The sequence below is a fragment of the Cherax quadricarinatus genome, chromosome 13, assembly GCF_038502225.1.
Source record: "Cherax quadricarinatus isolate ZL_2023a chromosome 13, ASM3850222v1, whole genome shotgun sequence".
Taxonomy (NCBI): domain Eukaryota; kingdom Metazoa; phylum Arthropoda; class Malacostraca; order Decapoda; family Parastacidae; genus Cherax; species Cherax quadricarinatus.
Window position 1 is genome coordinate 3,359,995 of NC_091304.1, and position 72,089 is coordinate 3,432,083.

Sequence of the window (72,089 nt, forward strand, 5' to 3'; positions counted from 1 at the left end):
CTCATGTAACATCATTTTTAGAAGGAATGATGGTCTGACAAGTTTTTATTATTATTACAAATTATTATAATTACAGGTTATTATTATTATTGTTTTTTTTTTTTTTCAACAAGTCGGCCGTCTCCCACCGAGGCAGGGTGACCCAAAAAAGAAAGAAAATCCCCAAAAAGAAAATGCTTTCATCATTCAACACTTTCACCACACTCACACATAATCACTGTTTTTGCAGAGGTGCTCAGAATACAACAGTTTAGAAGCATATACGTATAAAGATACACAACATATCCCTCCAAACTGCCAATATCCCAAACTCCTCCTTTAAAGTGCAGGCATTGTACTTCCCATTTCCAGGACTCAAGTCCGACTATATGAAAATAACCGGTTTCCCTGAATCCCTTCACTAAATATTACACTGCTCACACTCCAACAGATCGTCAGGTCCCAAGTACCATTCGTCTCCATTCACTCCTATCTAACACGCTCACGCACGCTTGCTGGAAGTCCAAGCCCCTTGCCCACAAAACCTCCTTTACTCCCTCTCTCCAACCCTTTCGAGGACGACCCCTACCTCGCCTTCCTTCCCCTATAGATTTATATGCTTTCCATGTCATTCTACTTTGATCCTTTCTCTCTAAATGACCAAACCACCTCAACAACCCCTCTTCTGCCCTCTGACTAATACTTTTATTAACTCCACACCTTTTCCTAATTTCCACACTCTGAATTTTCTGCATAATATTAACATCACACATTGCCCTTAGACAGGACATCTCCACTGCCTCCAACCATCTCCTCGCTGCTGCATTTACCACCCAAGCTTCACACCCATATAAGAGTGTTGGTACTACTATACTTTCATACATTCCCTTCTTTGCCTCCATAGATAACGTTTTTTGACTCCACATATACCTCAATGCACCACTCACCTTTTTTCGCTCATCAATTCTATGATTAACCTCATCCTTCATTAATCCATCTGCCGACACGTCAACTCCCAAGTATCTGAAAACATTCACTTCTTCCATACTACTCCCCCCCAATTTGATATCCAATTTTTCTTTATCTAAATCATTTGATACCCTCATCACCTTACTCTTTTCTATGTTCACTTTCAACTTTCTACCTTTACACACATTCCCAAACTCATCCACTAACCTTTACAATTTTTCTTTAGAATCTCCCATAAGCACAGTATCATCAGCAAAAAGTAACTGTGGTAATTCCCATTTTGAATTTGATTCCCCATAATTTAATCCCACCCCTCTCCCGAACACCCTAGCATTTACTTCTTTTACAACCCCATCTATAAATATATTAAACAACCATGGTGACATTACACATCCCTGTCTAAGACCTACTTTTACCGGGAAGTAGTCTCCCTCTCTTCTACACACCCTAACCTGAGCCTCACTATCCTCATAAAAACTCTTTACAGCATTTAGTAACTTACCACCTATACCATATACTTGCAACATCTGCCACATTGCTCCCCTATCCACTCTATCATATGCCTTTTCTAAATCCATAAATGCAATAAAAACTTCCCTACCTTTATCTAAATACTGTTCACATATATGCTTCAATGTAAACACTTGATCTACACATCCCCTACCCACTCTGAAACCTCCTTGCTCATCCGCAATCCTACATTCTGTCTTACCTCTAATTCTTTCAATTATAACCCTACCGTATACTTTTCCTGGTATACTCAGTAAACTTATTCCTCTATAATTTTTACAATCTCTTTTGTCCCCTTTCCCTTTATATAAAGGGACTATACATGCTCTCTGCCAATCCCTAGGTACCTTCCCCTCTTTCAGACATTTATTAAACAAAAGTACCAACCACTCCAGCACTATATCCCCCCCCCCCCCCTGCTTTTAACATTTCTGTCATGATCCCATCAGGTCCAGCTGCTTTTTCCCCTTTCATTCTACGTAATGCCTTGCGTACCTCCCCCACACTTACATTCTGCTCTTCTTCACTCCTAAAAGATGGTATACCTCCCTGACCAGTGCATGAAATTACCGCCTCCCTTTCTTCCTCAACATTTAAAAGTTCCTCAAAATATTCTCGCCATCTACCTAATACCTCCCTCTCCCCATCTACTAACTCCCCTACTCTGTTTTTAACTGACAAATCCATACTTTCCCTAGGCTTTCTTAACTTGTTTAACTCACTCCAAAATTTTTTCTTATTTTCATTAAAATTTCTTGACAGTGCCTCTCCCACTCCATCATCTGCTCTCCTTTTGCACTCTCTCACCACTCTCTTCACCTTTCTTTTACTCTCCATATACTCTGCTCTTCTTATAACACTTCTGCTTTGTAAAAACCTCTCATAAGCTAACTTTTTCTCTTTTATCACACCCTTTTACTTCATCATTCCACCAATCACTCCTCTTTCCACCTGCCCCCACCCTCCTATAACCACAAACTGCCCCACATTCTAATACTGCATTTTTAAAACTATTCCAACCCTCTTCAACCCCCCCACTACTCATCTTTGCACTAGCCCACCTTTCTGCCAACAGTCGCTTATATCTCCCCCGAACTTCCTCCTCCCTTAGTTTATACACTTTCACCTCCCTCTTACTTGTTGTTGCCACCTTCCTCTTTTCCCATCTACCTCTTACTCTAACTGTAGCTACAACTAAATAATGATCCGATATATCAGTTGCCCCTCTATAAACATGTACATCGTGGAGCCTACCCATCAACCTTTTATCCACCAATACATAATCTAACAAACTACTTTCATTACGTGCTGCATCATACCTTGTATATTTATTTATCCTCTTTTTCATAAAATATGTATTACTTATTACCAAATCTCTTTCTACACATAGCTCAATTAAAGGCTCCCCATTTACATTTACCCCTGGCACCCCAAATTTACCTATACTCCCTCCATAACATTTTTACCCACTTTAGCATTGAAATCCCCAACCACCATTACTCTCACACTTGATTCAAAGCTCCCCACGCATTCACTCAGCATTTCCCAAAATCTCTCTCTCTCCTCTACACTTCTTTCTTCTCCAGGTGCATACACGCTTACTATAACCCACTTTTCACATCCAATCTTTATTTTACTCCACATAATCCTTGAATTAATACATTTATAGTCCCTCTTTTCCTGCCATAGCTTATCCTTCAACATTATTGCTACTCCTTCTTTAGCTCTAACTCTATTTGAAACCCCTGACCTAATCTCATTTATTCCTCTCCATTGAAACTCTCCCACCCCCTTCAGCTTCGTTTCACTTAAAGCCAGGACATCCATATTGTTATTATAATTAAAAAGAAGTGCTAAACCAACAAGGGCCGTGAATAGCTATAGATAGAATGAAGGCATACGAAAGGAATATTTTTCTAGTTAAGTAACTGGTGTTTGACTAGAGAAAATGTAATTCTTCTGACACTCTACAGACCACTTGGTAAACAAATCTCATATTTATGTCAATTTTTATATTGTGGGTGTATGGATCGTGTATATGTTACGTAGCGTGTTTATTATATAATTCTGAAAAAAATATCATAGCTGGATTAATGGAAATGTCTATATTAACGTAATACAGTGGAACCCCAGTTTTTGTCCGGTCCGAATATGGTACAATTCGGAATTCGACCACATTTTTCGGCAAATTTTTACCCTGGGTTTCATACATCCACTTGGATCTCGTCCATACCAGATGCGTCCGCCTGGGCTGCTCATACGTTCATGATACACTAATACTTAATAGTAATCACTCTTGGGCACATTAAATGTCTTATTTTAGGTTAATATAGACATTTTCATTAATATATCTATGATGTTTTCTTGAAAATTATGTAAGAAACATGTTACATAGCATATAAACATGTATGGAGGTGTGCTAGCCAGGCAAAGGGAAAACATTACGTTTTCTCTGGTCCAGCATCAGAGAAAACTTGTATGAATCTGCATTGGCCTAGTCACTGCCCTTAATACATAACGCTTTTGTTTACAATTCTCGGCATGAATTATTCATTACTTCTCCCTTTGTTTATGATGGCATCTAAAGGTACTTGTTAGAAACTATTAAACTCAGTGAACATGGCATGTCAATGGTTATAATATGGCTCTGGGCCACATTAAATATCACGTAGCTGTTGCAAGCCGTGTCTGCATGGTCCAGTGACTCTCAAGCTGGTCCTAGTGCCAGTAAAAGACAAAGAAGGGAAGTAACCCTGGATAGGGCTTTGATACCTGAAGTCCTTATGGAGGGGGATTCTCCTTCCAAACAATTACCTCTCCCTCTCCCCTCCTCGCTGTCTTCCATACACCAGTAAGTCTCTTCAATAAAGGTAAAAATGATTTAAATATTCATTTATCCATTAAAATTAGTCATATTTATTTCTCATTGTTTTCTGTATGTAAAATTGTAGTTATTCTCTATAAAATGTATTTTTTGTTTATATTTTTGGGTGTCTGGAACGGATTAATTGGATTTACATTATTTCTTAGGGGATATATTACTTTGCCTTTTGTTCATTTCGGATTTCGTTCGACGTTCTGGAATGGATTAACCCTTTGACTGTTTCAGGCCCCTCTCTGAAACTGTCATTCTATGTCGCTCAATTTTTGAAAAAAAAAAATTATTTTTTCTTATGAAATGATAGAGAATCTTTTCCCGATGGTAATGACACCAAAAGTTCGAAATTTGGTCGAAAACTCGTGGAATTATGCTCCCGCGAAGTTAGCGGTCTCGGCGACATATGCGTATCGGCGATTTCGCCGACTTTGAGCCCAATTTTCAGCCAATTCCATTGTTCCAGTTGACCAAACTCATAGCTATTTCTTTAGAACTCCATTTTATCTATCAGCTGAGTACAAGAAACCTCCCATTTACTAATTTGGACTACCCAATATGGTGATCAGAAATTGGCAATTTGGCCAATTTCACGCAAAATAAAAAAGATGCCAATTTCAAAATAGGGTCCAGAATAAACAAGGTAGACATTCGTGGCACTAAAATAACATATGCTCTGTTCATTAGTCACATCTCTAGCCCCCTCTTATATTATTATTGCTTTCTATTTTGATTTTTTATTCATACAAAAAAATACAAAATTTACTGTTATACAGACGACTGCATTATTGTAAAAATGGTATAAATAATATCAGTGCACTAGTGAAAGAATATTAGACTCCCCAGTTGACGTGTATTGGACGTGTGGTGTGATTTATTTACTCTTGAACATTGGTAAAAATCGAACATTTCCGCTACTTTGAGCTCAGTTTCAACGTCGTTTTCATCGTAAAAGTAACGAAAATCATCTCCATTTCTGTAACATGTTTTCCATTTTATCACCTAAGACCATGAAAACGCGAATACAACGATAAATACTATACGAAAATACACCTCAAAGTCGGCGTTTTATTCCAAAAAAACGATCAGAGTTTTTTTTTTCTCATTACGCAATGTGTGCTGCAGGATTTTTTTTATGTGGTGCACACTGACCACACAGACCCATTCTCTCATATGTGGGCCTACCAGCTTTCTCCCACTTGATTTGAAGCCGCTAGAATTATTGAGTATATATACGTCAGAAACATTGGCTCGTAAGACGTATTTATACGTCGAAAACAGTCAAAGGGTTAAGGACGAAAACCAGGGTTCCACTATATACGACATTTAATGTGCCCAAGAGATTATTATATGGCATCAAGAGTAGAGAGAGACTTAATGATTTTAATGTGTACCTGCATGCCAATACAGTGTAAGTATATCTAGGTACAGGTACACATAAGTATAATTATCAGAGTACAGTACGTACATATAAAATGTGCAATAACTTTAAAAACACTTGAAATTTTGGAAAATTTCCAGACATAATAGAGAGATGTGCTCAAGGAGAATGTAAACAAACTGGGTGGGGCGTGCCGTATTAGAAAGATCACTCGCTGTATAGCAAGTTTTGGTCATAACTTGAAATTGCTGTATTAATGGAATGCCGTAAGGTGAAATGACATAAAGTGGGGCCCTACTGTATTCATTAGGAAGCAGTAAACCCATGGGAGTCATTCAGGTTTGATCCAAGGAAGGGCAGGACAGGTTCATTTTCTTGGATCATAAACCCCCTTGCCAGCATTAAGAAACATTTCCTGAGGGGTGCCACTGAAATTACAATTCAGAAATGTCTGAAGATATCAAAGGAAAAAATAATTTATTTTTAATTTTCTTGGAGTCAAATGGCTTTGAAAGGCTTATATGAACTGGTCAGATTTTTTTAATTTTAACAGTTACAGCTATGTCTACCTATGAATTTATTATTATAGTCATAGGGAAGATAAACCCATGAGGGTCATATGGCACTTTAATTACCAGCTTCTCTGTTTTGAAATTTGTAAATACGCATGCTAGAAATTTCCCAAGTAAAGAAGAACATGATTTACCATGTATCAAATTAAAAAAATTACAGTATTGAAGTTTAGATGGTAATATTTCCTTCTCATTTTACTTATTTACTACCTTAATCTATAAAAAAATATTCATTATTATACTTTAGGTCTATTAGAGGACTGAGCTATGACCTCAGGATTTCTTCAAGACACCAGTGAAACTGCTCATCCTGATATTTGAGGAATTACATATACAATATGGATGTTGATATATAAATTTATTTGAAAACATTAGCAAAATAACACACACATTTTTCTCTATACAAAGAATTCTGTACGATGAAACATTTAAAAAACATAGCAACCTAACCTATAGGAGTGTTTTATATGTAAAAAATTTTCATATTAAAACACAACATGCCAGCAGCTAAGGAAATTATAAAGTAAATGCAGCTTTAAAAGTACAGTATATAAAATCTCAAAGGACTGCCTGCCTCTTGCCACAAAAAACTACAAGCCTGTGATTTTATCACTCAACACCAATAAGAGACAAGAGTAATGGAATAATATGGTATTAGGAAGAACTCAATCAGTCGTAGTGTTAACCCAAGGAACATGTCCAAACATTATCATGATTCAAGTAGGTAAAGGCTCTCATAGAAAAAGTCATACACTGTGTATACTTGACCCATGAATATACAATATAATGATATGAGTAGAGCAGCCCCTCTGCCAAACCTATCTCTCACAATTAAAGCATATCATGGTGAATGTCTTGACTACTCTCTCAGACACCTCATCTTTCTTCTTGGCTTCCTCTGCATAATGAATTATTTATATGCTATATTTCATATTTTTTTGGGGTAATGAGCCCCCTCAAGGAAGGTTCCTTAATGCTGGTGAGGAGCTCTTGATCTAGGGAATTAGATCTGTGCTCCGGTTCCCTGAAGTGTGCCTGAATACCTTATCACATGTGCTGTATAATCCTGTTGGTTTAGCACTCCCCATGATGATGATGATGATGATAATAATAATTGGGTAATCAGCCATAAACTTAACCCTTTGACTGTCGCGGCCATATATATACGTCTTACGAGGTACTGTGTTTGACGTATATATACTCATAAATTCTAGCGGCTTCAAATCAAGAAGGAGAAAGCTGGTAGCCCCACATGTGAGTGAATGGGTCTGTGTGGTCAGTGTGCACCACATAAAAAAAATCCTGGAGCACACAGTGCATAATGAGAAAAAAAAAAGACCGTTTTTTTTAATTAAAATGCCGACTTTGTGGTCTATTTTCGTATAGTATTTATGGCTGTATTCTCGTTTTCTTGGTCTCGTTTGATAGAATGGAAAAAATATTATAGAAAAAGAGATGATTTTGATTGATTTTACTATAAAAAGAACCTGGAAATGGAGTTCAAAGTAGGGGAAATGTTTGACTTTTGCCGATGTTCAAAAGTAAACAAATGACATCATTTATTTATTTTATTTATTTATATATTTAGTAATTTGAGCATACATACAGAGGTACAAAAAAATACAGGTAAGAGCAGCATGCCAAAGCCACTTATATGCATAGCATTACGGGCTGGCTTAAAATCATTGTCCAATAAATGTCCAACTAGCCATTCTAATATGCAGTCATGAATTGGTTCATGTTATTTATACAATTATTACAGTATTGGAGTAGTCTGCATAATAGTAAATCTTCTATTTTTTGTTTGAATAAAAATTCGAAATAGAAAGCAAGAGTAATATCAGAGGGGCCTAGAGACATAACTTATGAACAAAGAAAATGTTATTTTAGAGCCAGGAATGTCTGCATTGTTCATTCTGGACCTTATTTTGAAATTGTCATATTTTTTAATTTTCGTGAAATTGGCCAAATTGCAAATTTCTGACCATGTTATTGGGTAGTTGAAATTGGTAAATGGGCAGTTTCTTGTACTCAATCGATAGAAAAAACGGAGTTCTAAAGAAATAGCTATGAGTTTGGTCGACCGGAACAATGGAATTAGCCGAAAATAGGGCTCAAAGTGGGCGAAATCGCTGATTTGTAAATATCGCCAAGGTCACTAACTTCGCAAGAGCGTAATTCCGTCAGTTTTCCATCAAATTTTGTTTTTTTGGTGTCATTACAATCGGGAAAAAATTCTCTATCATTTGAAAAGGAAAATTTTTTTTTTTTTTTTTAATTTTGCGACACTAGGAGACACCTCAGGATTGGGGGTTGCGACAGTCAAGGGGTTAATATACAAACTCAGAACCCATAATGCCATTAACAGATTATCCTTCAAAATCACATGGAGAGCTTCAACCCAATCCAGGGCTAAAATGCCAGTGAAATATTTACATATGTAATCAAGTAACACACTTTTATCATTTTGGGTACTTTGTTTTATACTGAAAATATAAAATGGCCTCTGGTAACCCAAGTGACACTACAAGTGACACTACAGTGACACTACAAGTGTCACTAGGTAATATTTATTGCATAGGCTACTACTAGTTAGATGAGATTGTACAGCAATATTTTATGACAGAATCCATAACTAATTTGGATGTGGTCCCTGTAATGAAAGCTTACCAGGAAGGATATATCTATTGTCCTACTACTGATATGTATGACACTTGAAATGCTACAGCAGGGATTCTCAATGTTTCCTCTATCATTAATCCCCTCAGCTTGATGTATTTCTCTATTTACCCCCATACATCCATACAAAAAAAATATTGCCATAAAGGGACAGAAAAACAAGAAGGTCAGAAAAAAATAAACTATTCAGGTTTTGCACAAAAATAGCCCAAATATTTACCCCTTACCATGTAAATTTACCCCTGGTTGAGAATCACTGCTACAGTAATACCTTGGAAACAATGGATAAAAATTTGCTGGGTACAGAATTATAAGTGTTAACACATTTACATTTGTCTTAAGGATGAATTATAGATACGTATTATTTTTCCCAATTACTGTAAGTGTTCAACAAAGTGCATTCATACTTTGTGTCTGAAGCCATCTCTCCCCATTGGTCCATTAAATCGAGGATTCATAGCTTGAAACAAACAAAAAAAAAAAAAGCAAAAAATAACTCTCTATTGTGTTTGAGAGGGTTTAGCTACTAGAAGAGCAGAAAAATTGCCTACAGAGTTAAACAAAGACACCTAGAAAGAGCCTTTATTCAATAAAGCTCCTGCTTTAGCGAAAAGTTTTTCAGCAACATTTTTTTCTTTTTAACTATCTCTGTTTTACCATCCAAACTATTAATTTTCTGATGCAATGCATTCTAAATCCCTTGGGTTACTGCATTTGCATTTTAATTTGTGTGTGCTAATCACTGATAAATACTAGTTATATGATAAATTAATATGGAGAACAAATACTGCTGAACTTGTCAGTACCTTTATAGTGTAGAAATACTAAATAATCAAGGATGATACTGTAATGATACATTATAAATTTGTTACAGGTTTTGTTGGACACATAGTAAACAGAATATGTACTTCCTCCACTTTTTCATATCTGTCCTAAGTGCATTATGCCTGATTATATGTAGCTTAACTTAAAGCTACATTATTACCATAATCAAAACTAAGCGCTAAACCCACAAGGGTCATACAGCGGTGCAGGGTAGCTCATGCTAACGGTTTAATATACTTGATCTGATATTAGCGAGGGTGAAAAGTATAACAGAGGTTGAGTTAGCAAGGGCCGTGAGGAGTGCTGAAGGAAATATAATCAAAAGTTGTGTAATAAATCTGTTGTTGTCAAAAAGTCAGAGAGGGCATCTGTGTCAATGGGGCTGTCCACAAGGAAGATAAAGTAAGGGTGTCAGAGCGGTAATGATGTTGGAGGTAAATTCTGCATGCTTGCTGGTAAACAGGACAGTCCAATAGAATATGGCAAACAAACTGGAACCTGACAATTCTCACAGAATGGAACTGGGTGCCTCTCCATGAGATACCCATAACTGAGATGTGTGTGCCCGATGTGAAGACAGGAAAGTTTAGTCTCCCAACCACAACATCAATGATAAGAAGACCACAATCCTAAACACAGTTTGATAGAATGTAATTTGTTATGAATCAACTCAGACCAACATTGTTGCCAATGGTTGTGAAGGTGGCTAGAGATTACAGCAAAATAGTGAGAATGGAATACCCCTTTGTGAAGTGGTATGTCATGTACCACTGATCATGCAGCAGAGTCTGCCAGCTTGTAGCCCTGAACATCAACATGACCAGGGACTATTTAAGAACATAAGAAAGAAGGAACACTGCAACAGGCCTACTGACCCATGCGGAGCAGGTCCATGTCCCCCCCAGATTAGCCCAATGACCCACCCAGTCTGATCATCTCCACTCAAGGATGGAGCACTGCACCAGACCCAGCAGCACAAGCTAGTCAGGTCCAACTCACACCCACCCACACCCACTCATGTATTTATCTAACCTATTTTTAAAACTACACAACGTTTTAGCCTGAATAACTGTACTCGGGAGTTTGTTCCACTCATCCACAACTCTATTACCAAACCAGTGCTTTCCTATATCCTTCCTGAATCTGACTTTTTCCAACTTGAAACCATTGCTGCGAGTCCTGTCTTGGCTGGAAATTTTCAGCACGCTATTTACATCCCCTTTATTTATTCCTGTTTTCCATTTATACACCTCGATCATATCCCCCCTAATTCTACGCCTTTCGAGAGAGTGCAGATTCAGGGCCCTCAGTCTATCCTCATAGGGAAGATTTCTGATACATGGGATCATCTGTCATCCTCCTCTGTGCGTTTTCCAGAGCATTTATATCCATTCTGTAATACGTGACCAGAACTGAGCAGCATAGTCTAAATGAGGTCTAACCAATGATATATAGAGTTGAAGAACAACCTGAGGACTTCTATTATTTATACTTCTAGATACGAAGCCAAGAATTCTGTTAGCTTTATTGCGAACACTAATGCACTGTTGTCTTGGTTTCAGATTACTGCTAAGCAGAACTCCTAAATCCTTTTTGCAATCAGTAGTATTAAGATCTACATTATTTAGTTTATATGTGGCATGGTTATTTACCTGTCCAACATTTAGAACTTTACATTTGTCAATATTAAACTGCATCTGCCACTTCTCCGACCATTGCATCAGTCTATTCAAATCATCCTGGAGTGCTCTAGTGTCCTCATTAGAATGAATTTTTATTATTATTATAATCAAAAAGGACGGCCTATTTTGGTGTCATCAGCAAATTTGCTTATGTCGCTATTTATTCCCTCATCTATGTCGTTTATGTAAATTGTGAACAACAACAGGCCCAACACTGGCCCCTGAGGAACACCGCTTGTGACGTGCCCCCATTCTGATTTCTCCCCATTTATGCAAACTCTCTGCTGTCTATTCGTCAGCCATGCCTCTACCCAGGAAAAAATTTCTCCTCCTATTCCGTGTGCCTTAAGTTTCCTCAACAGCCTCTGGTGTGGAACTCTATCGAAACCCTTACTGAAGTCCATATACACAATATCATATTCATTACCATGATCTACCTCCTCAAACACCTTAGTGAAAAAAGTTAGTAAATTCGTAAGACCGTGTTGAGATTCATTAATCAACCTGTGCCTGTCAAGATGGCTATGAATTGCTTCGGCAATTATTGATTCTATAAATTTTCCCACTTAAAGTTACAGCATTTACAATTTTTCCCTAAACTCAAGGCTGAGATACCTAAAGTGTGGCCTCCATGCCAGTGCCACATACCCTACAATTAACTGGACAAATGTTGTATAAAGGTAACATTCTGAAAGTAGGTTTTAGGTTCCTGAATGCCTGGGGCATTGCCAAGGAAAGGACCGAGGCACTTCAGCCCCCCAAAATTCCCTCAGCACCCTCAAAGCCCTTCAGTTACAATGGTCATAGTAATGCTGCTGCTTCAAAATAAGTCTTTTAGCCCCCTTCCAACCAGATAGCCACCTTTAAGCCCCCCCAGTATAGAAATTTTGGTGCTACCCCTGCTGACTGCCATTCTCAGATTTGCTAGTTTGGCATTTTCTGAAGCCATTATTCTATTTCTTTCTTTCCAAGGATTTGAATTTTGTGATGTTAGCATCTAAGTATTTCTCTTTGACTCTGTTAGATGCTTTTCTACCATGTGGTATGTTCTATCTTGCCTCCTTGCCAACTTTCATTAATTTACATCTATCCTGTGTTTCAAATCAAATAGCCATTATCTAACAACTCCTACTGTCAGTAAAGGTTGTTCTGTAGTTCTCAGCAGTCTTCTGTTTAAATTCTCATCATTCTGTCTTTGCGCTCGCACACTATTTTCATTATGCATGAATTCTATTTCTATGGTATATTATTATTATTATTATTATTACTATTATTATGATAATAATCAAAAAGAAGCGCTAAGCCACAAGGGCTATACAGCGCTGCAGGGTAGGGAAGGAAGCGAGGGTATTGGGCGGCAGAAGGGGGGAGGGATGATCAGTAGGTTACAGAAAACAGCGGGGCAGGGGATAGTGCAGGGGTAGAGGGTAGCAAGAGATTGAGGTAGAAAGGGCTGAAGGTATCAGAGTTTGTGAAGTAAGTCAGTTGTTGTCAAAAAGTCAATGAGAGAGTCAGGATGAAAGGTGGGTCCATCAGCGAGAAGGGAAGGTAGAGAGAGAGCAGCGGAGCGAAGACGACGACGGAGGTAAATTCTGCGTGCTCGTTGATAAAGTGGGCAGTCTAACAGAATGTGGCTGACTGATATTGGAACCTGACAATTCTCACAGAGAGGAGCAGGGCGCCTCTCCATGAGATATCCATGAGTAAGACGAGTATGGCCAATGCGAAGATGGGAGAGAGTAGTCTCCCAACCTCGACACTGGTGACAAGAAGATGGCCAGTAACCTATACTCAGTTTAATAGATTGAAGTTTGTTACCGAGCATAGTAGACCAACGTTGTTGCCAACGGGTGTGAAGGTGGGTAGCTACTGCAGCAAAATAGTCCGTAAATGGGATACCTCTATATGAAACTGGTAGGTCATGTACTGCTGATCGCGCAGCAGTGTCTGCCTGTTCACTGCCCTGTATGTCAACATGACCAGGGACCCAACAACAAACAATATATTTATGCTTGGTAAAGATGCGGCATAGCCAAAGTTGGATACGGAGGACTAAGGGGTGAGGTGTATCAAATTTCTGTATAGCCTGTAAAGCACTAAGGGAGTCTGAGACAACCACAAATGATGACACAGGTATAGATGCAATACGGATAAGTGCTGCAAGAATGGCATACAATTCAGCAGTAAAAATACTAGCCGAAGATAGTAAATGCCCTCGTACAACGCTGTCCGGAAACACTGCTGCGAATCCTACGCCGTCAGAAGACTTAGAGCCATCTGTGTACACTGCAATGGCATGAGCATGAGAGTGGAAGTGGTCAAGAAAAAGATAGCGGGAAGCGACCGTAGACAGTTTGGCTTTCGAGCAAGGGAGAGAGAAAGAACAGACTCAAACAGCTGGAACTTCCCAGGGGGGGTAGGGAAAAGTGAGATGCTACATGAACATAGAAAGGTGGTAATTGAAGAGAAGATGAGTGAATGTAGGCGAAGAGAGAAGGGATGGAGTAAACAGGGGTGGCGAACAAATAAAGAATGTCTACTAATATCAGTGACCATTCTATAAATGGAAGGATTGTGGAGATCATGAGAGCGTACATAGTAGCGAAGGCAATGGGCATCACGGCGATCGGATAAGGATGGAATGTTCGCTTCTGCATAGAGGCTCTCAACAGGGGAAGAGCGAAAAGCACCAAGGCATAAACCTAATCCTTGGTGATGAATGAGGTTAAGGCTAGAGATAGTAGCAGGAGAGGCCGCTGATTTAGATCTGGTCACCATAATCAAGTTTCAATAAAATGAGGGTGGAATGTAGGCGAAGGAGAGTTTGATGATCAGCTCCCCATGAAAGATGAGCAAGGGTTTTAAGAAGGTTCAGCCGGCTGTGACAAGTTGCCTTCAGAGAGGTAATGTGAGGTTTCCAGGATAACCTACGGTCAAAGAGGAGGCCCAGAAACCTGACTATCACGTTCAGGGATACAGGAGCCATAGAGGTACAAAGGATGATCGGAGATGACAGAGCATCTAGTGAAAGTAATTTGGTGAGTTTTGGTGCTGGAAAATTTAAACCCATGTGTGGTGGCCCAATTGGAAACACGGTCGACTGCATGCTGGAGAGAAACTGTAATGAGGTGACAGTCAGCGCCTGCACAGGCAATAGCGAACTCATCAACATAGAGTGATGACCAAATATTTGATGGAAGACTAGAGGCCAAATCATTAATAGCAAGGAGAAAAAAGTGTTGTGATCAAAACACGGAAATGTCTATCAGTTAAAAAGTTCTTAAGGAAGGATGGTAGATTGCCTCGGAGGCCTAAGGAGTGGGCTTGGGCCAAAATATTGTACCTCCAAGTTGTGTCATATGCCTTCTCAAGGTCAAAAAATATGGCAATAACTGAGTGGTTATTCGCAAAGGCATTACGAACATACGTATCCAAGCGTAGTAAGGGGTCTATGGTAGAACGGCCCTTACAAAAACCATATTGACGAGTGGAGAGACTGTTGTGTGTCTCTAAATACCACACTAAACGTCTATTTACCAGGTGTTCCATCACTTTGCAAACTGCACTGGTAAGAGCAATGGGACAATAGTGGGAGGCTTCATGTCCCGTAGTACCCGGTTTGCGGAAAGGGAGAACAATGGCAGATTTCCACGGCTGTGGAAGAACTCCTTGTGACCAAATAAGATTGAAAAGGCATAATAGGACTGCAAGGGCTGACTGATGTAAATGTTGTAGCATACGAATATGAATGTCGTCAGGCCCAGCTGCCGATGATCGGCAAACTGAGAGTGTTACCTCCAGTTCCTGAAGTGTAAAAGGCACATTATACTGTTCCTCTCTGAGAGAAGAAAAGTCCAAGGGTGCTAACTCTCTGGCAGACTTTGAGGAAAGAAACGAGGGGCATAGATGAAGCCCCTGAGAAATACGGACCAGATGATTGCCAATTTCATTGGCAACATCTAGTGGGTTTGCTATATCAACACCGGCAACCCGCAGAACAGGAGCCGGGTCAGGAGAATATTTACCACTCAGTTTTCGTACTTTTTTCCAGACTGTGCTCATAGAGGAAGCAGAGGTGATGGTAGAGACATAATCTCGCCAGCAAGTGCGTTTAGCATCACGGATGACACGGCGAACGATCGCACGCTTCTGCTTAAAATCAAGAAGTCTCTCTGTGGTTCTATTGTACCGGTACCTGCCCCACGCAGCGCGTTTCAAACGTACTGCACGAGCACAAGCAGGAGACCACCAAGGCACGCATTTCTGAGAATGCCTGCCTGAAGTTTGGGGTATAGAATGAGAAGCTGCGGTTAAAACGGAGGACGAGAAGAGGTGTAAAAGCTCATCAATGGAGGACGAAGAAGGAACCTCACTAAAAACAGTTAGTTGTGAGTAAAGGTTCCAATTTGCCTGATCAAATTGCCAGCGTGGGATACGAAGAGGTGGTGAATATGAAGGGGAAGTAAGAATGATTGGGAAATGATCGCTGTCATGTAAATCTGGGAGAACAGACCAGGTGAAGTCTAATGCAGCGAAGGAAGAGCAGACTGAGAGATTGATGCAAGAGAGAGTGTGAGTCCGAGGATCAAAATGGGTGCGAGTACCTGTATTTAAAACATGGAGGGGGTGGGTAGCAAGAAAAGCCTCTAACTGAATGCCACGGGAATCACAGTGAGACCCCCCCAGAGGAAATGATGGGCATTAAAATCGCCAAGTAACAGAAGTGGTGGCGGTAATGACGAAACAAGAAAGGCAATATCCGGGATAGATAATGCCCGAGAAGGAGAGAGATATAAAGAACAGAGCATATACCACCTATGCAAGTGGATACGGGCTGCTGTGTAATGCAGCGAAGTACAAACAAATAGCTGATGGTACGGAATATCAGTGCATAGAAGAAGGGCACTTTCATTAAAGGTTCCATCAGGAAAAGGATCTGAAGAATACAATAAATTATAGCCTGAGATGAGATAGATAACAGCAGAGTGTAATTTTGGTTCCTGTAAGCAAACACCAACAGGGGAAAACTGGGAGAGTAACATCTGAAGCTCACCCCGATTACCCAAGGCCGCGTATATTCCACTGTAAATAGGCCATGATTGGCAACGATAAAGATACCTGAAATCCGCAGGTAAGGGTTCCTATGGACTAGAGGGGTTAGAAAAGTCCACATGCGGTGGCAGCGGAAAACGTTCAAGCAGCGAAGGAACGGTGCGCTGCGAAGAAAGGAGTTGCGCAGATGGAGGAGAGGAGAGAGAAGGAACAGAGGGTGGATCAGTGTCCATTGATGGTTTGGTCTCTGCAATATATTCAGAGATTGCTTCAAGTGTTTCGGAATTCAGAGATGTCGTATGGAAGACAATATTGGAGATGGTAGGGGGAGGGTGAGTAAAGATTGGAACTGTAATGGACTGTACCAAGGTAGGGGGGGGGAAGCAAAAGGGTGGAGGGAACTGGAGAAGAAGCATGGAAGGGGACAGAAGAGGCAGAAACCTGGGAGGTGGCAGAAGAGGAAGAAACTTGGGAGGGAACAGGGGAGGAAGGTACAGTATGAGGAGGAGGGTGAACCTCTACACTTGTAACAGAGCCTGTGAGAGGAGAAGAACCAGGTACAGAGACAGGGAAGATAAAATGAGGAGGTGGAAGAAGGGAAGGAGGGGTTAAAGGACCTTTTTTTGACTTCTGAGAAGTAGAGGGACGATTGGGAGGAGGTGTCGTACGAGATCTCATGGATACCGAGGCTTGTGAGGGAGAACACGAAGAAGCGAGAACAGACTGAGGCGTTGAAGTAGGGACGTCTGAGCCCAGGACAGCAAAAGAATTAGATACAGGAGTGACTATGGGAGAGGTAACCACAGAGGAGGCTGCAGAAGATGGGACCCCAGAAGTGGGGGGACATTTGGAAACACGGGAATAAGAAACACGAGGTAGTCTCCCTTGGAGGCGGAGATGAGAAGTTGCCATGGCATAAGGGAGACCTTCTGCCTCTTTGAGGTAACAGATTTCCCGCTCATTTAAGTAGACTTGGCAACGGCGAGAGTACGAAGGGTGAGCCTCATGACAATTAAGGCAAGAGGGAGGTCGATTGCAAGATGTATTAGAATGGTCATCGGCACCACAGACTGGGCATTCGGCTATAGATCTGCAATATTTTGCTGGATGGCCAAATCGCCAGCAATTTCTACTGTTGCGGTGTAGGGATCACCTTTCGAACATGTAACCGATGTCCTGCTACATAAACTGAGGATGAGAGTTCACAGCTGTCAAAAATTAAACGAGCCACATTGCTAGGGTATCGTCTCCGCCCGCGGGCAGGAAGAACATAAGTGTCTACCTTGAGGATTGGGAGATCTTGGAGTTCCAGCTGTTCAAGAATGTCATTGCCACATGTCTGGAAATTTTGTTGAACTATGGTATGGGGCAGAATGACGGTACCACTACAAGAATTGAGGGAATGATGTTTTTCAACAGTGACAGGAACAGTATCGATATGGGAAAGAAGAGAAAGATCACGAGCTTGGGTAGCATTCTGTACAGTGATGATGCGTGTACCACTCTTAAGAGCATGAAAAGAAATATCTTTACCAACATGGCATAGGAGTGCCTTGCCAATACTATGGTCGGAAAGATAGGCAATAGAGGAAGTCGGTCGTAAAGTGAAGAATTTAAGTCCATTGTGCATTCTGAAACTGAGCATGGAAAGGGAGTGTAGGACGTGTCGATCTTTTCTGAGAAGAACGAGAAGGTGGAGAAGTATCATCAGCAGGTAATTGTCGTTGGCGTTTAGGAGTGGGACCAGAGTTGGTCCGACATGGAACGGGCCGGCGATTCAAAAATTGCCGCACCGTAGAGGAAGAGGCCGGAAGCATAGTCAAAGGAGAGCGGAGGTCAAATAAATCGAAGGAGTCAGTCGAGACCTCAGTACCTGAAGTGGGTGAGGAAACAGCACCAGCAAGAGGTACAGAGGCATTAGGAGTGTCCGAAGAGTGGTCCAAAGACGACGCAGGGTCAGAACGGGGTGCGGTATCAAGAAGGGGCCCGGGGGTAGCAGGTTCATGGACTAGGGCTTCCATGGTTAGGTTACTTCTTTCTTTTTGTTTTTAAGAAAAAAAAAAGAAAGAAGAAAAGAAAATAAAAATAAAAAAAAGAATAGAAAAAGGGGGGACCGGGGAGGGATAGTTCCTAGGAGGAATGAAAGGGCCAGAAATCTCCCTCCGCGCCCAAGAGGACCTCAGCACCGCAAGTAGTGCAGATGCAGCATGGAACCCGTGCCATACCCTACCCATCATGCCAGTAAACCAGCAATCCGGGATAGCAACCTCGCATCTGCCGAGCTACCTTGGTGGACAAAAGAGAGGGCGGCCGGATATCCACCACAAAGCATACCTCCTTCAGCCACCACCCCCGGAATCCGAAAGGTGGCTTCCAGAGATACACCCATCGCCCGAAAGACACCCAAAGCCACCCTCCAGGATACCGGAGAGGGATCGGGACATCCCCAGGCAATCCAGATTCCACGGCAAACTACGCCACCGCCAAAGACCTCAACGGAATGGGATGGACCCCGGTACCCTTTCCTCTCCCTAGGAACTAGTGTGCCTGTGGGAAAAAATCCCAAAGGCCAAAAAGGAAGGGCAAAAGGGAGGGGTGGGGAGGAGGAGGAGGAAAGGAAAAAGGGGAGGATGGGAGAGGGAAGGGGGGATTGGGGGGTAATTAGGTTCAGTCTGAGGAAGGAGACCGACAGGTCTAATTCCTCAGACCAAGAGCCTCTTCACCATGCCAAGGAGCCCCCCTTGAAGAGGTTCTATGGTATAGTTTGCCAATGTAATAAATAACTTTCATACCCTAACAACATGTGTGAGTTATATATGACATACTGAAAGACTGTGAGCAATGAAATATCTAGGAAATGATGAAAACCCATTAGCCAGACATACTGGTACTGTTTGGGGCTAGGAAAAACAGTAACTGCATTTTGAAGAATGGATGGGAATGTAGAATTTCTATGCATTATTTACATTCTCATCTCCATGCACCTCTGGAAAGCGAGTGATGACGAAATATTGGGATCTATCTTTATAATTATTGAACTTTTAACTGTTTCTTAATGTTACTAAAATGCAAATTATGGTATGTAAATGATTCAATATAATTCTTTGGTATTGAAACATACATACAAGGTGTTTAGTAAATATGTCTAGTCATTATTTTCAAAAGTTACAACATTCTTTGTTTTCAGAATATGATGTAGATACATTATATATTTATGGAATGGAAGAAAATGAAAGACAGAAAACCTTATATTATTAAAACCTTTGGTTAAACATTGGTCTGCATTAAAATAAACTTGAAAGGTAACTTCCATTTACAAAATAACTGCAATTTCATGTTGCAACTGTGTAAGTTTATCTTTAAATACACCGACTTTGAAATAAGAAAAGCATAATCTACCTGTATCAAAATTGGTCCCCTTTGGCACAAAAAACTGTGTCTGTTTCACAAGATAAAAATAGAAAATGATAACATACAAGCCTATAATAACACATAAATAATGCAGTTATGTTTAATGTGATAAAATCCTCTAGACCTTGAAACACCTTTCATTAGGTATTGTAGTTATTCCACTGCCACTGTTTATACAGTCATAATCATAAATCTCATGACAAAAATAAAAATGCATTATTCCACTACAGTATATGTTATTAACACTTAATTCAACTCCTTTATTTGGAGGGGTTACCCACACAACACAAATTTCTTTCCCCACATCTACACTTGAACATAATGTTGAATCATCTATTGATACTGTCAATACAGTACCTGTACATATAGTTATATCTACTATTTTTCATTCATCTGTATACAGTACAGTATATGTACTACATCTCCTTCAGCAGGCATAGGTAACATCTGTATTGTTTAACATAAAATACTGAAAAAATTTACACAATATGCAACATTATTTAGAGGAAAAAAATCATCACTGGAATGAGTAAATTAATTTATACAAATATTTCAAACCAGTAAAGAAAGAATAGACATTATCACAAACATATAGTATTGGTTTTACTTCAGATGTGATTCTAATATCAATTATAGTGTTTCCAACTTTTGCAATTTTGTCAACACATCACTGATCTAAAAAGTAATCTAGATCACATACATTATGTATAGGAGTGTCACTTTTCCAAATGTAGTACTGTACAGTATTAAATTAAAAGACTGATGAATACAAAATAATACTGTAACAATAATCAAATGGTTTTTTAGTATTTTTTAAATACAGTACAGAGCATCATCAGAAAAGACCAAAGTTGCAAAAATCCTAAGTAATTATAATTATCATTCCATTTAACAAATGGCTATTCAGAATGAATAATATGAACACCCACCCAAGACTATTTAAATGAAATGTTACATATGTTGTATCTATTATATATCAACTATGTACTTATTAGCAGAAAAATACACAAACCAAATCAAGTGGGGTCACAGCATTTGAAATACAAACTGTAAAAAGCTATAATATATTAATGTATACTTTCATAAAGACAGACTCCTAGATTACAACGTATCTAAATACTGTGTTTGGTATTTTGTACAAGTGCATTTGGTTTTATGAACATTTTGAACTATAATTACTATATACAAGCATACCCTGATTAACATTTCACATTAGTTCCAAGATTGTGGAATGTTAAATAGGTAGCAATAAAAGGGGTTTAAAACATCTGGGAAGGAAACAAAGTACCAAAGAGAAAACAACCAACCCTTAATTTACTGTACTTATATGGTAGTACCAATGCTATTTAATACATGCCAAATGGCCATCCATACTTGTAACACTCACCATATCTAACAGTCAGTATGATGCATGTTGTTACTTTGTAGCTAACTGTAACAGCAAGTGAGAAAGCAGGTAACAGATGATGGCAAACAGCCAGGTGGAAGGTGATAGTGAACAGTCAGAGGGCAGTGAGCATTCAAATTGCAGCACGTGGTGATGGTGAGCAGTCAGGTGGCATGTGATAGTGAGTAGTCAGATGGAAGGTGATGGCAAGCAGTCAGATGGAAGGTGATGGCAAGCAGTCAGATGGAAGGTGATGGTGAGCAGTCAGGTAGCCAGTAATGGTGAGAAGTCAGGTGGTATGTGAGGGTAAGCAGTTGGGTGTTTATTTTAAAACTCAAGAGTAAACAACCTGTTTTTTCCACGTATAATATCAGTGGTGTAACCAATTTATCCAGTTTAATTCAGCAAAATAACATGTTTCTCAACATGAAAGAAGATAAGTGTATAGGTGCCCAGCTCCAATGAGCTAACTCGACAAGCTAAACTCATCATCATCACTAAGCCTCTCTGATTCCTATAAACATTTGTAAAACTTTCACCTTATTTCAACTTCCAAATGCACAAAATATTTCATTGGGGTATTTACTAACAAATTTCAAACAAAAATATCTTGTAACATATGCCAAGCTAGTTATACAGTATAATGAACTTGCATATTAATTTGAGGAATACTTATTCATTAAGAATAATTCCAAAGAATAGGAATTTTATTGCTACTTTTTTTTTTTTTTAAATATACTGTACTTCTTATTTACCTTACCCAGGGATTGCATTTGTTTCAAACTGCATTAAGACAAACTATTAATAAGTATTTGTTGAGAAAATATAAATGGTATGCAGGATGAGATGTTGTGAGCACTGGGCAAACTCAAACATTTGAATTTCAGTAAGAAATGCCTTTGTGATGAATGGTTTTGAAAACCGACAAGTTGAAGATTGAGACACTTATGCACCATATGGGAATCTTTATTTCGGAAACGTTTCGCCACACAGTGACTTCATCAGTCCAATACAAAGCAGAGAGGTGCAAGAAGAGGCGGAGATTGAGGTAATCAGTCCCTCAGCCTGGAGTCGATATGTTCAGTTCATCAGTCTTGTAGAATATATTGTAGAATATATTGTATATTCTAGAAGACTGATGGACTGAACACATCAACCCCAGGCTGAGGGACTGATTACCTCAATTTCCTCCTCTTCTTGCACCTCTCTGCTTTGTATTGGACTGATGAAGCCACTGTGTGGCAAAACATTTCCTAAATAAAGATTCCCATATGGTGCATAAGTGTCTCAATCTTCAAGAAATGCCTTAAAATGCTTCATGCATATAGTATAAGAAAACAAAAACCTGAATCGAACAGAAAAAATTACATAGCACCTTAACACATTTTCAGTTACCAAAATTCAGGTGAATGCTGCTGCTACTCGTGCAACAGCAAATACATGTATACTGAATATTCATATACTGTACTATGTATGTATATAATACACAGCAAAAAATCCACAGACTCAGTATCATCTTAAACAATATAATCAAGAGATATTTTAATTCTGGTGTACTCAGAGGCAGGTGCTTGACAACCAAATCTTTGGAATTTCCAAGTTCTTAATATGATGAAGTACATTTTTTTTTACATCACACTGGCTGTCTTTCACCAAGGCAGGGTGGCCCCACCCCCCTTCAAAAAAAAAAAAAAGGCACATTCACCATCATTCATTCAATAAGTGTCTTTCCAGAGGTGTGTAGACATCACAGTTTGAATGGCCCCTTCCAAGCAGTAATATCACCACCCCTGCTTCAATATGCAAGCACTGTACCTCTCACTTCAGCTCAAGTCTGGCTAACTGGTTTCCTTAAATCCCTTCATGTTACCCTGTTTACATTCCAACATGTCTAAATACCTAAAACCACTTGCTGGACATTTAAGCCCCTACCACTTAAAACCTCCTTTACACCCTCCTTTCAATCTTTCCTAAGATGATCTCTACCCTTCCTGCCTTCCACTTCTGCTCCATTCTTCTAAATGCCCAAACCATCTCAACTAATCTCTGGCTAATAAAGTATCTTTTATAACTCTACACCATCTTTTAATTTCTGCAAACTAATTTCAACACTCCACCTACTTTCTTCTATGGTTCACCTCATTTTTCAGACCCATCTACCAACATATCCACTACAAAATATCTAAATATATTCACTTTCTCTATACTCCCTCCTCCCAATCTGATATCCATTTTTTTATTGCTTAAACTCTTTATTATTCATATCACCTTGCTCTATTTTGTGTTCACTCTTAGCTTACTTCTTTCATACGCCCTCCCAAAGTCATCCACAAACATTTGTAACTTCTCTTCAGAATCTCCCAAAAGAAGTGACATCAACTAAGAACAAATGTGACAAATCCTATTTCATGTCATGTTAATTATCTTTTAATCACACACCTCTCTCCAACACCCTACCATTTACTTGTTTTACAACCCCTTCTATAAATATATTAAACTGTGGTAACATCAGACATCCCTGTCTAAGACCTAATTTTGATGGAAAATGGTCCATTTCTTTCCTATATACACTATCTTGAGCTCACTCTATCATAAAAAGTTTTTACTGATGTACTACCTATTCCATACATATGCAACATCTACCACACTGCTTCACTATTCACCCTATCATGAGCCCTCTCTAAATCCAAAAATATAACTAAACAGTTTCTTATCCTTATCTAAGTATTGTTTATGTGCAACAATATAAATACTTGGTGTATACATCCCCTACCTTTCTTGATTCATTCTTGTTTCTCTACAATCCTACTGTCTGTTTATTGTCCTATACAGTAGTTCTTACTCTCTTGTCCCCCATTCTCTAATACAAAGGAACTATGCAAGCTCTCTGTAAATCCTCTCATGTATATATTGAACAAATAGACCAACCACACCAGAACTATAACACCACCAGCTTTTAACATCTCAGTTTTAATCTCATCTGTCCCAGCTGAACTACCCCCCCTCTTATTCAACCTACTGCCTCGTACACTTTTTCCACACTCACTTCTGACTCTTCCATACTCATACCAGATATTATTCTTCCCTGCTCAAGGCATGATATCACTGCCTCCCTTTCATCATCAACATTTAGTAACTCCTCAAAATTATCTTCATTGTTTCGGTGCATTCTCCTCCCCATTAAACATCCTCCCTCTTCCATTTTTATCTGGCAACTCCATTTGCTCTCCAGGCCTTTTTAGCATACAGCCTCTCATCACTCAACAATGGAGTTCTGTTCCTAAGACCACGTTGGTAAATGAATTCATCGTTACATGAGAAGCATACTATAATGGTAGTGGGTTTGTGTCAACCATCTTTGATATTGTTTTAATGTCACCTTTGCACCATTTATAACATTTCTGGTATATTTTTAAATGTTTATACAGTAATGTATTGTATATTGTAATAATCAGAATAGAGGAAATCAACTCTAATATACATTATATAGGTATGCATACTGGTCAGAGAACCCGTCCTAAGTCTGAGTCGTTGGTAAACGAGTATGTACATCTCTAAATGAGGAGAGGCTGTATTAATTTATCTCCAAAAGTACTCCTCATTCTTAGAAGAATTTGATGATAAATACCCACTCATTCTTCCACTGGTTCTTCTTCTGCACTCATTCACCATTCATTTTACCTCACTTTTTTCTCTCAATATATGCTACCTTCCATACATCATTTTTTCATTGTAAAAAAACTCTCATACGCTAACTTTTTCTTCCTTTCCAACATTTTTAAGTCATAAATAAATATATACATACATACACTGTGTATAAAAACATACATGTATCTATGTGCTCATAAATAAAATATATATTTTAGACAATCAAATTTTGCAAAGTACAGTACTAAAATAAGACCTGCAATATATATTAATTTTCATATCTTACTAAAAACCTACTACCAATCTGGAAGAATGTTGAATTTGTCTGAACACACTACTGCGCTGAACTTTTCTCACCTCTACATTTCAACCTTGCAGATATGAATCATAAGACTATATGAAAAGGCTATTAAGCTGTACTAATGGTATCACAATAAATCTAGAGTCAACGTAAGCTCAACTACAATTCATGTGATTACCACCACACAAGCCCTACTGATATTTCCAGAGATATAAAACATGCTACATCTGATAGCGTTAAGCAAAACTTGTACTTCAAGACTGATTCTGATCCATGTGGACGGAAAAGTGCAAATTTAAGTATGATAACATACTCTCAGACCTCAGACGTAGTCTCTCTGCTAAGGTAGTGGCTTCATCCAGGGAAACCATCAATTCATGTGCACTGCCCTGTATGTAAGGAAAATGATTAGGAGGAAATTAAGTTGTATTAGAACATTAGCAAATGTGAAAGCTTTGCAAAAACAGATATTGCACTGTACAACAAAGCATTACTAATAAAAGACCCACTATAAATTATGTTATTACTGTATTACCATATTTGTATTACAGTACAGTATAGTATTATACAGTACTGTACAACTTATGTTATTAGTACAAGTATATCTGTCAATAACCGTCAAGGCTTCTGGCTAACTTTACTTCTGTATTTGGTCACACCAGTTTCACCCTTGATCATTTTATGGAAGGATGCCCCTCCACTCTGCAAGGACTACTAATGTATGTCAACTGTTCAACATCATTTGATAAACTGTCCAAAATATCAGAACATATTTACTTTAAATTCAGTTTCTATTAAATATTATGCCATGCTTATTCTCTCTGCCCCTTTCTAAAAGTATAATACTATGCTGTACAGTACTATATTTAATGTAGATTCTATCTATGGCTGTTCATCTGTGACTGAACAGTTTTACTAAACCTAAACACTTGATTCTTGTAAAAAAATTCTCATTCTCATTCTCTCTCTCTCTCTCTCTCTCTCTCTCTCTCTCTCTCTCATTCATTCATTCATTCATATTCTCATTCTCTCTCTCTCTCATTCTCTCTCACTCTCATTCTCTCTCACTCATTCTCTCTCACTCTCTCTCATTCTCTCACTCTCTCATTCTCTCATTCTCTCACTCTCTCACTCTCTCACTCTCTCATTCTCTCATTCTCTCATTCTCTCACTCTCACTCTCACTCTCTCTCTGTGCACCCTACTTCTGATGCTTTTATCTAGGATAGTTGTTTCTATATACCATGCAGTGCTAACCTTCATGAATTTAGTTTTTTTTTTCTTTAACACATCAGCCATCTCCCACCAAGGCAGGGTGACCCAAAAAAGAAAGAAATACTTTCACCATCATTCAACACTTCACCATCATTCGCACATAATCGCTATCTTTGCAAAGATTATCAGATACAACAGTTTAGGTGAAGCCATTCTCCCCACATCCATTTCCTCTACAATACTACCCATGCTACTTGTCATGAGAGAAAAACTTTGAATTAATCATTCTCATTTTTTACTTTTTTTTCCCATAATTTGTATACAGATATTACATATTATAAGGTATTTCATTCTTTCTTTTACCATGTGTGTTCACTATAACTCTCATTTCAATATAAGTCCTACTTTATAAAGATTACAAAACATATCTCCAGTAAAAAAACTTTTCCTTTATCATTACTATTAAGTTAATGACTTTGTCTCCTAATTATGTAAAAGCAAAAGTTATTCTGAATGTAGAACTATAATACCTCTGTCAGTGATCCTCACATGCTCTATGTTCCACCAAGCTCCTATATTCTTTCAAATGGATAAAGCTCATTTTTTTTTTTATCAAGTTGGCCATCTCCCACTGAGGCAGGGTGACCCAAAAAGAAAGAAAATTCCCAAAAAAAGAAAATACTTTCATCATCTTTCAACACTGTCACCTCACTCATACATAATCAATGTTTTTGCAGAGGTGCTCAGAACACAGCAGCCCAGAAGCATATACAGTACGTATAAAGATATACAACATATCGCTCCAAAATGCCAATATCCCAAACCCCTTCTTTAAAGTGCAGGCATTGTACTTCCCATTTCCAGTACTCAAGTCCAGCTATATAAAAATAACCGGTTTCCCTGAATCCCTTCATTAAATATTACCTTGCTCACACTCAAACAGGTCGTCAGGTCCCAAATACCATTCGTCTCCATTCACTCCTATCTAACATGCTCATGCATGCTTACTGGAAGTCCAAACCCCTCACCCACAACACTTCCTTTACCCCTCCCTCCACCCTTTTCGAGGACGACCCCTACCCCACCTTCCTTCCCCCTACAGATTTATACGTTCTCCATGTCATTCTACTTTGATCCATTCTCTCTAAATGACCAAACCACCTCAACAACCCCTCTTCAGCCCTCTGACTAATACTTTTATTAACTCCACACCTTCTCCTAATTTCCACACTCTGAATTCTCTGCATCATATTTACACCACACATTGCCCTTAGAAGGACATCTCCACCGCCTCCAACCGTCTCCTCATTGTAACATTTACAACCCAAGCTTCACACCCATATAAGAGTGTTGGTACCACTATACTTTCCTACATTCCATTCTTTGCCTCCGCAGATAATGTTTTTTTGTCTCCACATATGCCTCTATGCACCACTCACCTTTTTTACATAAGAACATAAGAAAGGAGGAACACTGCAGGAGGCCTGTTGGCCCATACTAGGCAGGTCCTTTACCATTCATCCCACTAACAAAACATTTGCCCAACCCATTTTTCAATGCCACCCAAGAAATAAGCTCTGATGTGAAAATCCCACTCAAATCCAACCCCTCCCACTCATGTACTTATCCAACCTAAATCTGAAACTACCCAAAGTCCCAGCCTCAATAACCCAACTAGGTAGACTGTTCCACTCATCTACTAAGACTGTTCCACTTCATCAATTCTATGGTTAACCTCATCCTTCATAAATCCATCCGCTGACACGTCAACTCCCAAATATCTGAAAACATTCACTTCTTTCATACTCCTCCTCTCCAATTTGATATCCAATTTTTCTTTATCTAAATCATTTGATACCCTCATCACCTTACTCTTTTCTATGTTCACTTTCAACTTTCTACCTTTACACACTCTCCCAAACTCGTCCACTAACCTTTGCAACTTTTCTTTAGAATCTCCCATAAGCACAGCAAAAAGTAACTGTGTCAATTCCCATTTTGTATTTGATTCCCCATAATTTAATCCCACCCCTCTCCCCAACACCCTAGCATTTACTTCTTTTACTTACCCCCAGGAAGTAGTCTCCCTCTCTTCTACACATCCTAACCTGAGCCTCACTATCCTCATAAAAATTGTTTACAGCATTTAGTAACTTACCACCTATTCCATATACCTGCAACAACTGCCACATTGCTCCCCTATCCACTCTATCATATACCTTTTCTAAATCCATCAAATGCAATGAAAACTTCCCTACCTTTATCTAAATATTGTTCACACGGAGGCTTCAATGTAAACACTTGATTTACACATCCCCTACCCACTCTAAAACCTCCTTGCTCATCCGCAATCCTACATTCAGTCTTGCCTCTAGTTCTTTCAATAATAACCCTACCATACACTTTTCCTGGTATACTCAGTAAACTTATTCCTCTATAATTTTTACAATCTCTTTTGTCCCCCTTCCCTTTATATAAAGGAATTATACATTCTCTCTGCCAATCCCTAGGTACCTTCCCCTCTTTCATACATTTATTAACCCGTAAACAGTCCAAGCAAATCTACGTTCACATGTGTAGTGCTACAAAAGTAGATCTACGTTTTTTTTTTACATATTTTCAAATATAACAAAAAAAAAAGTAGATCAAAGTTTTTTTTACACATTTTCAAATGTAGAAAAACAAAAAGAAGATCTACTTTTTTTACATACCCTCAAATGCTGAAAAAACGTATATATACGTTTGGACCGTTTACGGGTTAAACAAAAATACCAACCACTCCAACACTATATCCCTCCCCTGCTTTTAACATTTCTGTCATGATCCCGACAGTTCCAGCTGCTTTACCCCCTTTCATTCTACATAATGCCACACGCACCTCCCTCACACTTGCATCCTGCTCTTCTTCACTCCTAAAAGATGTTATACCTCCCTGGCCAGTGCATGAAATTACCACCTCCCTTTCTTCATCGACATTTAAAAGTTCCTCAAAATATTCCCGCCATCTACCCAATACCTCCATCTCTTCATCTACTAACTCCCTCATTCTGTTTTTAACTGACAAATCCATTCATTCCCTAGGCTTTAACTTGTTTATCTCACTCCAAATTTTTTTCTTATTTTCATCAAAATTTCTTGACAGTGCCTCTCCCACTCTATCATCTGCTCTCCTTTTACACTCTCTCACCACTCTCTTCACCTTTCTTTTAATCTCCATATACTCTGCTCTTCTTATAGCACTTCTGCTTTGTAAAAACCTCTCATAAGCTACCTTTTTCTCTTTTATCACACCCTTCCTTCACTTCATCATTCCACCAATTACTCCTCTTTCCTCCTGCACCCACCCTCCTATAGCCACTAACTTCTGCCCCACATTCTAATACTGCATTTTCAAAATGATTCCAACTCTCTTCAACCCCCCCCCCCCCCACTACTCATACTTGCACCAGCCCACCTTTCTGCCAATAGTCGCTTATACTCACCCGAACTTCCTCCTCCCTTATTTTATACACTTTCACCTCTCTCTTACTTGTTGTCATTTTCCTCTTGTCCCATCTACCTCTTACTCGAACTGTAGCTACAACTAAATAATGATCCGATATATCAGTTGCCCCTCTATAAACATGTACATCCTGAAGTCTACACATCAACCTGTTATCCACCAATATATACTCTAAGAAACTACTTTCATTACGTGCTTTATCATACATTGTATATTTATTTATCCTCTTTTTCATAAAACATGTATTACTTATTACCAAACCTCTTTCTACATATAGCTGAATTAAAGGCTCCCCATTTTCATTTACCCCTGGCACCCTAAATTTACCTACTACTCCCTCCACAACATTTTTACCCACTTCAGCACTGAAATCCCCAACCACAAGTACTCTCACACTTGGTTCAAAACTCCCTACACACTCACTCAACATTTCCCAAAGCCTCTCTCTCTCTCCTCTACACTTCTGTCTTCTCCAGGTGCATATACGCTTAGTATAACCCCCTTTTCACATCCAATCTTTATTTTACTCCACATAATCTGTGAATTAACACATTTATACTCCCTCTTTTCCTGCCATAGATTATCCTTCAGCATTTTTGCTACTCCTTCTTTAACTCTAACTCTATTTGAAACCCCTGACCTAATCCCATTTACTTCTCTCCATTTACTTCTACCCTCTACAAATATGAAAAATAAACATCATTTAACTTACACTTCGTCTGTGTTTGCAATGATCATCACTGCGTTTAGATTTGTGCGCATCATCCCCATCAGAGCATATCTTAGAAGCTTCATTTCCACAGCTACAAATAAAGACCCTTAATATTACACCTGTTATATAAACATTAAAATTAAAACACCATTAACCCTTAAACTGTCCAAACAGATCTATATTCACATGCGTAGTGCTCCAAAAGTAGATCTACGTTTTTTTTTACATATTTTCAAATATAACAAAAAAAAAAGAAGATCTACGTTTTTTACATACTTTCAAATGTTGCAAAAACGTAGATCTACGTTTGGACAGTTTAAGGGTTAAACAAAGTCATACAATTTAGGTAACAAAAGAAGTGCAATTAAACAAAAGTTCATCAACATATTCATAAAGTATTTAATTCATTTATCTTTCATGATCTTTCTTATTTAAAAATGCAGTTTTAACCTTTAAATACATCGCCCCTAGAGCATGCAAGTACATTCTATCATCTAATCTAAGAATGATTACTGAACACCTTTAAGCAATAGCTTACTTGTAATTTTGAATGTATATGACTGGTGCTGTAGTATTTAGGAGTCGTTCATCTGTGGCTTGGGCAAACTGGCTTCTCTGGTGTTCGGTGAGAGTGTCATCAGTGTTGGTCTTACTAAGTTTATCATGAGTTAAAGCTGCAGTTGGTACTGACTCATAAATGAGAGTAACCTTATTATCACTCTTTTCTGTCTGCACTGAAACATGCTTAGTGCTAGTGTGATCAAATGGAGGTTGTTTAATATTACTTGTAGTAATGTCTGTCTGTTTTTCACTAAATAGTTTTCTCCTCATTTTATCTCCAGGCTTTATTACCATATCTTCATTAAGAGTCTTGTTATTTAATTGGCAGGATGGCATTGTTGTTGCTCTCTCTTTGGATGGACTTTTCTTGTTTTTAGGAGTGCTCCTGGGCAATTTCCCAATCTTAGAAATGGCAAACACTGATTCAGAAAGCTCCTCTAAAGAAGAATTTGTAAGCTGCATACTTGTATTTTGCTGAGAATCATGAAAGTTATTGTTCACTAAAGGAGATATGCAGTGTTTTTCAAAATCCTCTCTTGTATTGTTCCTTGATTCTGTCTTGGTAACTGTGGCAGGTCTCAATCTAGAGCTCTTAGGCACATGATTCTTAGATGATTGCTGTGCTTGACAAGGATCTGGTGATGTGATACTCGAGTCAAATTCGGAGTCTTCTGAATGAACAGACATATCTAATGCCTTTATAGGCTTCTGTCTTCTTTTCACCTTGGAACTTAGATTATTTGAACTTGTATTACTCAGCTCTTCTTTTCTTCTTTTGCTGTGGAAGATCTCACTTGTAAGATTCATCATCTGCGATTTTATGACATTCAGATCTCTTTTAAGTTTTGATATGTTATTATAAATATTAGACGAAGCTGGTGAGCTTGTAGATGTACCTGACAGGTTAGAATTGTTTCCACTAATATATTTTGCACTGTATTTGTTAGAATTTGACTGCTTCAGTAAGCCATGCTCAACAGGCAAAAGCTCCTTGCTCCTTTTAATTTGTTCTTTCCCTACCAAGGCAGCCACATCATGATCATTGCGCCAGTCTTTACTTCTTTCTTTTGATACTCGAGATCCCTTTTCTATCATTTTCCTTGAATTCATGCTTTGATTTATATATGGAGGTTCACTAACAGAATCTGTATCTTGGCTATATAGATCTCTTTCATGAACAGCTGTCTCATTTATGTCAGAGTTTCTACTCTTGTCTCCTCTACAATAATCATCTCTCAGGCTGAAGCTGGCACTCACCGGTCTTCCGTGTCTGTGCTTCTGAACAGCACTCTGCAGTTCACTCTGACCGTAATTTTTATCTATTTTATTTTTTGAACTGTTGTTGCTACTTCTGCTAGCAGATAAGGTTCTGTTTTTTCTATCAGTGTCAGTCACAGTTAAATCTGTACCTTGACACTCTCCAAAGTCTGGAAATGCCATATTAACAAGCTCACTTGATGGTGATGCACCTGCATTATCATTTGAATTTTTGTCTTGATGATGAGAATGTACACTACTTTTGGAGTTACTTTTATTTACATTCCTATTACCATTAGCATGTTCTTCAGGTGGACAGATTTGAGGCTCTGCCAATGTAGCTGATGCCATTTTACCATTACTTATAGCCTCTAAGCCTGAATGAAAGTTTGACATCTCAAGCTGCTCTGGCTGCTCAAGACTTGCATTATGGCTCATCCTCGTGCTTTGTTCTGAGCCAGGGCATCCACTGTCAAGGTCACGGACTTTAATTGTCCTTTCCCATGGCAGGCGAGGTGTCACACTGTTACTCCTCCATGAACACTTTGGAAGATCACACTCTAATCTATCAGATGGCAAAAGAGAGCTGCAGTCAACGCTGTGAACAGGCTGTGAATAATCATTTTTTTTGTTTCTTACACTTCTAGAGCTTCCACTAGCAGCATGATCTAGCATAAGATTTGTGCCAGTTTTGTTTGGAGTTTGAATATCAATAATTTGGTGGTCAGTCAAGCTGGTGACTGCATCAACATGAGGATCAAATGACTGGCTAGAATGCAAAGATACAATAGATGGAACTGGACTGACATTTGATGACTCATATGTAGCAATAGGCATGTCTGGGTCATTCAGTGATGCTTGCCATAACTTTACCTATTTGAAAGAAGAGAAAAATATAGTATTTTAGTAGTACCACCACAGGTAAAGATAATGTTATTCAAGCTACAGAGGTACAAAGTAGTGATACTGCTGGAGATGGAACAAAAGGGGATGATGCCCAAGGGAACAGTGTTGACTCGTTACCAGTAAAAACTGGTGGAAGCACTGATGTCCATACAGGGGAGGTAGGTAGTGAGGAAACAGAAAAAACTGCACCACAAAAAATTCTAGGAAACAAAATTCCAATCTGTGCAAATTCTATGCCTTGGGTATCTGCAGGCATGGCATATCTGGAAAAGCAGGTTGGACATGCACCTTTAACCATCCCAAAAAATGCCGCACCCACATGACAACAGGAGGGCGCAACTCCCCTTCCTGTAACTTATTTCACCCCGAAATGTATCACTCATCAGTCCATGAAAGAAAATGCTACAACATATACTGTCAGGCAAATCATCAAAAGGGGACAAGAAGACACAGGCCAGCTGGACTATGGGAAACAAAAGAGGGGAGCCATAACCTCTCCAGAGAAGGAGGGTTTTTAGTGCCAGGAAGGAAAAAAGACTGGCAAGAAATGACAGAAGTCCTACACCAACTGAAAACACTTCTGGAGCAGAGCCACAGTCATTGGCCTCCACTTCAGAACAACAGATATTAAAGCCAGCAAATAAAACCATTCCATCAACATAACGACATTTATCTTTGCAAACATACAGGGTCTAAAGCTATCAACAAACAACAAAATTCCTTACATCAAGGGACTGCTCACAGAGTCGAATGCAGTGTTGCAGCTTTCACAGAGACTCGCATAAAGGACCAATTTGACAACAAAATATGGATCCCAGGCTATAACCTATTCAGATGCGACAGATTAAACAGGCAACAAGGGGGGGTTGGTCTGTACATCACAGAGTTACTCATTTGCTCAGAACTACTAAACACCTCAAATAATGTATAGTTGAAGTTTTGGCAGTAAACCTGCCCCAAACATCTTGCTACTGGGAGATTTCAACTTGAGACATCTAAAATGGAGAAGTGTAGCAAATAATATTCTAGCTGAGATCACCCCAGGAGGCAGCTCAGATGAAAATTCACACACACACACACACACACACACACACACGAGCTATTAAATCTCTGTACCAAATTCACTTTAAACCAGCAAATATTAGAGCATGCATGACTAGAAAATATGGTGGACCTCATCTTCACTAACAACGATGATCTGATATGTAATATAACTGTACCAAAGACAATACACTCAGATCACAACATAATAAGAGGTGCAGACATGTATGCACAGGGATCCTGACCAGCAAAATGTGATCAGTCATGAGGGTGTCTTCACAAAATTCAACATGAATAACAAAAACATACATTGGGAACAAGTCAACCATGTCCTAAATGAAACAAGCTGGGAAGATATCCTAAATAACACGGATCTGAACCTTTGTCTAGAAAAAATTAACTCTGTGGCACTTGAGGTCTGGTCAAGGCACATTCCCCTAAGAAAAAAACGAGAGAAGACGTAAACTAGAAAGAGAGAGATGCTCCTTATACAAAGGCGAAGAATCACAGAGCTGTTGAGAGGGGCCAATATATCTGAAATAAGAAGGGAAGCACTGGTCAGAGAAATAGCAAATATCAAACTTAAGCTTATGGAATTTTACAGGAGACAAGAATCTCAGGAAGAACTAAAAGTCATAAAGGAAATTGAAAAAAAAAAAAAACTTTTTCTCTTATGCCAAATCTAAGGGTAAAACAACATCCAGTATTGAACCCCAGCTTAGGCGAGATGGGGCACACACAGATGACAGCAGAGAAATGAGTGAGATACTAAAGTCCCAATATGACTCAGTGTTCAGCGAGCTGTTCCCCACACTAAGGGTTGACAATTTAAATGAATTCTTTATGACCGAGACCCAAAATCTGGTCATCTCAAAAATCTCTGACCACAAGACTTTGAAAAGGCAATGACATGCCCAGGCACTCTGTCCCAGGCCCAGACTCATGGCACTCTGTGTTCGTTAAGAACTGCAAGAAGCCCCTGTCTTGTGCCTTCAGCATTCTATGGAGAGGGAGCATGGACACAGGGGTCATCCCACACTCACTAAAAACAACAGACATAGCCCCACTCTACAAAGGTGGCAGTAGAGCAATCGCAAAGAACTACAGACTGATACCACTAACATCCCATATCATAAGAATCTTTGAAAGGGTTCTAAGAAGCAAGATTGCCAACCACCTAGATACCCATCAGTTACACAATCCAGGGCAACATGGGTTTAGAGCAGGTCGCTCCTGCCTGTCCCAGCTATTGGACCACTATGATAAGGTCCTGGATGTTATAGAGGATAAACAAAATGCAGATGTAGTATACACAGACTTTGTGAAAGTCTTTGACAAGTGCAACCACAGTGTAATAGTGCACAAAATGCATGATAAAAAATAACAGGAAAAGGTGGTATGGATCTACAACTTCCTAACAAATAGAACACAAAGAGTAATAGTAAACAGAGTGAAGTCCCAGGCAGCTACGGTGAAAAGCTGTTCCATAAGGCATAGCACTCGCTCCCATCCTATTCCTCATCCTCATATCTGACATAGACAGAGATGTAAACCATAGCTCTCTGTCTTCCTTTGCTGATGACACCTGAACTGCCAAGACAGTGTCCTCCATCGAAGACACCGCAAGGCTCCAATCGACATCAGCCAAATTTTCAAATAGGCCACTCAAAACAATATGAAGTTTAATGAAAAGAAATTTCAACTACTCAGATATGGAAAACTAGAGGAAATTAAAACTGTATCAGGGTACACAACAAATTCTAACTGTACAATAGAGTGAAAAAGTAATGTGAAGGACCTAGGAATGATAATGTCTTAGGATCTCACCTTCAAAGACCACAACAATGTATCTACCACATCTGCTAGAAAAATGATAGGATGGGTAATGAGAACCTTTAAAACTAGGGATGCCAAGCCCATGATGATTCTCTTCAGATTGCTTGTTCTCTCTAGGCTGGAATACTGCTGTACACTAACTGCCCCCTTCAAGGCAAGCAAAATTGCTGACCTGGAGAGTATATAAAGAAATTTCACAGCACACATTAAGTACGATAAAGCACCTAAATTGCTGGGAATGGTTGAAGTCCCTTGATTTGTATTCCCTGGAATGCAGGTGAGAAAGATACATGATAATATACACATGGAATATCCTAGAGGGATTAGTACCAAACTTGCACACGAAAATCACTCCCAATGAAAGCAAAAGACTTGGCAGGAGGTGCAACATTCCCCCAATGAAAAGCAGGGGTGCCACGAGTACACTGAGAGACAACACAATAAGTGTCAGAGGCCCAAGACTGTTCAACTGCCTCCCAGCACACATATGGGGGATTACCAATAGACCTCTGGCTGTCTTCAAGAACTGGACAGGCACCTAAAATCAGTACCCGACCAGCCAGGCTGCAGTTCATACGTCAGTTTGCATGCATCCAGCAGTAACAGCCTGGTTGATCAGACCCTGATCCACCACGAGCCCTGGTCTCAGACTGGGCTGGTGGGTGTTGACCCCCAAAACCCTCTCCAGGTATACTCCAGGTATCAATAAGTGTGGTGTCAAAAAATAAGAGAATATAAATGTGAAGGAAATAAACAAAAACAAGCATAACAGATTAATGGATTAATGTTAGTACAGTATACACTGGACCCTCGGTTATCAGCCACTCCGCTTATCAGCCAACTCAGTTATCGGATGGTTTTTTGGCTTCCAGTTATTGGCCATTATTTTGCTTATCGGTTTTATGGGACGCATCAAACCATCGCCCCCAGCTGCTCGCGCGTCAGTCTGGCTTTGTCTCTGGGCAAGTGAGGAAGCTTCTGCTCATTCATCCAAACATTTTGCAGGGAGGTAGGGTGTAGCAGGGAGCGTAGGAAGAAGGCAGGGAGTGTAGAAGGCATGCAGGGAGTGTAGCAGGCATGCAGGGAGTGTAGCATGGAGGGAGTATAGCAGGGAGGCAGGGAGTGTAGCAGGCAAGGAGAGAAGTAACCCCAGAGAGGGCTTTGATACCTGAAGTCCTTATGGAGGGAGATTCCCATTCCAAACAATAATCAGTCCTCCCTCTCTCCTCCTCCTTGTCTTCCATAAGCCAACAAGAGTCTTCAATGAAGGTATGTAATAGTGATTTATATGTTCATTTATTTACTTTTAGTTCTCTTTGTTTAGTGTATGTAAAACTATAATTAACCTTTAAAAAATGTATTTTTTGTTAATATTTTTGGGTGTCTGGTACGGATTAATTGTATTTACATTAATTCTTATGGGAAATATTATTTTAATTTTAGGCCATTTCGGTTTTAGGCTGACCTTCTGGAACAGATTACGGTCGATAACCGAGGATCTTTCTTTCATGGATGATCACTAACCTCCTAATTTTTTTAAAACACACTGGCAGGGTGACCCAAAAAATAAGAAACATTTTCACCCTCGCTCTATTACTGTCTTGCCAGAGGTGTGCAGATACTACAGTTTAGATGCCCCTCCAAACTGCAAATGTCCCCACCCTCCTTCCGAGTGCAGGCATTGTACTTCTTAATATTTAAAATAATGTTTTTATATGGGAGCTTGGGAGCTTGGAAATACAAAAAAAGAATGGCAACCTTACTCTGTGAGAGTCCAAATGAATTGATCTGATTTAGGTGCAAAATAACTTAATGATTACAAGAAATGGAAATCTCATAATTTCATATACTAATTCTTTTTTAAATAAATTGAAAACAGTGCTGCTGAATCTCTATAAGCAAAATTATACTTAACACTACATTAATGTGAGTGACAGAAAAAACATTAACAGATTCTATTAAACACCAACAAATTACCAGGAAAAGAAAGAACTTGCCTTCTCCAGAGGCCCAACAGTCTTCAGCGATTCCCTCGAGTGAGCTGGACTATAAATATTGAAAGGGCTCGTCTTGATACTCTCAGTAATAGGTCTACTGCTAAATGGGCATCCCATCATAACAGGGTCCGAATCATATGCAGGTGTTATCCCTGAAGTTTCTTTAACTTTATTAAGATTCTGCTGATGAGCTTCATTTGAAACATCAGAAGAAAGAACAGAAGCTTTGCTAGTATCAGTGTGTTGCTGGTTCTTCAGAGTTCGATTTTCCTTTGTATCGAGTATTTTTGTAACATCTTTTGGCAAATCAAACTGCTCCTTCCATAACTTCTTTGGAGAATACTGCACTGTGCACATGCTTCCTTCCTTATGTATATCATCTACTTTACTACTTAAGCGACTGTGAGTCTCAGCCTTATTTGGTGCACTTTGTATATTATTATCCAAGTCATGGGACAGTTCTTCTCTTGCTTCACCAACACCTTTTTGAGTTTCATAATTACCACTATCATCTGGATTAAATTTCCTATACCCATCTGCAACAATTCTCTCATGACCTTTCTTTCCATTATCATCATCAGTGCAAAAAGTTTTATCGAGATCAGACTTAACCGGTTCACCTCTCTCTTGATGTTGTCTAGCCACAAGGTCAAGATCAAATCTACGAGCAGTTGCCTGTAAGGCTAGTCCAAGGTCCTGGAGCAAAATACCCGGTTCATGTGAGGATGCCAAGAGTGTCAGCAATGGAAACTGATACGACAAGCGCCAATACTGCAAAAAGAGAAGGATTAAGAATTCCAATTAAAGCCCTTTAGTAAGACACATGTGCAACATCTGGGTATCCCTATTGTAGACGTATTTCTTTTGACATAACTTGAATCAGAAGATGAGGTATTCAGTTCATAGGAGTAGGTGCGAACAGCACCATAGTCGGGAGATTCTGAACTTCAGAATCTCCACGACTATGTGCTCGCACCTACTCTAGGTTGAGGGAATTACTTGTACATAGTTCTGCAAGTTATGATATGCTAACACAATAGGCACTGTGTTTACTCTCATCTTGTCGGTATTATATACCATTCGTAAGCCCTTTATATAAGTATATAATCATATACTGTGGCTGTTCTTCTTACAGTATGCTAACAGGCACTGTTTTCTAACAAAGCTATATTATATAATCATACTACAGTGGACCCTCGCCTAACGAACGCATCGCATAACGTTAAATCCACCTAACGAAGCATTTGAGCCTAAAAATTTTGGCCTGCCTAACAATAAAAAACTCGCCCAACGTGATTCGTCCCGGACCTGTCCGTCCAGCCTGACTGCCTCAGCTGCCCTGCCATCATTGTTTACAAGCCAGGGTGGCCAGTTTCATGCATACATTCGATACATTTTGTATTATTCCATTGTTTATAGTGCTTGTAACTGCTAAATAAGCCACCATGGACCCAAAGAAAGCTTCTAGTGCCAACCCTGTGGTAAAAAGGGTGAGAAATACTATCAAAATACTATCGTACCATGGTCAGCTGCTGCTGCACCACCATCAGCTGTTGCTGCACCACCGTCAGCTGTTGCTGCACCACCGTCAGCTGTTGCTGCACCACCGTCAGCTGTTGCTGCACCACCATCAGCTGTACTACTCGAAGATGTGGAGAGACTGTTGTTGGTGTGGCTTAATGAGAAACAATTACCGAGAAACAATTAGCCCCAAAGGGTTAGCCACCCAGGATAACCCAAGAAAGTCAGTGAGTCATCGAGGACTGTCTAACTTATTTCCACTGGGGTCCTTAATTTTGTCCCCCAGGATGCGACCCACACCAGTTGACTAACACCCAGGTGAACATGAAAAAATGCCTGGAACTAGTGCTCATATTGGTGAATTTAAGGCCAGCAAAGGTTGGTTTGAGAGATTTGAGAATCGTAGTGGCATACACAATGTGATAAGGCATGGAAAAGATGAAAAATTCCAACCCCAACAAGTGTTCAATTGTGACGAAACAGGCCTGTTCTGGAAGAAAATACCAAACAGGACCTACATTACTCAGGAGGAAAAGGCACTCACAGGACACAAGCATATGAAAGACAGGCTAACTTTCTTGTTTTGTTGTAATGCTAGTGGGGATTGCAAAGTGAAGCCTTTACTCATGTATCACTCTGAAAATCCCAGTGTTTTCAAGAAAAACAGTGTCATCACTCATCAATACTCTTCAATAAAGGTAAGTGTCATTTTAACATTTATTTATATAGTTATTGTGCATGTCTCATTGTTTTCTTTGTAGGAAAATGTATATTTCATGAAAAAAAAAATTTTTTTAATACTTTTGGCTGTCTGGAACGGATTAATTGGATTTCCATTATTTCTCATGGGGAAAATTAATTCGGCAAACGATAATTTCGTCTAACGATGAGCTCTCAGGAACAGATTAATATCGTTAGGCGAGGGTCCACTGCATAACATGTGCAGTTCTTTATAAAATAAAGAAATTTATTTTAATCAATATGCTTCTTACCAGAACATGCTGCAGAGTATAAACTATAACTAGATGGATAACTGTGCTGAAGTCACCATCACTTATTCCCCCTTATCCCCTGAGTGAACTGAGATAGTCCAGTAGTGACTGCTTTATAATCACATGGACAAATCTTCACTCCTGGCTATGAAAATCATTGTTGCTAAATTTCTACCCCCTGACAAAATACTGTACATCTTATCACACCTGATCTAAAATGCTATGCCAGATGATGTTTCTTTCACTCTGTTGTAGTGCAGCACTTCCCTCCAGCAGAGCAAACTCTTTTATCTGTAAAATATGGTTAAAGGTATCAGAAATGTAAATAGTTAGTATGTACAATATAAATAAAAAAATACAGTATATAATACATGTATACAAAAATATAACTAGTCTACAGAATGCAGTACACTAGAGTTTTTAAAATATGAATCAAAGCTATTATAGTAATCAATGGTCTCTGTTGTCAACTGCTCCATACAGTAGTACAAGTAATCTATAGTACTGTACCAACAACCTACAGAGCTACTATACAGCATGTACCTCATAAAAGGGAAGGAAGGTTCAAAATCAAACATGAAAATGAAGTTCCTGATGTTAGATTTGGCTCATTTTGGGGTTTAAGAGGCCACGTCACTCTAAACACTGATTTGGGAATGGGGAAATCCAGAGAGTACCTCTTGAACAAAATTGCATAGTTGGTTTACAATTTAGGAGTCATGTACCAAGCCAAAACAAGACTAGTACTGTATCCTAAAAAGAAAAACAATTATAAGGTAGGACTGTCTGGAAGGAGACGAGTGCAGTGGAGGATCAGAACAGAGCTTGTAAGAACACATGAATAAAAGGCAGCCTTCCAGTCAGGTATGAGCTTGTGTCACACAATATGACAAGCCTTCCCTCTGTTACAGATAACACACCCTGCATTCCTAATTAATAATAGGATACTGACAGGAATATAAGGGATGATCCTCTACACAACTGAGATAGCAAGGCAGGGAATACTGACAGGAACCCCTCCTATGAACCACATAATCACACAAAAGACATCCAGTGGTCAAACCACCAACAGTGCCAACACTGTTGCAAAATAGGCAGCGACTCCATAAATGCTAATCTGTCAGATGGGAGGAAGCAGCAGTCAGCTGTGATTTTGGCTGTATTGCTTAGATAGTGAAGGGAATGAGAGGGTCAAACAAAGTTCTCCACTTTATATAGGAAAACTCTGGTGCTCAAGCTGACTGCAGTTTTCTCTCTCACACTCCTAAAAAATTACATCTACAGTCCACAACTAAAATTTAAGATTAATGATAATGTAGGCTAAGTAGGACTTTTTTCAGGTGAATGTGAGGGAAAGAATGAATTTCCCAAGTTAACATTCACATTAAGTGAACTATTTTTGTCATGGATATAACAATGACAATTATCAGAAATAACCACAATCAACAATCAAATTTTCCAGATTTTTCTAGCAAATAGATGTAGACTAGTTTCCTCAAACAAGTACTACAGTGGACCCCCTAACTTACGATATTAATTCGTTCCAGAAGGCTGTTTGGGTGCCATTACCGAATGAATTTGCTCCCATAAGGAATATTGTAAATTAGGTTAGTTCGTTTCAGACCCCTAAAAGTACACTTACAAAAGCACTTACAAAAATACACTTACATAATTGTTTGAATTGGGAGCTGATCGTAAGTCGGGGGTCCACTGCATTAAAAAACTGGAGAAAATGTAATCACTGTACAAACTACTGTATAATTATCTAAACCATGTTACTTTACCACCTTCGAACAGTTTTATTGAATACAGTACCAACATACCCTCTTCAGAACAGTTTGAGCATCCTTCATCCACAACTGAAGATTGATTTCGTCCCGAGAAGAACTTATCTTCTTGTCCCGGTTTCTTTGTTCATTCTCAAAGTCTCTGCTTGTTTCCCAACTCTCAAGGTCCCTGATTCTTACTCGATTCTCAATGCCCATATTTGTCTCTTCTTTCTTCATGTTACTTCCTCTCTCTTCATTCATCAGATCCCTACTTCTCTCTTCATTATTCAAGTCCCCATTTCTCTCTTTGCTCAAGTCTTTGTTTCTCTCATCATTCTTAAAGTCCCTGCTTCCATCTTCATCTTTTAAGTACCCGCTACTTATTTCCTTACTTTCCATGGACCGGTGATTTCTTGAAGCATCCCCTGGGATGCTATCTTGGAATACATATGAATTACTGGAGCCATAAGCAAAGCTCAAGTTTGGGTCAGCAATAGGTGTAGAGGTGGCTTTTATAAGATTGGAGTGGGATAAGTTAGGTGATAGCGATCTAATATTTGGAGTATTTGGAGGAGTCGTTTGGTAAGATGATCTTCTTCCTGATATGTTGGGTGAAGCAAAATGAGATCTGCTAGGGGTGTTTGGTGGTGTTGTGTTATGAGAAGACCTACCACTATTAATTCTTCTGTCTTCTTCAGCTTTAAATAATAGAGTGTAGCCTTTATTTATATGTATGTCCTTGTAAAAACGAAGTCGATCGATTTCATTTTCCTTTTCAGCAAACCTGGCACTCAAATTATCAAAATGCAGTTGCAAAGCAGCAAGAGTTGCATCACTTGCATGGCGTGACTTGCGTTCAAGTATCAACATCTTTAAAATATTCTCAAGCTTTTTGGGATCAATATTTTCCCCAAATATCTGGTCTCTTATCTTTCTTATATCATCTGGCATCTCATCATCATCAAAATGAGGCAACTCCCTAAACAATGTTTCATCTGAAACTACAGCTTGAGAAGTCACTTGTGGTTTGGTTTTTCTTGCTGGTGTACAGGGAAGAGATCTCGTAGAATTTCTTATATCTTTATCTTTAACATCTTTAATGTACTGCCGAACTTTACTTGGAACTTGGCTATAATCAAGTTTTTTAGAACTTGCTAAACTTGTCATACTAGAGCTCCTAGATCTATTTAATTTATTTAAGCTAAAACTCCTGTTTTTTTTCAAATTGACCTGACCATCATTCTCATTTAATGCTATAGCACTAACACAGCGACGATTCAAACTGCCTTGACATCCAGACTCAATGTTGCATTTAATTTTTTGCCTTGGAATAGGACCAGGAGAGAGAGACTTTGCTCTCAAGCTATTTCCATCTAAATTATCACTGCTTACACTCATAGAACGACTTTTTAATCCCTGACTTTTGCACACCGAGCCATGGTTTGAGGTCAGGTTGTGCATACTCCGTGATGAATTACGGTGTAAAGTAGTTCGCACTGGACCACATGGAGTCTTAATAGTAGGTGATAATGGTGGGGTGGCACTTTTCTCAATTTTATCTACAATAAGACTACTATTCAAAAGGGGTAATTTTGCTTTTGTTCCAGACTTAGAACTATACTGGCCAACTGCATTTGTAGAATGCTGACTAGAATGTGGATAAACTGGCTCATTACTTGTTAGCAAGGAATCCTGAGTTTGTACTAAGCTGCCTCCTTGGACGGGGGAGGTACCAGTAAAGTGACTAGAATCATTATTAACTATATTAAGAGGAAGGGATGGAAAGTTCTTTTCATTTAATGGTTCTATGGCACTTTCATTGGGCACATTTTGTTCAACACTTTGGCACTCACTTCCAGAATTAGGATCATCAACTGTCCGTTTCAGCAAATCACCACTGCTACCAGAGCACAGGTCTGTTTCCCTTTCCTGTCTAGAGTTAAATTTTTCATTTTCTTGTCCTGATTCTTCTGTTCTCTCAGTTATAGCAGAGATCGGAGACTTACTTCTCAATTCCAAGACAAACTCACTGGCATCAGAAAAATCCTCACAGTATAGCTCATCAACAGAGTGGTCATTAAGGTCTAAATTTAACAACTCATCACAAGATTCATTTTCCAAGCTTGGAGGAAAATCACCCTGGCTTTGACATTCAGACTCCTGCAGAACATCTCTCTCTTTCTCTTGGCATGACAGTGAAGCACAACTACTGTCTACTTTAAGGGCATCATCCACTTTGCAATCTAATTTAATATTTTTACCATCACAGGTATCCAACAATGAACTTTCTGTTGAAGGTGCATTACCTACTGCAGAGTGGCAGAGATTTTCAGCACTAAAGAAATTAATTTTTTCCTTGGAAACTGCATCTCTATTTTCCTCCAAGCTTATGTCAAGACTGCCTGAGATTCTCTCTCCAATGGATCCTGAAAAGTTCCTTTTGGATGAAAAGCAACTAACTTTTTCACCAATGTCAGGAGACATTTCAGATGATTTGGAGAACTCTGGAGAACTGTGTTCAGTGAATGAATGTGGGCTATGTGTTATTAAATATTTATCTTCACTTAAACAAATGTTGCCATCCTCTTCTATACAGCCCATCAAATTTTGTACTTTATCTACTGGCATATCTTCTACATCTTCCTCTGTATCACATGTGTCTTCAGCTGCTAACTTACTGGATGCTTTTATCTGACTGATTTCTTTTTCACTGCAATTATTTTCACTTAATGATGATGTCTGTTTTGATTTTCTAAGTGAAGAACACGATGAACTCTGTGAAAGTGTAAGTACAATATCGCCCAAATCTTCCATTTTTTCTTGAGAGATGATATTTTTTTCTTTCATTTTCTGTGACAAATCTTTTAACTTATTTTTATGAAATGGAGTGTTTTCCTTCTGAATTGCTGGTAAATGTTTTGACATGTTCTTTGTAATTTTTTCAAAGGTTAAATTTTCTTTACTTTTTAGAATTTTTCTTTCCTCAAAATCTAGTTCAGTGTCTACTGATGAGCCTCTTGACAAACACGCACCAATTTTTTCCAACGAATCTTTTACTCTTGGAGACAATTTACCAAGCTTTTTGGGTGATTTTCTAGGCCCTTTATTACATGAATAGTCTTTCCTTTCTTGCCTATTGAAATAGCCAATCTTACCAGACACACAGTCTTTGCTTGTACAAGAACTGGGGTTCTCTTCACACAATAAAGAACTTTGCTTGCCATTTTGCAGTGACATAAATGAGTTTACCTCAGAAGATATGGCTGGGGAAAGGGTCACAGGTAAAGATGGTCGTCTAGAGACTGCTTCAGAAGTTTTATTATTTGGTTCATCATTTTGCAAACTAAATTGCTTGACTAAGCTGCCAACCTTATGAGCTGAATCAAAAGAAAATATAGTCAGCTTAGGAATACTCACTGCAACTTCACTCACTGATCTATCTTCAATATATTCACTATTACTTCCAGTGCTATGAGTTTTGGAATCTTCAGCAGACCAATCACTTGATACTGGAGAGGCATCTGCAGAACTTATATGATCACTTTCTGAATGGCTTTTGAAAGTGGGAGATTTTGATAAATGATCAATATGCTGTGATAAAGAGTTATATGATGTGCTAGGTTCCATCTTCTCCTCCTCTCCCAGCTTCTTCTCTTTTTGGAAATTTTCATTTTTGTTTTTCAGAAGGTCGAATACATTTTCTGCATTATCATCATTACTCTCTAAGTACAAGGATTGGTTTAACAGACCTCTGACCTCTAAAGAGAGAGGTCTTGTATTAGCAATGTCACCATGTTTATCTGCTGTAGCTCCTAAATTCAACAAGTCACTCACAATAGATGTTTCCTCTGTCTGCAAACCTACAATTGGAGGCAAAAAGAGCTCTTCTTTTGAGTCAGAGAGGCTGGCATCTTCACCGTGCTCAAGGATTTCTTCTTCAATTTCCTCATCACCACTCGACATTAGGTCATGTTCTTATCATCACAAGCTTGTCTGCAATTACAAAAAAAAAAAAAAAACATGAAACAAATATTACAATGACTCTTCATAATACTATTACCAAACAAAATTCTGGCAGTTTCAAAAAGAATTTGCATTAATCATACAGTGAAGGCACTTAATGGATTTTCTTTTAATATTCATTGACGTGACTGGCAACTCAAGAAAAGATATGAATACATATGGAGAGAAATTACAAATAAAGACAGCTAATGGTTACATGTGAACTATAAATACACTATAGATATTGTATACAGTATACCTAAGCAGGAAGACTCATGCACTTTCTTTATCTAGATTGAAGTACAGTACAATACTGCATGTACACAATATTTTTCTGCTACATTCAAGGAAAATTTTTGAACATATTCAACTGCAGTACATTATTATTATTATTATTATTATTATTAACACAATGGCCGACTCCCACCAAGGCAGGGTGGCCCAAAAAAGAAAAACTTTCACCATCATTCACTCCATCACTGTCTTGCCAGAAGGGTGCTTTACACTACAGTTTTTAAACTGCAACATTAACACCCCTTAGTTTCAATATATCATGGAATTACCCAGATAACTGCAACGAAATCTCTGTACCAGACTTTCGCTTTTGCCGATTACATGGGACTGAAAAATTACCTGGGTGGGCTAAATTGGGATGACCTGACTATGGATCAGGTAGGTGGTCTTAGTTGCCAATATGACGTTTTTCAGAGCATAGTTCTAGCTGCCCAGACAACTTTTGCTCCGAGTAGGGAAATTAGATAAGAGATAAGATAAGATAAGATTTCGTTCGGATTTTTAACCCCGGAGGGTTAGCCACCCAGGATAACCCAAGAAAGTCAGTGCGTCATCGAGGACTGTCTAACTTATTCCCATTGGGGTCCTTAATCTTGTCCCCCAGGATGCGACCCACACCAGTCGACTAACACCCAGGTACCTATTTGCTGCTAGGTGAACAGGACAACAGGTGTAAGGAAACATGTCGAAATGTTTCCACCCGCCGGGAATCGAACCCGGGCCCTCCGCGTGTGAAGCGGGAGCTTTAGCCACCAGGCCACCGGGCCACCCTTTAGCCACCAGGCCACCGGGCCTGGTGGCCTGGATGAACAATAGATGAAAACATCTCACTGGTCAAAAGAGAGGCATATATAGGCATATCAGAAGAGGGGATGGGCAATTAAGAAATCAATATATTCAATTAAAGAGAGAAATAAAACAAGGAATAATAAAAGCAAAAAGGGATGATGAGGCTAAGGTCTTAAGGGATTTGAAGACTAACCCAAAAGGGTTCTTTCAGGTATACAGAAGTAAGATTAGGGACAAGATAGGCCCACTTAAGAGTAACTCAGGTCAGATCACTGACAGTGATAGGGATATGTGTGAAATTTTCAATACTTATTTCCCCTCAGTTTTTACCCAGGAAAATACAAGCGAAATTCCAGAAATAATAGATTACGTCGAGAACAGGACGATAATAAACTATGCACAATTGCGGTAACTAGCGATATGGTCCTCAGACAAATAGAGAAATTGAAACCTAACAAATCCCCAGGCCCTGATGAACTGTTTGCAAGGGAGTTAAAGGAATGTAGAGGAACTTAGCATACCTTTGGCTAATCTTTTCAACATATCACTACAAACTGGCGTAGTGCCTAAGTGGAAAATGGCAAATGCAATACCTATTTACAAGGCAGGCGACAGGTCCTTAGCTTCAAACTATAGACCAATAAGCCTTACCTCCATAGTGGGAAAATTTATGGAATCAATAATTGCCGAAGCTATTTGTAGCCATTTTGAAAGGAATAAACTGATTAATGAATCTCAGCATGGTTTTACAAAGGGGCATTCCTGTCTTACGAATTTACTAACTTTCTTCACTAAGGTATTTGAGGAGGTACATCATGGTATTAAATATGATATTGCATATATGGACTTCAGCAAGGCTTTCGATAGAGTTCCACATCAGAGGCCATCGAGGAAACTTAAGGCACACGGAAAAGGAGAAGAAATTTTTTCCTGGGTAGAGGCATGGTTGACAAATAGACAGCAGAGAGTTTGCATAAATGGGGAGAAATCAGAATGAGGGCACGTCACAAGCGGTGTTCCATAAGGGTCAGTGTTCCACATGTGTCAGTGTTCCACATGTGTCAGTGTTGGGCCCCTTGTTGTTCAAAATCTACATAAACGACATAGATGAGGAAATAAATAGCGACATAAGCAAATTTGCTGATGACACCAAAACAGGCCATCCAATTCATTCTAATGAGGACATTAGAGCACTCCAGGATGATTTGAATAGACTGATGCAGTGGTCGGAGAAGTGGCAGATGCAGTTTAATATAGACAAATGCCAAGTTCTAAATGTTGGACAGGAAAATAACCATGCCACATACAAACTAAATAATGTAGATCTTAATATTACGGACTGCGAAAAGGATTTAGAAGTTCTGGTTAGCAGTAATCTAAAACCAAGACAACAGTGCATTAGTGTTTGCAATAAACCTAACAGAATCTTTGGTTTCATAGCAAGAAGTATAAATAATAGAAGTCCTCAGGTTGTTCTTCAACTCTATAGTATATCTTTGGTTAGGCCTCATTTAGATTATGCTGCACAGTTTTGGTCACTATTACAGAATGGATATAAATGCACTGGAAAACATACAAAGGAAGATGACAGAGTTGATCCCATGTATCAGAAATCTTCCCTATGAGGATAGACTGAGGACCCTGAATCTGCACTCTACAAAGGCGTAGAATTAGGGGGGATATGACTGAGGTGTATAAATGGAAAACAGGAATTAATAAAGGGGATGTCAATAGCGTGCTAAAAATATCTAACATAGACAGGACTCGCAGCAATGGCTTTAAACTGGAAAAATTCAGATTCAGGAAGGATATAGGAAAGCACTGGTTTGGTAACAGAGTTGTGGATGAGTGAAACAAACTCCCGAGTACCGTCATAGAGGCTAAGATATTGTGTAGTTTTAAAAATAGGTTGGATAAATACATGAGTGGGCGTGGGTGGGTGCGAGTTGGACCTGACTAGCTTGTGCTACTAGGTCGGATGCCGTGCTCCTCCCTTAAGCGACATGTCTGACCTCACAAGGTCAAGGCACTGGCTTAAGGCGGTGAGAGAACTGGACCTGCCTCGCATAGGCCAGTAGGCCTGGTTGCAGTGTTCCTTCTTTCTTATGTCCTTATGAGGAAGCACTAAACCCATACAGATCATACAATGCCTGTAAAGTTCTCAGAAAAGAACTAAATACACAATAATGGATTTTCTATATACAGTACAACAATTTAAATTACAGGCACATTATTATATTCACAAAAAACTCTTTAAATGTATATGAGGAAGGTGGCAACAAGTAAGAGGGAGGTGAAAGTGTATAAACTAAGGGAGGAGGAAGTTCGTGCGAGATATAAGCGACTATTGGCAGAAAGGTGGGCTAGTGCAAAGATGAGTAGTGGGGGGGTTGAAGAGGGTTGGAATAGTTTTAAAAATGCAGTATTAGAATGTGGGGCAGAAGTTTGTGGTTATAGGAGGGTGGGGGCAGGAGGAAAGAGGAGTGATTGGTGGAATGATGAAGTAAAGGGTGTAATAAAAGAGAAAAAGGTAGCTTATGAGAGGTTTTTACAAAGCAGAAGTGTTATAAGAAGAGCAGAGTATATGGAGAGTAAAAGAAAGGTGAAGAGAGTGGTGAGAGAGTGCAAACGGAGAGCAGATGAAAGAGTGGGAGAGGCACTGTCAAGAAATTTTAATGAAAATAAGAAAAAATTCTGGAGCGAGTTAAACAAGTTAAGAAAGCCTGGGGAAAGTATGGATTTGTCAGTTAAAAACAGAGTAGGGGAGTTAGTAGATGGGGAGATGGAGGTATTAGGTAGATGGCGAGAATATTTTGAGGAACTTCTAAATGATGAGGAAGAAAGGGAGGCGGTAATTTCATGCACTGGCCAGGGGGTATACCATCTTTTAGGAGTGAAGAAGAACAGAATGTAAGTGTGGGGGAGGTACGTGAGGCATTACGTAGAATGAAAGGGGGTAAAGCAGCTGGAACTGATGGGATCATGACAGAAATGTTAAAAGCAGGGGGGGATATAGTGTTGGAGTGGTTGGTACTTTTGTTTAATAAATGTCTGAAAGAGGGGAAGGTACCTAGGGATTGGCGGAGAGCATGTATAGTCCCTTTATATAAAGGGAAAGGGGACAAAAGAGATTGTAAAAATTATAGAGGAATAAGTTTACTGAGTATACCAGGAAAAGTATACGGTAGGCTTATAATTGAAAGAATTAGAGGTAAGACAGAATGTAGGATTGCGGATGAGCAGGGAGGCTTCAGAGTGGGTAGGGGATGTGTAGATCAAGTGTTTACATTGAAGCATATATGTGAACAGTATTTAGATAAAGGTAGGGAAGTTTTTATTGCATTTATGGATTTAGAAAAGGCATATGATAGAGTGGATAGAGGAGCAATGTAGCAGATGATGCAAGTACTATATGGAATAGGTGGTAAGTTACTAAATGCTGTAAAGAGCTTTTATGAGGATAGTGAGGCTCAGGTTAGGGTATGTAGAAGAGAGGGAGAATACTTCCCAGTAAAAGTAGTGTAAAGCAAACTGTAGTGTAAAGCACCCTTCTGGCAAGACAGTGATGGAGTGAATGATGGTGAAAGTTTTTCTTTTTCGGGCCACCCTGCCTTGGTGGGAATCGGCCAGTGTGATAATAAAAAAATAAATAAAAGTAGGTCTTAGACAGGGATGTGTAATGTCACCATGGTTGTTTAATATAATTATAGATGGGGTTGTAAAAGAAGTAAATGCTAGGGTGTTCGGGAGAGGGGTGGGATTAAATTATAAGATAAGATAAGATAAGATAAGATTTCGTTCAGATTTTTAACCCCGGAGGGTTAGCCACCCAGGATAACCCAAGAAAGTCACTGCGTCATCGAGGACTGTCTAACTTATTTCCATTGGGGTCCTTAATCTTGTCCCCCAGGATGCGACCCACACCAGTCGACTAACACCCAGGTACCTATTTGCTGCTAGGTGAACAGGACAACAGGTGTAAGGAAACGTGTCGAATGTTTCCACCCGCCGGGAATCGAACCCGGGCCCTCCGTGTGTGAAGCGGGAGCTTTAGCCACCAGGCCACCGGGCCTGGTGGCCCGGTGACACAGGTACTTTTTGCTGATGATACTGTGCTTATGGGAGATTCTAAAGAAAAATTGCAAAGGTTAGTGGATGAGTTTGAGAATGTGTGTAAATGTAGAAAGTTGAAAGTGAACATAGAAAAGAGTAAGGTGATGAGGGTATCAAATGATTTAGATAAAGAAAAATTGGATATCAAATTGGGGAGGAGGAGTATGGAAGAAGTGAATGTTTTCAGATACTTGGGAGTTGACGTGTCGGCGGATGGGTTTATGAAGGATGAGGTTCATCATAGAATTGATGAGGGAAAAAAGGTGAGTGATGCGTTGAGGTATATGTGGAGTCAAAAAACGTTATCTATGGAGGCAAAGAAGGGAATGTATGAAAGTATAGTAGTACCAACACTCTTATATGGATGTGAAGCTTGGGTGGTAAATGCAGCAGCGAGGAGACGGTTGGAGGCAGTGGAGATGTCCTGTCTAAGGGCAATGTGTGGTGTAAATATTATGCAGAAAATTCGGAGTGTGGAAATTAGGAGAAGGTGTGGAGTTAATAAAAGCATTAATCAGAGGGCAGAAGAGGGGTTGTTGAGGTGGTTTGGTCATTTAGAGAGAATGGATCAAAGTAGAATGACATGGAAAGCATATAAATCTATAGGGAAAGGAAGGAGGGGTAGGGGTCGTCCTCGAAAGGGTTGGAAAGAGGGAGTAAAGGAGGTTTTGTGGGCAAGGGGCTTGGACTTCCAGCAAGCGTGCATGAGCGTGTTAGATAGGAGTGAATGGAGACGAATGATACTTGGGACCTGACGATCTGTTGGAGTGTGAGCAGGGTAATATTTAGTGAAGGGATTCAGGGAAACCGGTTATTTTCATATAGTCGGACTTGAGTCCTGGAAATGGGAAGTACAATGCCTGCACTTTAAAGGAGGGGTTTGGAGGGATATGTTGTGTATCTTTATACGTATATGCTTCTAAATTGTTGTATTCTGAGCACCTCTGCAAAAACAGTGATAATGTGTGAGTGTGGTGAAAGTGTTGAATGATGATGAAAGTATTTTCTTTTTGGGGATTTTCTTTCTTTTTTTGGGTCACCCTGCCTCGGTGGGAGACGGCTGACTTGTTGAAAAAAAAAAAAAAAAAAAAAAAAGAGTCATTCAGCTTCTATAGGAGTCCATGTAAGAAACATTAATTTATTTTATATTAATTTACTAATTTTAGATATTAAATACAGTACTGCATGACCCTAGTAGGTTTAGCACTTCTTTTATAGTAATAATAATAAATTATGTACAAAATATCCATAAATTGGAAAACAAGAATGTTCTTCAACAGATAATAATAATGAATGAGCTCATATTATTTAGAAATATTATAATTAAATCTTATTTTGTTTCTAACTATTTTTACGCCACATTATTTAGTAATGAAGTATTTGGTAAAGGCTTAAGTAATGTTTACCTAAATGAATAAATTTTAATATACAGTAATAAAAACTAGCAAAGTACCAGCAAAGTTATGATTCCTAAATTTATTTGCATCAAATTTTATTTGAATTTTAGTTGTATCAAAACTGTAACCAAATGAAATGTAAATAACTACTTTAACTTCTATGTATGTTTAATAAAATAAAGATTTTATATTTTTTTTTTTTTGTTTTGTTTTACTGAGTGACTAGTTTTGATCATTGTTCCTTATCCAGGACATGTTTTGCAAGGTTAGGAAGGTTGAAACAAAAATTCTAAAAATCTATCAATATTGACCTAGCCTATTTTAGAAATTGGTAAGAATCTCTTATACTCTACACTTTTTCTTTTTTTTTTTAACAAGTCAGCCGTCTCTCACCGAGGCAGGGTGACCCAAAAAGAAAGAAAATCCCCAAAAAGAAAATACTTTCATCATCATTCAACACTTTCACCTCACTCACACATAAGATAAGATAAGATAAGATAAGATAAGATTTCGTTCGGATTTTTAACCCCGGGGGGTTAGCCACCCAGGATAACCCAAGAAAGTCAGTGCGTCATCGAGGACTGTCTAACTTATTTCCATTGGGGTCCTTAATCTTGTCCCCCAGGATGCGACCCACACCAGTCGACTAACACCCAGGTACCTATTTGCTGCAAGGTGAACAGGACAACAGGTGTAAGGAAACGTGTCGGAATGTTTCCACCCGCCGGGAATCGAACCCGGGCCCTCCGTGTGTGAAGCGGGAGCTTTAGCCACCAGGCCACTGTTTTTGCAGAGGTGCTCAGAATACAACAGTTTAGAAGTATATACGTATAAAAATGCACAATATATCCCTCCAAACTGCCAATATTCCAAACATCTCCTTTAGAGTGCAAGCATTGTACTTCCCATTTCCGGGGCTCAAGTCTGGCTATTTAAAAATACTCTACACAAAGTAAGTTATTTAAGCTGGTTTAAGTGTCATAGATAATAATTTGTACTGATGTTATCTACTAGACTAACATATCACCATTCCTATAAGTTTATTTAGGTACAGGTGCACATAAATACAGTTACACAAATTATCATCCACATGAAATTAAGTAACATACGTTTGTGTAAATTACCTAGGATAACCCAAAAAAGTCAGTTACATATTTCCATTGGGGTCCTTGTAATATCTTATTATTTAAACTTTAAAAGTTAAAACAGCTAAGTACCCTAACTGTGTGAAAATGAGTTACAATAAAAGGTGACATACTAAGAATAAGGCAAACTGAGTTATTAACATCATAATTTGTTGCAAAACTTAAGCACACTACCTCAACCACAAAACTGTATATAATTTATTTATTACCTTCCCTTTGAAAAAATAATATAATAAGAAATTACTGTCACTTATATTCAGGCAAATAACACTAAACCACAAGGGTCATACAACGCTGTCATGTACTTGACAATACTAAATTATAGTGCTTAACTGTTATTTGTTTACTGTAATTTTTACCACTGAATATATCATTGCTTAGTTAATCATAAGTTAATGCCTAGGCATTAACTATTGTAACTACAAAATCTCAATGTACTGTTTGCAAAGACATAAAATAAATAAATAAATAAATAAATAAATAAATAAATAAATAAATAAGCCTGCCCATAATGCTCTGCATACAAGGGTTTTTAGGCATGTACACTTAACCACTGTATTTCTTTGTACATCTATGTATCATGTCCAAATTAATAATAAATAAATAGTAGTTTTCATTTAAGGTTATATTCTACATAATTTGGTTCTATATGCCAAATTATGTAGATTGTAATCTAGCATAATCCTGGCCTCATTTCTCTGGTTCAAGAGCCCTTCATCAGTATCATGACACCTCTTTCAAATTATTATTATTATATTTTGGAAGAAGAGCCAAAACCGTATGAATTATAAGCACCTGGATTATGGGAGGCAATTAGATTCGATCCAGGGAAGAGGAGACATGTTCAATTCCTTGGATCAAGAACCCCTCACCAGCATCAAGGAACCTCCCTTGATTGGATCCTCACATTAAATGACAAGAATTAGAACTAAATCACTAGTGACGTAATTCCTTGTTGAGGGGCTCTTGATCCAAGAAACTGGACTTATCCTTCCCTGCCTTGAATAAAACCTGAATGCCTCCCTTTCCCATAGTACCCCATGACTCCTGTGGGTTTAGCACTTCCCCTTTGATTAAAATGGACATTATTATTATTATTAAGGGGGAAGCGCTAAACCCGTAGGATTATACAGCGCCTGGGGGGGGGATGTGGAAAGTATTCAGGCTTAATTCAGGGAACTGGAGCACAGATCCAATTCTCTAAATCAAGAGCCCCTCACTAACATCAAGGAACCTTCCCTGTGGGGGGAAAGTGGAAAACAAATACTAACGTGATATTTATTTATTTATTTATTTAGAAATTTAAGCATACACACAGAGGTACAAAAAAAAAAATACAGGTAAGAGCAGCATGCCAAAGCCACTTATATGCATAGCATTACGGGCTGGCTTAAAATTAACTAAGCAATGATGAAATCAGTGATAATACATTATTGTAAACAGATAACTATAAAGCACAAATGATTATTACAGACAGCTCATATGGTTGCATGCATTGCTGTTCATTCAGTAGAATGGAGTATTCTGTTAGGTAGTGTATAGTACAAAGTTAGTCAGTGTTGTAGTGCATTACACAGGTGATGACAGGAGCCACACACACGTGTTAACACTGATTATCTACTGGTGAAAAGGACAAGAGGTCAGTGAAAAAAAACAGGAGGCAGCTGAGAGAGATACACACCTTCCCCCCTGACTGGCCCGTCAACACTACCCTCATATACGCACATGTATATACACACAACTGCTGTGTCGTCTGCTCTCATACACACACAAGTGTACACACAAGTGTACATAAATACACAAAGAAAACATTCACACTGGTGCCAAATTTCCCAATGTGAACTAATATTTTTTTCATATGTACACTTAAAATGGTGCGTATTTTTTCAGTCTTATATTAGTTAATTTATGCCTGTATTGTTGTAGTAGTTATTATTTAATGTTAGGCAACTTGCTGTAAGGAATTTGGCACATGGCCTACATATATTTGGAGCACATATTTATAAATCTATTTTCCAATAACACGTAAATCAGTTCATTTGAAATTACACCAATACTTATTAAAAATAGCATTTTTTCACGAATTCTTTGTTATTAGTACTACATTCTTAAGGAGCTCTAAACCCGGAGGCTCTGGTAGCCTGGTGGCTAAAGCTGTCGCTTCACACGGGGAGTGTCTGGGTTCGATTCCCAGTCAGGGTAGAAACATTGGGAGTGTTTCTTTACACCTATTGTCTATGTTCCCCATCAGTAAAATGGGTACCTGGTGTTAGTCAACTGGTGTGGGTCGCATCCTGGGACAGTGACCTAATTTGCCCGAAATGCTCAGCATAACAAGTGGCTTTCTATATTATTATTATTATTATTATTATGTAAGGGAGTACCTAGGGGTACGTGAGGCAATTAGATTCGACCCAAGGAAAGGGATGTCGCATCCGATTCTTTGGATCAAGAGCCCCTCACCGGTATCAAAAGGCCTCCCTTGAGGAGATATTAGTTTGGAACTATCTCGGATCAAACCTGATTACCTCTTATCCCTCCCCAAAGCACTTACAGATATAGTGCCTGCCCTTGAATATAGCAGCAGTTGTACCATACTAGTTCACTTAATAATTGTGTTACAATAATAATCATAAGTTAACGTTAAATTCAAGTCATGGGAATGGGAGGTAATTAGGTCCTTATATTGAGCCAGGAGAAGGGTGCCTTGCCCTTGATACTGGCCAGGGCTCAGTACAAGGCCCTAAGAAACCTCCCATTCCCATGCGACATTATTATATTCATAGGCAGGTATTATTCCATAAGTCACAGTGGGGAATGGGAAGTAATTTTTTTTTTATTCTGAGGAAGAGGGTAGCTCTATTGTCAATTCTATGGTTCACCTAGTCTTTCATAGACCTATCTGCTGACAAGTCCTCTCCCAAATATGTGAGCATATTCACTTTTCCATCTTTCATTACCTAATTTTGTTACTTTCATCGCTTTGTTCTTTCATATGTTTACTTTCAATATCCTTTCGCATCTTTTACATGGCCTCCCAAATTGAATTATTATAATCATGGGGGATCACTAAACCCGTAGGATTATACAGCACGTGGGGGGGATGGAAGGCATTCAGGCTCAATCAGGGAACTGGAGCACAGATCCAATTCCCTAGATCAAGAGCCCCTCACCAGCATCAAAGAACCTCCCTTGTGTAGTTCAACTGGGCTTGGTAGGTAGTTAAGGGAGACCTAATTTAACCAGTTATATGGCCACACCTTGCCTTGGCAAATAGCTGTCAGACACGCCTTTCGGCTTAAGTCTGAGGTCTTTTGTTCTTGATGGCATCAGATCTCGGCGTCAGGTCAAAACACGTGGTGCACACCCCATTGTGGGGGGTGCTTTGAGGATCATAAAAGCCCAAGGAACAGCTAGAGCAGAGAGATTTGAGCGGAGCTGCTGCCGGTGTGCAGAGCTGAGCAGGAATCAAGAGGAGCTGTGGCCTGTGGGCAGAGCTGAGCTGGAGAGTCTTGGGAGGAGACTCTGTTGGAGACATTGGGCAGAGTACTGGCTTGGAGCAGTACACGTGCTGTGTAGGCCTTGGGACCTGTGGCTAGTGTTTGACTTTGTTCCTGTGGTGAACTGTCCCCTGAACTATATTGTAAGTTATATTCTGTTTGGCCAGTTGATTGTATTCCCTGTCTCACTGCTTATGTGTACCAGCCCCATTTATCTAAACCCCAATAATGTTCTCCTGTTCCCAAATATATTATTGTACAAGGACTTAATAATAAACTGTGTTTGAGTGGAATAGTAATACTCACTGTCCCCATTCTGTATTTATATTTCTTATAGTGGGGAATCAAGTGTAGTCAAAGATAAGATAAAACCAATATTGCAAACTAGAAATACCACAGGAAATAGCAAACAAGAGGACTCCACTAGCAATAGTGAGGATATATTACCAAAAACAACTGGTGGGAGCTCCTTTGTTGGTGCTAGGGAGGATAGGAATAAGACAGGGAAACATGCACCAACAGGGAATACAGTCACAGAAACCCAAGGCAAACGGAAACCAAGCCTGTGCACATACTATGCACTTGGTATCTGCAGGCATGGGAAATCTGGAAAAACAGATAGGACGTGCAACTATGACCACCCTAGAAAATGCCGTGCCCATATGACAACAGGAAAATGCAAACTCCCTTCCTGTAAGCTTTTTCACCCTGAAATGTGTCCCTCTTCAGTACAGGAAAGACTGTGCTATAACTTAAATTGCCAGGCACACCATCTAAAGGGGACAAAAAGATACAAAACATCCAGGAAATGGGAAAACCTGGGTAGCCACAGCCACTCAAGAGGGAGAGGTTTTTTAGTGCCAGGAAGAAAAAAAACTGGCAGGAACTGGCAGAAATCGTACACCAAATCCAGTCATTCCTGGAGTGGAACCACAGTCGATGGCCTCCACTCCAAACCAACAGATACAGATACTAATGCCGGAAAAAAAAAAAAACCCAGTACCAACAATACCACTAGTCCGATGACATTCTTCTTTGCAAATATACAGGGTCTAAAGCCAGCAACAAACAACAAAATACCTTTCATCCGTGGACTGCTTGCAGAGGCAAAGGCAATGTTCGCGGCTTTCACTGAGACCCACATAAAGGATCACTTGGACAACGAAATATGGATCCCAGGTTACAACCTATACAGATGCGACAGAGTGAACAGGCAAAAGGGAGGGGGGGGGGGGTTGGCCTGTACATTGCAGAGTCACTTCTGTGCACAGAACTGCTGAATGCCTCAAATGATGTAGTGGAAGTTTTAGCAGTAAAGATCGAGAACCAAAACCTAGTCATTGTGGTAGTCTACAAGCCTCCGGATGCAACATCCCAGCAATTCCAGGAACAGCTGTTAAAAATTGACCACTGTCTGGAAAATCTGCCAGCTCCTGCACCCAACATCTTGCTCCTGGGGGATTTCAACTTAAGGCACCTAAAATGGAGGAATATAGCAAATAATATTGTTGCAGTAATAACACCAGGAGGCAGCTCTGATGAAAACTCACACTCACACGAGCTTTTAAATCTCTGCACAAAATTCAATTTAAACCAGCAAATAATAGAGCCTACTAGACTGGAGAATACACTAGACCTCATCTTCACTAACAATGATGATCTGATACGAAATGTCACCATATCAAAAACAATATACTCAGATCACAACATAATTGAGGTTCAGACATGTATGCACGGAGCCCCAGACCGACATAATGAGATTCGTCACGAGGGAGCATTCACCAAATTCAACTTCAATAACAAAAACATTAAGTGAGACCAAGTAAACCAAATCCTAACTGATATAAGCTGGGAAGATATACTAAGCAACACAGACCCCAACTTATTTCTAGAACAGATTAACTCGGTGCCACTCGATGTATGCACAAGGCTTATTCCTCTAAGAAAATGGAGGAGTAGATGTAAAATAGAAAGGGACAGGCGCTCCCTTTACAGGCGATGGAAAAGAATAACAGAGCGGCTAAAAGAGGTCAATATACAGTGGACCCCCGGTTAACGATTTTAATCCGTGCAAGAGGGGTAATTGTTATGCGAAATAATCGTTATGTGAATGAATTTTCCCCATAAGAAATAATGGAAATAAAATTAATCCGTGCAAGACACCCAAAAGTATGAAAAAAAAATTTTTTTACCACATGAAATATTAATTTTAATACACACAAACTGAAAAAGGCATGCACACTTACTTTTATTGAAGATCTGGTGATGATTGATGGGATGGGAGGAGGGGAGAGCATTATTTTCTTACTGTTTAGAAGGGGAATCCCCTTCCATTACGACTTGAGGTAGCAAGTCCTTTTCCGGGGTTACTTCCCTTCTTCTTTTAATGCCACTAGGACCAGCTTGAGAGTCACTGGACCTCTGTCGCACAACAAATCTGTCCATAGAGCTCTGTACCTCCCGTTCCTTTACGATTTGTCTAAAATGGGCCACAACATTGTCATTGAAATAGTCACCAGCACGGCTTGCAACAGCTGTGTCAGGGTGATTTTCATCCATAAAGGTTTGCAGTTCAACCCACTGTGCACACATTTCCTTAATCTTTGAAGTAGGCACAATGGATTCCACAACTGGCATAGGCTTCTCAGGGTTAGCCCCAAACCCTTCAAAATCTTTCTTAATTTCCATACTAATTCTCACCCTTTTTACCACAGGGTTGGCACTAGAAGCTTTCTTGGGGCCCATGGTCACTTATTTTCCAGAAACAGCACCGAAAACACTGTAATAATACGAAATATTCCGAGTGTATGCTTGGATGTTACCGCGGAGGCTGGCTGGTAAACAATGGGACGGGCGGCACATGTGAGGCTGGCTGAGGGCACATTGGACGCGTCTCGGACGAAAATCGGTGAGCGGGTTTTTAATCGGTATGCGCGGCAAAAATTTTGCGATAAAAGTAAGCGGTATGCGGAAAAATCGCTATGTGATGCCATCGTTATGCGGGGGTCCACTGTATCTGAAAGGCGTAGGGAGACACTGGTCAGAGAAATAGCAAGCATCGAACTTAAGCTAAAGGAATCTTATAGGAGTCAGGAATCACGGGAAGAACTAAAAGCCATAAATGAAATCGAAAGAAACCCAAAGTATTTCTTCTCCTATGCCAAATCAAAGTCAAGAACAACGTCCAGTATTGGGCCCCTACTTAAACAAGATGGGTCCTACACAGATGACAGCAAGGAAATGAGTGAGCTACTCAAGTCCCAATATGACTCAGTTTTTAGCAAGCTGCTAACCAGACTGAGAGTCGAAGATCAAAATGAATTTTTTATGAGAGAGCCACAAAATTTGGTTAACACAAGCCTATCCGATGTTATCCTGACGCCAAATGACTTCGAACAGGCGATAAATGACATGCCCATGCACTCTGCCCCAGGGCCAGACTCGTGGAACTCCGTGTTCATCAAGAACTGCAAGAAGCCCCTATCACGAGCCTTTTCCATCCTATGGAGAGGGAGCATGGACACAGGGGTCGTCCCACAGTTACTAAAAACAACAGACAGCCCCACTCCATAAAGGGGGCAGTAAAGCAACAGCAAAGAACTACAGACCAATAGCACTAACATCCCATATCATAAAAATCTTTGAAAGGGTCCTAAGAAGCAAGATCACCACCCATCTAGAAACCCATCAATTACACAACCCAGGGCAGCATGGGATTAGAACAGGTCGCTCCTGTCTGTCTCAACTATTGGATCACTACAACAAGGTCCTAGATGCACTAGAAGACAAAAAGAATGCAGATGTAATTGATACAGACTTTGCAAAAGTCTTCGACAAGTGTGACCATGGCGTAATAGCGCACAAAATGCGTGCTAAAGGAATAACGGGAAAAGTCGGGCGATGGATCTATAATTTCCTCACTAACAGAACACAGAGAGTAGTAGTCAACAGAGTAAAGTCCGAGGCAGCTATGGTGGAAAGCTCTGTTCCACAAGGCACAGTACTTGCTCCCATCTTGTTCCTCATCCTCATATCTGACATAGACAAGGATGTCAGCCACAGCACCGTGTCTTCCTTTGCAGATGACACCCGAATCTGCATGACAGTGTCTTCCATTGCAGACACTGCAAGGCTCCAGGCGGACATCAACCAAATCTTTCAGTGGGCTGCAGAAAACAATATGAAGTTTAACGATGAGAAATTTCAATTACTCAGATAGGGCAATCACGAGGAAATTAAATCGTCATCAGAGTACAAAACAAATTCTGGCCACAAAATAGAGCGAAACACCAACGTCAAAGACCTGGGAGTGATCATGTCGGAGGATCTCACCTTCAAGGACCATAACATTGTATCAATTGCATCTGCTAGAAAAATGACAGGATGGATAATGCGAACCTTCAAAACTAGGGATGCCAAGCCCATGATGACACTCTTCAGGTCACTTGTTCTATCTAGGCTGGAATATTGCTGCACACTAACAGCACCTTTCAAGGCAGGTGAAATTGCTGACCTAGAAAATGTACAGAGAACCTTCACTGCGCGCATAACGGAGATAAAACACCTCAATTACTGGGAACGCTTGAGGTTCCTGAACTTGTATTCCCTGGAACGCAGGCAGGAGAGATACATGATTATATACACCTGGAAAATCCTAGAGGGACTAGTACCGAACTTTCACACAAAAATCACTCACTATGAAAGCAAAAGACTTGGCAGACGATGCAACATCCCCCCAATGAAAAGCAGGGGTGTCACTAGCATGTTAAGAGACCATGCAATAAGTGTCAGGGGCCCGAGACTGTTCAACTGCCTCCCAGCATACATAAGGGGGATTACCAACAGACCCCTTGCAGTCTTCAAGCTGGCACTGGACAAGCACCTAAAGTCGGTTCCTGACCAGCCGGGCAGTGGCTCGTACGTTGGTTTGCGTGCAGCCAACAGTAACAACCTGGTTGATCAGGCTCTGATCCACCAGGAGGCCTTATCCACAGACCGGGCCGCGGGGGCGTTGACCTCCGGAACTCTCTCCAGGTAAACTCCAGGTATACTTTATTTTGTTTATATACGGTGGAGTGAGTGAAGAGTGGGCGAGTCATACAGTAGTGAGTAGTGTAGAGTTAATGAAAGTGTCATGGTGGTCACCACTGACCTGTCATACCTACCTACCTGCCTCCTTCCTACTCACTTCTGTCTCCTTCCTACCTACTCCCTCCCAATTACTCGCATATTCCCCAGTTATCTTTAGGTCCATTCGTCCATCCCCCCCCCCACATGACACCCTTGAGGGGGCCAACCTTTGAAACTTCTCTTTGGAATCTCCCAAAAGCAGTATCATCAACGAAAAGTAACTATGACAATTCCCACTATATTTTAGATTCTTTATATTTTAATCCCACACTTCTCCACAATACCCTAGCATTTACTTCTTTTCCAACCCTATCTATACGAATGTTAAACAAACATGGTGACATTATGCATCTCTCTTTAAGTCTTACTTTTACTGAAAAACAGTCTCTCCTACATACCCTAACCTAATCATAAATACTTTTAACTGCACCACCAGTTCCATACACTTGCAACATCTGCCACATTGCTTCCTTATCCACCTTATCATATGCTTTTTCTAAATCCATAAAAGCAATGAAAACTTCCTTACCTTTACCTTAATATTGTTTGCCTATATCCAAAACACCTGGTCTACACAATCCCTACCCTTCCTAAAACCCCCCTGCTCATTTGCAATCTTGCTTTTTCTCTTACCTTTAATTCTTTCAATAATAACTCAACTATACACTTTACCTAATATACTCAACAGGCTTATTTCTCTATAATTCTTACACTCTTACCCCTTTTTTCTTTATACAATATTAATACTGTAAATGCCTATTTAACCCTTTCAGGGTCCGTCCCGTAGATCTACGGCTTTACGTTCAGGGTCCAAACCGTAGATCTACGCCATGGGCTCAGCTCACTCTGATAAACTGTGAGTGGTACATTTGGGCCTAGATATGAGAGAATACATCTATGTGGTATGTGTGCACCACATAAAACAGATCCTGCAACACACTGTGTATAATGAGAGACAAAAAATGAAATCATGATTTTTCGATTAAAACAGCAACTTTGCAGTGTTTTTTCGTATGTTTTTTATGGTTGTATTTGCGATTTCTTGGTCTCATTTGATAGAATGGAAGACATATTACAGAAATAGAGATGATTTTGATTGGTTTTAGCACTGGAAATGGCTTGAAACTGAGCTCAAAGTAGCGGAAATGTTAAATTTTTGCCGATATTCAAGAGTAAACAAACGACCTCACACATCTAATACACGTCAGCTGGTGGGTCTAATATACATTCACAAATATGGTGATGATATTTATACAATTATTACAGTATTGCATAACAGTAAATCTTCTATTCTTTGGTGTGAATAAAAATTCATTATGTGAATAAAAAATCAAAATGGAATTTATTTGTAAAGCCTCAAAACATAACTACTGAACAGAGGAAATGTTAGTTTAGTGCCAGGAATGCCTACATTGTTCATTCTGGACCCTATTTTGAAATTGGAATATTTTGAACTTTGTGTTAAATTGGCCAAATTAACAATTTCTGATCACTTTATTTTGTAGTTGAAACAGTTGACTTGGCGATTTCTTGTGCTCAATCGATAGAATAGAAGTAATACTAGTGAAATAGCTAAGAATTTGGTTGATTGGAATAATGTAATTGGCCTAAAATGGGAGTCAAAGTCGGCAAAATCGCCGATTCGTAAATGTCGCTGACACATCAAAATTCGCGAGAGCATAATTTCGTCAATTTTCCACCAAATTTCGTACTTTTTGTTTTATTACCTTCACAAAAAGATTCTCTACGATTTCATAAGAAAAAATGACAAATTTTTTTTTTGAAAATTCTTGGACACTGGTGCGTGACTCCAGATTTGGGCCTTGGACCCTGAAAGGGTTAACTATATTGGTCTTGGAGGTAAAGACATAACATACTCTAAGTAAAAATACTACTACTAATATACTATAACCAGAAAACAGTAATAAAACTATTCACAAAACTCATTAAACATATAAGCATATTTAATACCATAACAAACAGAAGGTATACAACTTACATTTATCTCTGTCTCAATAATGCAAATTAAACAAGTTTGTTTGTTTGTTTTTTTGTATTTTCAATACAAACTTTCTCAGCTGATCATCATCTATGCTCGAATATCTAGTACACTTTGTCAATATAAAATGTGAGATGGATGCAAAAACTATCTAAACATTGGATGATAAATAAAGCAATGTTATTTTTTATAATTTTATATTCTACAAGAACCACAAATACCATACAGCATATGACCTTCAACAATAATTAAAAATGGAAATAAAGTATAGTACACTATATGGAATGTTTTTATACATTAGAAGAATCAGTCATATTCATGAAAATTTGCAAAAGTATTGAATAATAATAATATTAAACCTAACTTAAGTTTGTGAAGGAAAGGTGTTTCTTGTTAACCTTTGATTAAATTTTATCATTTACTTTGTGAAGAGTAATAAAAGACATAGATATAAAAAAATAAGCAAATTACATGCAATACTGAATAAAGTTTGTACAGGATATATTTCTCAAATATTATATGCATAACTGTACATTATAATACTAATTTGTAATACAGTATCCTCTTCAATAACAGCAGAAAAATATTTATATATACAATAAATTAATAAACAATTTAACTAAAGTATGAGCTTTTTATTTACCTGTCAACTTCCATCTTTAGTGACTGCTAGTGAGAAGGAAGCTTGTGGCTTGTGCTGGCTCCCATCCATTTCACTTTACATTTTCCTGATGAATTTTGAATGGTAACACAGTGTAGTCTAAATACTTTTAGCTCTGGTAAGAAGGCTGTTCCATCAGTTGATCATTCACTGGAATAATAATTTCCTGCAATCTGTCCTTTACCGTTGTTTAGGTAGCTTCAAGTACTCGTGAATCATATGGTATGTCATGTTGCACTTCTTTAAGAGGAGGATGGGTTTTACTGTCTAACTTATACCAGATCATAATTATTTCCATGACTTCAGTCCTATTAAGTCTCATATGAAAAATTGTCAATTCTGCAACCTTTAACCTATGCTGTCAATTCAGCTGACTTATTTCCAGAATGATTTTCATTGCTAAAAGACAATACTGCATTGTACATGTATACAGTACTATGGCACAAATAAAATAACATGGCAAGAATAATTAGTGTTACAGTACATATTTTGTCGTAACACTGAGGCCCTCTATGGCAGTCTGCTGAAAGTCTTGATAATATACTAAAATATGCAGCAAAGTACTCCTTTTTATTTTCTTTGTGTAGGTTCATTTGTGCCATCGACAAGTGTTTAATCTTTAAACTGTGTATGACATACTTGCATGCAGGGTACCAAGCACTGTACGATGTACGTACTTAAATGTCAATTTTTCACATCACTGAATGTGCTGTCTGCTGATACTTTTAGCCTCAGCTACAGTGAATCTCCTTGGTTTATGATGAAACCAAGACCTGTTTGCCACCACCAGCATTCCTACCAGCAAACAAGGTATGGAACTAGAAGGAAGATGCCTTATTCATTCTCAATTTATTACAATTTCATGATATTAACTGTGAAATTCAGCCAAAAGCCACATTATATAAAGTGAACATAAGATAACCTAGTCATAGAAACAAGTCACACAATGTGACTTATTTTATGTTTTGATGAGTATTACACCTTGAAACAATTGTAAAATAAGAGTGCCTTGTAAATATTTTTTCTTGAGGGTACACGGGTATTATGGGTAGGTAAAAATTACAACATACTGAACCCAGGATATTTCCTCGGAAGAGCCTTGATGTTGGTAAATGCTCCTGAACCAATCTTGATTGATTCCCATTTCCCAGGCACTGGGTGGTCCCTCTGGGTTTAGTGATTCCCCCTAAACATTGTACGTATATCAATATTAATTAACCCAGGATAAACAAAGAAAGTTAAAAAAAAGAAAAGTGACTTATTTCCATGTTTCAGGGAGTATAACACACTGAAACAATTATAATGTAAAATTTCCTTGTATATATGGCTAAGGCTAGAGCAATAAAAAAAATAGTTGTACAAATCTACAGTACATATATATTGTACATTCCAAGTGGGGCAATGCTGGTGATGCATTTCTCCATGTTCTAAGTACCTAAATACATTGATATACATCTGTTAGATGTGTTTCTTATGATATTATCATAAGAAACTACGTAGCATACTTAGTAACAGATAATGATAATAAAAACAATAACTACAGTGGAACCTCAAATTTCGAACATATTGCTTATCGAACTCTTCGAAAATCGACCGTTTTTTTCGAACCAACTTTGTCCCCATTATTGAACTCGCCCCTTTTTTTGAACCGCCGGGTACCAGACCTGTCTGCCAGCCCGCTCTGTCCGCGTCCCTCTGCAGGTGCCGTGAGCCAGTCTGGCTTTGTTGATGCTCGAGTGAACACTAACCTGCGGTCTCATTCTAACATTTTACGATTAATTCGTTGTGTTTAGTGCTTGTGGGACTGTGAAATAAGCTACCATGGGCCCAAAGAAACTTGCTAGTGGTACCCCTGTGGTAAAGAAAGTGAGAAACATCATAGATGTGAAGAAGGAAATAATACAGAAGTATGAGAGTGGTCCTAGTGGCATTAAAAGACAGAGAAGGGAAGTAACCCCAGAGAGGGCTTTGATACCTAAAGTCCTTTTGGAGGGGGATTCCCTTTCCAAACACTAACCCAAACTCCCTCTCTCCTCCTCTCTATCTTCCAGATGCCATCACCAATCTTCAATAAAGGTAAGTAAAAATGTTATTTTATTTGTTTATTTAAATTTATTAATAATTGTACACTATATTTGTTGTGTGTATGTAAAACTATAATGTAATACGATCTATAAAATGTATTTTTTTGTGAATATTTTTGGGTTTCTGGAGCGGATTAATTGTATATCCATTATTTCTTATTGGAAATATTGCTTTGCCTTTCAAACTTTTCAAATTTAGAACTAGCTCCTGGAACAGATTAAGTTCAAAATTTTAGGTTTCACTGCACAATCTTAAATTGGAATTAACAAACTGTAAAATGTATGTACCACTGATGCATTAAGGCCGCTGTTTCCAACAAATGATCATTTTTCACCAATTTCAACATGCTATAAAATCATAATTATTATTTGATTTTGTTCCTATTCATTTTATTCTACTCAGAAAATTAGTCTTTCAATTGTAAGAAAAAAAATTATTTTCATAATTTACCTCTGGATATTCCACAATTTATAACTTAATACTGAACAGTATTAGCAATGACCAGAATCAGCCTTTTCCTGCCGACCTAAAATTAATACAGTATAGCAATATAAAACTAGTGCTAAAACAGCTATACAGACTGGCTGCATTTCTTATTAGTAGTTCATGGAGCTTGAACACACACAGGATGTATTTGATATAAAGAAGCAAAAATCATACCAGAAGATGTGAGGTCTGCATAAGTATACTTTTAAGGAAGAATATGGTAATATTCTTTTCAAGATGGATGCCTGCCAAACTAAGCTCAAAGAGTAGATAAAAAGGACTGTCAGACAAAACTTTAGTGACATTGATAAAGATTTACAATAAACTTATATTTATTGTGAAGTGTAAACACTAAAAATTATTGCATTGCGGATGGATTCATATCTAAACATCATAAAACACTAAATTTCACTAAAAAATGAAAATACTGTACTGTAGAATAAATAAATATAATTATATATATTTAGTGAAGGGATTCAGGGAAACCGGTTGTTTTCATATAGTCGGACTTGAGTCCTGGAAATGGGAAGTACAATGCCTGCACTTTAAAGGAGGGGTTTGGGATATTGGCAGTTTGGAGGGATATGTTGTGTATCTTTATATGTGTATGCTTCTAGACTGTTGTATTTCTGAGCACCTCTGCAAAAACAGTGATAATGTGCGAGTGTGGTGAAAGTGTTGAATGATGATGAAAGTATTTTTCTTTTTGGGGATTTTCTTTCTTTTTTTGGGTCACCCTGCCTCGGTGGGAGACGGCCGACTTGTTGAAAAAAAAAAAAATATATATGTATATATATATATATATATATATATATATATATATATGTATATATATATATATATATATATATATATATATATAATATATATATATATATAAACTATGTCAATTTCATTGGTCTATTTATGAATTTACCTATACACCTATAAACACAAGTTCTGCAAATGCACAGACTTTTTACCTTTTTGTTAATAAGGTCATATTTCATCATGCAGTACAACAAAACCTACTAATTACATATCTACATTAATGCTAACTGCTCCTACATTTATCTGATGTATTCCTGGCTTCCATCATGCTATTATTGTGTTGGCTGTGTTTGTTGCAATGATTGCTCAGCAACAACACGATTCTCTTCGAGAATCTTCCTCAACCTGTTATTGATTTCATCATTCCTCTGCTCAATGGTATCCAGAGCTGAGTTCAGGGCATCAAGTTCAGCATTCAGTTTCAAGAATTCTGAAAATGCAATGTTATACATTACCACAATGAAATTTGTTAAATCTTTAAAATAACTAATCAACTACAGATGCAAATGCCCTAACTAAATACTGTATACTAATTTAAACCACAGCTTTAAAAGGATAAACTACCAAAAGAAAGAGAATACAAGCATTGTACTGAATATATGGTAAAAAATTTGAAAAAAAGATAAATGAATGCCTTATCTAGAATGAGTACAGAAGAAAATGAGTACAAGAGAAAATAACAATTTCACTATTCTTAACCTACAGCATTCCCATTCGTTCAGGGGCTGAACCCTAGTCCGTCAGTATGTGAACCTAGAACACCGTTAATTCCTGATAATCTTTTTTCCTATAATCTGAGAGAACATTTTTATATCAAGTATTTTCAACGTAATTATTACAGTCACTAATCTTTGGTGCTGAAGTAATCATTTACAGACAATCATGGCTTAGTGATGCGACGTCTTTTACAACAGGCAATTGTAGCTTAGGAGACAGTTACTAAATACCAAGGCATGTGTTACGTTACTATGTCATATATGAGAATTTCTTACCCTGTTCACCATATTCTTCATCCTCGTTATCGTTGGTGTCTGTCTCACTCCCCTCACCCTCAGCAGGTTCATTACTCATCTCCATGTTTTCTTTCTTCATATTTTGTTCTTCGTGTGCCAGCTCTGTACAGTATAGATCGTCACGTTCTTCTTTATGTAACGTACAGTGCTAACGTCTTATCTTCTTTATTTTAAGTGTAGTGCCCTTGATTACGCCTCTTCCCTCACGATATGGAGCAGTTATCTTTTGTCTTGTTTACATTATAGTCACCTGACCTGGCCGCGTTCAACCATCCTTCAATGTTGCGTTAAAAATCAGATTTCTGAAAGAATATTAAAATTAGAATTATTTTTATTTCTCGAAAATCATAACCAAAGCTTCGCCTTAAATCCAAGCATCATCATGCCTTAGCCATACACCACTCTCTTCTACAAATTATGTGTGTGATGAATGGTTTGAAAAACCGACAAGTTGAAGATTGAGACACTTATGCAGCATATGGGAATCTTTATTCAGGAAACGTTTCGCCACACAGTGGCTTCATCAGTCCAATACAAAGAGGAAGGCGTAAGGAGAGGAGGAGTATCTTCTACAAATTATGTGGATGGCTCTTTTCACCTATCCAGAAAAGGAGGAGAATGATTTTTTTTTTCTAGCTAACACACATGTAACTATAAATAACTCATTTTATCTTATCCCTTGTATATCTCCTTTATAGTATAATAATAAGATATTATCTCCTTTATAGTAGAATAATAATAATAAGATATTATCTCCTTTATAGTATAATAATAATTAAAGTAAAAGGACACAAGTGCAACTAATGTGACATTTTATTGTGGCAACGTTTCGCTCTCCAGGAGCTTTATCAAGCCGCTCCTGGAGAGCGAAACGTTGCCACAATAAAATGTCACATTAGTTGCACTTGTGTCCTTTTACTTTACATATTGTCGGTAATTCTACCAACATTATTACATAATAATAAGGTATTAAAAGGACCCCAATGGAAATAAGTCACTCTGATTTTTTGGGGGGTTATCCCAGGTTCTCTACACATATGTTGCTATGTATGATAATCTATGTAACTGTATTTGTGAATACCTGAATAAACTTACTTATTTACTTACTTAATTAAAGTAACATATTGACCTAAGCCAGTCAGGTCGAAGTTACAGAAAGACGCACGACATCAGACCCACTGGCCCAAGACAGTCAAGTCCACTCTAACATTGTATGTAGATGAATGGTTCAGAGAACCGACACGTTGATAAATTAGACACATGTAACATTTGGGTATCTTTAATGAGGAAACATTTCGTTAGGTAAGACACATATGCAACAGTTAGGTATGACAGTTAGGTATCTTTATTTTGAAACGTTTCGCCTACACAGTAGGCTTCTTCAGTCGAGTACAGAAAAGTTGATAGAAGCAGAAGATACTTGAAGACGATGTAATCAGTCCATCACCCTTAAAGGGTGATGGACTGATTACATCGTCTTCAAGTATCTTCTGCTTCTATCAACTTTTCTGTACTCGACTGAAGAAGCCTACTGTGTAGGCGAAACGTTTCAAAATAAAGATACCTAACTGTTGCATATGTGTCTTACCTAACAATCTGTCGGTATTTTATACCATTTTAATGTTCATTCAGGAAACATTTCGCCACACAGTGGCTTCATCAGTCCATACAAAGGAGAATGGTGAGGGATAGGAGTTTGAGGTAATCAGTCCCAGCTGAGGGACTGATTACCTTGTAGATGAATGGTTCAAAGAACCGACATGTTAAATTATCTTTATTGAGGAAACGTTTCGCCACACAGTGGCTTCATTAGTCCATACAAAGGATAAACTTGAAGAACAGGAGGAGAATGAGGTAATCAGTCCCTCAGCCTTGAGTCGATGTGGTCAGTCCATCAATCTTGAATAGAATACGGCATATGAGCGGAGAAGCAGCTTATAAACCGTATGACAGGAGAGGTGCAGCAGTCGTAGGTGGTGTCACATTTGTCCAATGTGGAAGTAGGTCGTGCCCAAGGGTTAGGCAAGCGAAGAATTCCCAAGTATTAAGATCCCAAGAAGTTGCAGTGTCTGACAGGATTGTAGAT

At 38.8% G+C, this 72,089-nt stretch overlaps 2 protein-coding genes across 2 annotated transcripts; both read right to left on the reverse strand.

The window, feature by feature from the left end:
• Positions 1–22,533: 22,533 nt before the first annotated feature.
• LOC128688672 (uncharacterized) lies at positions 22,534–57,915 on the reverse strand. The gene is made up of 7 exons (XM_053776624.2): positions 56,001–57,915; positions 42,634–46,572; positions 41,018–41,101; positions 38,298–39,068; positions 31,238–33,390; positions 30,700–30,790; positions 22,534–25,660 (listed from the first exon to the last, which is right to left on the reverse strand). The coding sequence occupies exons 2-7, from the start codon at positions 46,540–46,542 to the stop codon at positions 25,526–25,528; spliced, it is 7,143 nt and encodes a 2,380-aa protein (XP_053632599.2). The 5' UTR covers positions 46,543–46,572; positions 56,001–57,915; the 3' UTR covers positions 22,534–25,525.
• Positions 57,916–69,121: 11,206 nt separating this feature from the next.
• On the reverse strand, positions 69,122–70,232 carry LOC138852662 (bublin coiled-coil protein). Its single transcript, XM_070084754.1, has 2 exons — positions 69,983–70,232; positions 69,122–69,420 (listed from the first exon to the last, which is right to left on the reverse strand). Exons 1-2 carry the CDS (start codon positions 70,080–70,082, stop codon positions 69,263–69,265), a joined length of 258 nt encoding a protein of 85 aa, XP_069940855.1. The 5' UTR covers positions 70,083–70,232; the 3' UTR covers positions 69,122–69,262.
• Between the last annotated feature and the right edge of the window lie 1,857 nt (positions 70,233–72,089).

Bases quoted from the DNA above. Each gene is read 5' to 3' on its own strand.
- LOC128688672 (XM_053776624.2), bottom strand. From the start codon at position 46,542: ATGTCGAGTGGTGATGAGGAAATTGAAGAAGAAATCCTTGAGCACGGT. The intron at 39,069-41,017 runs GTGTGATAAGAT...CTCTTTTTGCAG, and splicing joins GGCATAGCATTTTAGATCAG to TATTGGCGCTTGTCGTATCA. The intron at 30,791-31,237 runs GTAAGCTATTGC...CTTTATTTGTAG, and splicing joins ATATACATTCAAAATTACAA to CTGTGGAAATGAAGCTTCTA.
- LOC138852662 (XM_070084754.1), bottom strand. From the start codon at position 70,082: ATGAAGAAAGAAAACATGGAGATGAGTAATGAACCTGCTGAGGGTGAG. The intron at 69,421-69,982 runs GTAAGAAATTCT...TTGCATTTTCAG, and splicing joins TGAAGAATATGGTGAACAGG to AATTCTTGAAACTGAATGCT.